Source organism: Pteropus medius, unplaced genomic scaffold (genome assembly GCF_902729225.1).
Source record: "Pteropus medius unplaced genomic scaffold, Ma_sr-lr_union100, whole genome shotgun sequence".
Taxonomy (NCBI): domain Eukaryota; kingdom Metazoa; phylum Chordata; class Mammalia; order Chiroptera; family Pteropodidae; genus Pteropus; species Pteropus medius.
Window position 1 is genome coordinate 1 of NW_024350921.1, and position 59147 is coordinate 59147.

The 59147-nt window shown below is 38.2% G+C and overlaps 1 protein-coding gene and 1 long non-coding RNA gene across 5 annotated transcripts; both read right to left on the bottom strand.

The window, feature by feature from the left end:
- Positions 1–93: 93 nt before the first annotated feature.
- LOC120584435 (uncharacterized) lies at positions 94–4250 on the bottom strand. The gene is made up of 2 exons (XR_005648032.1): positions 3871–4250; positions 94–123 (listed from the first exon to the last, which is right to left on the bottom strand). It is a non-coding gene; the product is annotated as an uncharacterized LOC120584435 (long non-coding RNA).
- A 21650-nt stretch (positions 4251–25900) lies between these two features.
- SULT1C4 (sulfotransferase family 1C member 4) lies at positions 25901–53517 on the bottom strand. Of its 4 annotated transcripts, none has more exons than XM_039840085.1 (8): positions 53332–53517; positions 32800–32988; positions 31820–31825; positions 31233–31330; positions 30813–30939; positions 30512–30606; positions 27067–27244; positions 25901–26143 (listed from the first exon to the last, which is right to left on the bottom strand). In XM_039840085.1, exons 2-8 carry the CDS (start codon positions 32966–32968, stop codon positions 26031–26033), a joined length of 786 nt encoding a protein of 261 aa, XP_039696019.1. In that variant the 5' UTR covers positions 32969–32988; positions 53332–53517; the 3' UTR covers positions 25901–26030. The 4 variants fall into 4 exon arrangements, with proteins under 4 accessions (XP_039696019.1, XP_039696016.1, XP_039696017.1 ...); XM_039840082.1 differs by having other exon boundaries at positions 31820–31945; XM_039840083.1 differs by lacking the exon at positions 53332–53517 and adding an exon at positions 49276–49533 and having other exon boundaries at positions 31820–31945.
- Positions 53518–59147: the final 5630 nt, after the last annotated feature.

The window sequence follows — 59147 nt, forward strand, 5'->3', positions numbered from 1 at the left end:
GCACTCAGAAATGAACTCATTCGAGCAACAAATGGCCAGGCAGGGTCAGGCTGCCACACTGTCCCTGTCATCCTCAGCAGAGTATCCTTTTTCTCATTCATTTGCTATGTGCACACAGCAAAGCTTGGAATCAAATGAAAAAAAATGTTAGATAACCAAATAACCGAGTCTGTCCTGGTTGAACCCCAAATAAGTGTAAACATACCGCCTGAGGGACTGAGGATCACTTTATAAATCAAGTACAAAACTTACGTGCCTGAACTATGTGATCTTTAATTGGCTGTGAGAGACTAACATTATTTTGTTTGTCTTTATTATATTTAATCTGTCATTAGTTTTTATATATTTTGTTTAGGCTTCGACTTCTAGGTACATGACCTTGACATTAGTGCCTAAATACCTCGTAGAAAAGCATGGTTCTCTCTATATCAACTCAGAATATCATTTATCCCACCCATGAAAGATATTTCCAACAATGAAAAAGTCATTCTAGCATACTTACCAAATTCCAGAAATCACGCCATCTGCCAGTTTTCTTCTCTGGCAGTTAGATTTTGAAACTAATAGATATCATGCATTTTCTTATGTCATATAGCTATTCTTTTCTTAACTTATATTTGTTGGCAAATGCTTTCAATTCTAGTTTTCTTTGCTATTCTGTATTCACAAATATTCTCCAGTTAGTACTTTCCAAACTTCATTTCAATAATAACTCATGCAGATTCCAATTGTATTAAAATATTTCTGATTGTATTCTGATATTTTTATTCAGTTGAAGCAATTATATTTGGTTCTCAACGGATCTAACAATTGATTGATGTATTTTAGGATTAAAACCATTAAATACAGTATTTCTTGGAAAGCCACCTAATCCAAAACTATTTAGTCGCTTAGGCTTCCTTATTTCTCAGATTTCCTTGCATGGCATCTTCAACATAAGACAAATCAAAGAAACAGAATGAGCACATCCTTCAAGTGCACACCCAGCATGACAGTCCTTAGGGAGGGAACGCGGTAGGGTGCCCCCTGGCTCTTTAAAGCTTCCCTACAAAGTAAAAAAAACTCCATCCCGTGGCTTCAAAAACAGCAAAAATTTAAAAAACCTAATTACTAACATAAATCAGCAATGACTCCAAATCTTATAAAACAAACTCAGAACACATGGAAAGGAGGTTTCCTCCGCAATCGTGTCTAATTTAGAGGTAGGTAGCGATTATAGGAAGAGAGATCCTAGCTGTGTAGCCATTACTCAGCTCTCAGGAAAAGCATGAAAACAAACAAGAGCAAATCAACAGAATCTGTGTAAGTCTCTAAATGCCTTAAAAATAGCTGATGTTTACAACTGATGGTTTGACTGTCAAAGCAAAGTTCAATAAAATCAACGAAAACTGTATTTTTCTAAAAATATTTAAAACTACAAATTTTTAATAATATAGAAACTTTAAAAAAGTTAAGGAGATTTACTTCAAAGTCAACTAGTGCAAAGAAATAACACATTACAAGAGATTTTATGAGTCATGGGAAATGTTTGCTTTCAGTTTTCAAACAAGTGTGTACATTCTGACAAATTTGAAGTGACAGCCGTATTTCTTGGAAAGCCACCTAATCCAACTGTTTAAAAGCAAATATACTGGCAAGAGTCACTCTGTTATGAACAGGGTCTCTTATCAAATGAAGGTGAGTTCTAAGCTGTTGGAAAATACAATCCTCATTTTAGAGAGAACCACGGGGTTTCAAAGAATCTCTTAGTTCTGGAATTGGGGACAACAAAACCACCTACAAAAAGTCATAAATACAACACATGTGAAGTATTTTTGAAAAGTGAAGGAGAAAAAAAGTATTCCTCTTGTGAGTACATAATGATTTACTATCATGCTATTCTAGGTACGATAATGTGGGATATGGCTAGACTGAGAGCGTGCAAGGAGGGCAGGTCCACAGGACGAGAAGGCAGCTTTATGCCTGGCAGTCTCACAGGCTAGAGACCTAAACTGCGATGTGAGGAAGGCAAGGCAGATAGGACTGGAGGGTCCAAGACCTGGAGAGGAGGAAGAGCAACGAGAAAGCAAAGAAATGAGACAGCTTCTTGAGATGCTTCCCCTCCAGACAAATGTTTTTTCTGGAAATGGAAGAGCAATATTTGTTTCCTCAATTGTAGACATGTAAACAAAAACTTTAAGTGATCTCAGTTACTAATTACATGCAGATCCTGCCTATTTCAAATCTCGTCCTGACCACCAACCTTTTCATACTCCTATAATTCAATTTATAGGACATCTCTAAGTGACTATCTTGTCAATGATGAGTGCTGAGCCAGCGTAAGGTGGATTTATCACTTCTACTCCAACAGCTGCTGAGAAACTGAGCTCCACTGCTCCTGGATCCAAATCTAGCTGCACAGTCTTCTAGGGAAATGAACCTGGGCTGTGACCTAATGGCTACCATAAAGACACTAACCATTCCTGGGTTTATGGAATTCCAAGAAGGGTGAGAACCATTTTGCATTACTAAGAAATTCTTTCAAATCACACAAAACTTTCTGACATTTCTACAGCTCCCCTTGCAAGAGTTCTGCAAATATCTGGCTTAAGAAAAAGAGATCGTAGTGCGTGTTTAAAAAATAAAATCAAGGCCTAGACATTATCCAGTACAAGGGCCAGCCCCAACCTTCACTCTCAACTGCCCCTAAACATCTGCACCCAGATGTCTCTCAGATATGGACCACTTGTGTCCAGGCTTCCTAACTTGATAAGCATGGGGATTCCACCCGGGTTGCTCAGAGAACCCAGAGCACCCTCCCTTGGCTTCTCTCCCGAGCACAGCACAAATCCAACCAGCTGCCAAATGCTGTCACTTTCACTTCTCCAGCTCTCTCATGATACTCCCCTCCTTTCTAATATACTGCCCGGACTCAGGCCCTCTTTGCACCTCTTCAATTAACACAGACAACACCGCTTGGGATCTGATCAGTCTCTTTATCTTCAAGCCCAGGATAAACTTATCTAAAACACAGATCTTAACACTCATAACTCTGTCTTCATGAAAACTGTAATGCTTCTGTGATTGAATTCAGAATAAAACCATCTTTTCATGTTTTCTTCTTTTAAGAGCATCTCAGTAAAAGTGCAGATTCCAGCTCTACCACTTATTAGCTACAAGATTCTAGACAAGTAACCTCCTTGTACCTCTGCGTACCCATCTGTAAAACAGGCATCAGCATCTCCCCAATAAAGCTGTCCTCGGGATTAAATGAGTTGATACATACAAAACACTTAAAACAGTGCCTAGCACACAGAAAACACAGGTTATCATGACTATCCCACTCCCTGCCTACCTCACCCAACAGACTTTTTGTACTGTCAGAAGCATTTGTTCATTCTACCCACAGACACGTTGAGTCTTACCTTGTATGCTAGGAGATGGAGATGCAAACATGCATAAATGTGTTCTGCACTCTCCTGCCTCCATGTCTGGGCCCCTCCACATCCTTTTTGCCCCCAAAGCCCCTTCTCATCTGCAGACATCCCACTACTCCTCATGGTGCAAACCCAGTCAGATAGGCCTCTCCAGGATGAGCCCGTGGTTCTTCCATGTCGTCTCATCAGTCCATATCTTCCTATCAGTGAATCTCCCATAGGACTTTTGGTTTGTTGTTCATAAGTCTTAACGGTCTCCCTTATGTTACAATTTCCTAAGCAGATACTATGTCTGTTCCGCTCAATAGATGGAAAAGAATGCCTCATTCTTATCTCTGTAGCACCTTCCAAAGTACCTTATACATCACATGGGAGGTCAGTCCACATTACTGAATAATTTGTGTTTAAAAATATTTATATTTCACAAATATTATATACTGTGGGCTAGGCCTACCTTTCATCTTTTCAAGAAATGTGCCTGTGTTACTTCTACTGGGGCTGCATCCTTTACCTGTAGGTTGGTGATGGAGCCAAATGTGATCTCGGTCGTCTTATAACTCTCTTGAAACTTTACACAGCTAAATATTAAAATAAAAAAAAAACTAAAGTATTGATACATGCAACAACATGTACTGATCTCAATGGTATTATGTTAACTGAAAAAAGCAAATCTCAAATGGTTATATACTGTATGATTCCATTTATATAATAATTTCAACTGTAAAATTTTGATGACAGTTGCATAACTGTAAACTTACTAAAACTAATTTAATTCTACACTTACAACATGTCAATTTTATAGTATGTAAATTATTTCCATAATGCCACTTCAGCCAAAATAAAAGAAAGAAGAAAAGGAAGGAAGGAAGGAAGGAAGGAAGGAAGGAAGGAAGGAAGGAAGGAAGGAAAGAAAAAAAGAAGGAAGAGTAGTCCTATGTTTATTTACACAGAAACAATGGGAATATACATTTACCATAACTGGAGGTGAAACTACCAAAAAGCAGATGAACTTTTGACCACATAGGTCAGGTTTAATAAACACTTTTGAAGGCCTGTGAATTTTTCTTTCAGCAACAGATAGATTAATGAAGAAACTATCAGCATCGATTCAAAAACCTACCATGGTAACTAATAATAGTCTTTGAAAATATTCTGCAAAAAATAAAAACTACATGGGCTAGGTAATAACCTTGAAAACACCAAAACACTTTTAAGATTTGAATTTCATGATCTCTGAGATTCCTTTCAGCTCTTTGATTCTGAGTCCTTTCCACTGCTTTTTGGGGGGACGGGAGAAATCACAACAAATTTAACCATTATCAATGGGCTTCCATATTACTTCCATATCATGCAAGTTCCCTACTGCTGATGTAATGCAAACATGAATTCCTATTCCTTCAAGGGCCGAAGGGATCAGATGTTTTACAACATGCCCTCTCCCATCTCCTCACTCTCTCTCTCACATCAGGTTCTACTTCCTTGCTCTTTTTAAACCAAACCTCTCATTTCCAAAGATTTCTTCCTAGAGTGGTGCAAAAACCCCAAAATCTGTATAATAGAGATCTGCAAAACATCCAGCTTACTAATAATGAATTGAAAGTCATATAATGTTTATAAGTAGGGAATTTTTATTTTATATGTGAGGCACAAAAACAGAGAAGCTACTTCAATGCTGCATTTCCATCTTTACTCATCCTGAAATACCTGTCCCCTACCCCCGTCTAAGAACATGCACTTGCCTTCTGTTTCACAAGAACAGGAGGCTGTAAGGCCTGAGTTCTACTCCCATTCTCTATGTCCCAAAATCTCCTATCTCCACAGGCTACTCTCTCCACTTGTACTCCATGCTGGTTTTTTGTCCACTGTCATTTCCTCTCCCCTGTACTTTCAGTGCTTTTTCTTCTTTGGGTACTGTTCTTGTCATCTATTCTCTTATTAAAAATCGTGAAATATGAAGATGGACTAAACATTAGATCATATAAAGAACTTTTAAAATTAGTTTCAAGTATACAGTACAACGGTTAGACATCTATGTAGTTCATAAAATGATCCTCCTAATTGCTCCCTCCCTCCCCTGGCCTTCCACCTAGCCAACATGTTAATGCTAACTACATTCCCTATGCCGTGCTCCTCATCCCTGTGACCAACTATCAACTACTAATTTGTGCTCCTTTAACTCTTCACCCCATTCTCCCAGCCCCTCAAGTCCCCTTCCCTCTGTCCATCACCAAATTGTTCACTATATTTGTGAGTCTGTTTTTGATTAGTTTGTTCTTTTTGTTCCTTAGATTCCACATATAAGTGAAATCATACAGTATTTATCTTTCTCTGTCTGACTCATTTCACTCAGCATAACCTTCAGGTCCATTCATGTCATTGCAAATGGTAGGATTTCATTTTTTTAATGGCTGAGTAATATTCCATTGCATATACAAACCATACTTTCTTTATCTAATCATCTGTTGGTGGGCATTTAGGTTGCTTTCATATCTTGGCTATTGTAAATTGTGCTGCCATGAATATTAGAGTGCATAGGTCTTTACGAATTATTGTTTTGGTTTTCTTTGGATAAAGACTCAGAAGTTCAATTTCTAGGTCAAAAGATATATTCATTTTTAATTTTTTGAGAAATCTCCAGACTGTTTTCCATAGTGGTTGTACCAATTTGCAATCTCACTAACAGTGTATGAGAGTTCCCTTTTCTCTGCATCCTCGCCAACACTTGTTTTTTGATTTATTGATGATAGCCATTCTTATATGTGTGAAGTGATATCTCATTGTGGTTTTAATTTGCATTTCTCTGATGATTAGCAACCTCAAGCATCTTTTCCTCTTTGGAGAAGTATCTGTTCAGGTCTTCTGCCCATTTTTAAATTGGATTGTTTGTTTTTTGTTGTTGAGTTGTATGAGTTCTTTGTATATTTTGATATTAACCCCTTATCAGATGTCTCATTAGCAAATATCTTCTCCCAAACAATCGGTTGTCTTTTTGTTTTGTTGATGGTTTCCTTTGCTGTACAAAAACTTTTTAGTTTGATGTAGTCTCATTTGTTTATTTTTTCTGTTGTTTCCCTAAAGGACTTATTTTTCATTGCCTGGGTGTAAAAATAGTATTGTGGTTTGGTAAGAAATTGTCCTTACTTTTTAGAGATACACACTGAGGTACTTAGTCACGAAGATACATTTTAGATAGTTCCGCATAAACAAAACTCTTTCGATGCAGAGAGTCCATCTGTCTGGTGTTGTACCCTCACCCCCATTTAAAGGCAAACGCCTCAAAACAGTCTCTATATCTGTGTTCACTTCCTCAGCCCCATTACTTCCTCTACCCCATTCCACTCCACTGACTGGCCCCCCAAGTGCTCTGACCAAGGTCACCAGTGAACTCACTGCCCTCCAGGTACCTCCTCTCTGAGCTCTTACCTCTTAGTGCCACACCTCACTTGCACTGGCAATACTGGCACTTTCTATTTGAAAGGCTCTCTCTTTTGTGCTCCACGACATTGATTTCCTGCTGCTTCTCCCGCATGACCCCTCTTGTTTTGTCTCTCTGCAACAGGTTTGCTTATTTTTGCTTTCACTCTCAAAATGTTAAATTTCCAAGACTTCAGTTCCTAGATCTCTTCCAATTTTACACTTCCAAGTTTTTACTATATGGAGGTCACAGACTCCTTTGCAATTTAATGATGTGAAAACTCTTTCCTTAAAAAAAAGCCTACACACCACACACACACACACACACACACACACAAGACCATATGCATGGTTCTAGAGGTTCACTAGAACCCTTGCAGCTGCAAGCTCTTCCACAGGTCCTCCAGGACTCTGACTCCTACGCACTTTTTAAATTCCAACCTACCTCTCTTTCCTCAACTACCATTGATAGGCCCACAACTTTTATGTTTATTGCTCTGCTCTTTCCCCTGAGTTTACACTCACATATAAAGAAACTTCTTACAGCTCTTACCAAATATAATAGTCCTAGAGGGCATCTCCCTCTCATGCCTCCTCTATCTTAGCCTTTCTCTTCCCCGTGGCACAAGCAGAGTGAGTATATCTGTAGTTCCCTGAACATGCCTCACACTCACACTTCTGAACTTCTGTTCTGATGCCCTCTGCCTGCTGTGCCTTCCCCACTTTCCCACACAGCAAACACTGAATCATCTTTCCAAAGCCCCATCAGCAAAACACGCTATGTCTCATATTTCACAATCTTTCGTGTCTTGTTTTGAAGATAGGGACATTGAAATTTTACCTGCAAACCACCACACACCAGCACACTTATTGGGACTAGTTGAATTAATGAGTGAATTATTAAAGTGAACAGAAAAGGAGAAAGGTCACACAGAACATGGGTCTGAACTGTGTTTCAAAAAGAAGCTAACAAAACTAAATAGAAGAACTTAAGAAAAATGCTATATAATCCCATATTGCCTAATCTACAGAAATTATGAATTTCTCCCTAAAACATTAAACACCTCAAATCTGAGAGATTATTACTAAATTAAGGAAGAAATAGCACATGACAAAGAATGTTTTTATAATCACTTTAATAGCATTAATGTCTTCTAGTGAAACAGAGATACCTTAATATATATTTTCATGTATCTTTATAAGTCTGAATAGCTGAGTATATATTTAAAATTTTGAGTAAAATATTAAGTAATTTTTAAGACTTTTAGCAACATAGTTTTTTTAATACAAAAATATATACTCCAAACCCTATATTAAAAATCCCCTCTGTCCATAAATGGTCAGTACAAAGTCCAGCAACAATTGGTTCCATTTCTGGTACAAGAAAATAACTATTTGAATTACTATTTCAAGACTGAGAAATATTGCGTCTCTTTGGAGATTAATTATGGCTTGAAAGTTTGAACTTTACACCCCTGAGAAAGAGAGCACTGCTAAGGCAGGAAAATGAGCACAAATGTAGAAACAACAGAGGAGAGCGTGCATCACAATTAACAATGTAGGCCGGTATCACACACTTTCCAACTACGCATTCCAAAATTCTCTGTATGGAGAGTATTCATGATACAATCCCAGTCAGAATAACTACTTTTTAATTTATTTTTAATTAAAAAATAGCTACTGTAAGGGTTCAAATAAATGTGTTGTAATTTATTGGAAAGATTTAGAATTCTTGGTAAAATTTATTCCTTTAAAACTGAAAATTAGTTCATTTTCAGCCACAAAAAATAATATAATTCAAAAAGGTGTAAACTATGTTTCTATATATCAGACATATACACACCAACAAAATTATGTCCCTATAACAACAGATAGATACATAGGTAGATAGGTAGATAGGTAGGTAGATAGATAGATGATAGATATACAGACAGACAGACTGACAAAAACTAGCTGAACCATACTTCTATAACTAAAGACATACAGAAGAAGCCACATCTAGACTGATATGATGGTAGACACACAAAAAGCACTGGTCCTACACTCACGTGTGGTGGTTCAGAATTATAAGGAATATCTCTGCTGTGGAAGTCCCCTGGATTTTGAGGGGTCCCAGCCCGACACAAGACCCCTCAGCCTGGACCACCAGTGTTGGGAAGAGAAGTTCCAAAAACAACTGGCTGTCAAAATGAGTGTGGGTTTGTCCAGGTGAGACAGAGAGTTGCTGGAGTCCCAGGGGTTCCTCTTAAAGAGCCCAAACAGCGAGTCACTCACTCATAAACATTTGCCCTAGGCTCCAGTGAAGGAACAGCAGCTTGAAAAGTGCCAGAACCCCAGCCCTTATCCTAACCCTAACCCTGAAACTAGCCCTAATCCTAAACATAATCTTCACCCTTACCCCAATCCTAACACAAACTTAACTGAAAACCTAACCCTTAGCCTAAATCTAAGCCTGCACCTAACCCTAACCTCAGCTTAAAGCTAGCCCTTACCCTAACCCTAAACCTAAACTTAACATGAATTTAAAGCTAAAACCTAACTCCAAAGCTAACCCTAAACCTACTACTACCCATAAACCTAATCATAAACCTAACTCTAACCCTAGCTGGTAAACTAAATAGAACATGTACCTAATCCTAACTTAAAATTAAATGCAAACTACAAAGCTATCTCTAACCTTAACAGTAATCTTAACCTTAATCACAAACTCAACTGAAATCATAGAACTTACCTTAAACTTAAACCTAACTTGAATCATAAACAAAGCCCTAACCCCATGCTCCTCGAACTTAATCTAACTCTAATTCTAATCCTAATAATAAACTCAATCTTAACCTTAACCCTAATTATAAAGCTAACCAACACAATAGCCCTTACCCTAATGGTAAACCTAATATACATTTAACCAAAAATGCAGCTAACCTTAAACCTAATCCAAAACCTAACACTATCTCATAACTTGAATCTTACCTTAAACTAAACCTTAAACCTCACCATTAACGTACCCATTGCTCTAACCCCATTCTCAACCGAACAATTAAAACCTATCCCAAATATTAACCGTAACTAAAAACTTTAACTAAGCTATCTGAAACACTAAACCTCATCCTCAACCTACCCTTACCCAATCATAAACTATATACCAAACTCTATTTTAAACCTAAACCCTAAACTCAAAACTAACCATAACAGTAAGCCTCATTTTAAACCGAACCCTGAACCTAACTCAAAACCTAATACCAACCTTAACCCTAAACTTAATCAAGCCCTAGGCCTTTAATCTTAACCCTAACCACAATTCATATTAAATCCAAACCAAACACTAACCTCAAAGCTAACACTAACGTTATCCCTAATCATGAACTCAACTCAAACACTAATCTAAACCCTATACTTAAACTTCAACATAACTATAGCCATTCCCCTAACACTAACTGCAACTTAAAATCTAACACTAACCTAACCATAACAAAAACCCTAAATCTAAACCTTGCCCTCACTCTAATTCCAACCTTAACCCTAATTCAAAACTGAACCCTAACCCTAGACATACCAACACTAACATGAAACCTAAGCCTCATAAAAACCCAAACCCAGAGTTAAAGCTATTTCTAATGCTAAACCTAAATCTAACCATAATCATGAACTCAAACTTACAAATAAATCTAAACAATCTAACCCAACACTTTACCATAATCATGCAAATTGAATAACAAAACCCAAGGTCAAATCTTAACTCTAATAGTAAACTCAATCCTAAATTTAAGACATATTCTAGTACAAGGGAAAAAAAGTTTTACTGAGAAGAAAACTTTCCGTAAATGCAAAAGACAGAAATGAGAGACTCAAGAGAGAGATTCAGAGACATAGAGACTCAGTGGATAGACTCAGAGATATAATGACTCTTGTAGAGATTCAGAGATATACTTGGTGACCTAAAGATTTGGGGGGAGATACTCAGAGATAAAGAGACTCAGAGAAATAGACTTGGAAGGGAAAGACTAAGAAATATGAGAATCCAGAGGGACAGACTCAGAGATACAGAGACTCAGAGATAATGTTGAAAGACTCAGAGTTATAGCCAGCCAGCCAGCCAGCTAGCCAGCCAGCTACCCAGCCATTGTGCATTTACCCACCAAAACCCTAGTCCTCCATTTCGCACCACCTTCTTTTAAAACCAGTCATCGAACTTTGACCAGTGTCACCACCATGGCTCTCAGGTCTATCCCCAGCACTCCATTCCCACCAATATAGCCTCACCTAAGTCTCTCTCCTTGTCACACTAGGATTACTACAAAGGGTCCCCATCTCTCTTCTGACCATTGTCCTGGGGAGGGATGGTGATATAGCACAAGGCTGTCCCCATTCTCAAAAGTACCCTCGGTACCTTTGGGGTGCAAGACTGACTTCTCAGCACAGTAACAGCCCTTGTCCACCTTTCTGGGCCCCCATGCTCCTGGGCTTCAGCCCTTCAAACAGCTCATGAAATGGGCACGACTGACTCCTCTTGATCCCATTGTACCAGCGACTCTCTCTGCCTGTGTTGTAAATATCAGTTTTTTATTATTATTAAGGTATGATGAGGCCAACAGATCAGGAAACAAGTACCATTGATAAGATAGTTTCTTATTCACAGTTCCCAAGGGCAGAGGGCATACCATACCATGCAGGGTTACATGAGGAAGCATCAGGTCATCAGGATGCAGAGGGAGGAGAAGATGTGGGCGAGAGGCTTTATTGTGGTTTTTGTGAAGAGGGACAGGTGGAGCAAGGCGAATACTCTTCCAGATCTGAATCCTCCAGGTCCACCACGGACCCTGGCTTCTGGTCACTGGGGCTTGCTGGGAAAACATGTGCAAAGTCAACATGTTAATCGTGGCTTTGCTGTTTCTGTTGCCTCCCAAAGGAATGTTCCATGTGGACACCCTGGGGGCAAACATTCATGCTGCTTCATCTCTGCGCTTTCTTCTGCTTGAAGTCAGATCAAGCCGTTAGCACATTTGCACGTCGAGTCAGGCAGGCACCAGCTGGAAGGTGGACCTTGGTTTAGGAATTGACTTCCCAAGCAACGCTAACATGTGTGCCAGCCAGATAGGGTGCCAGTGCTCCACTACTGATGGGACTGCACCTGTGCCTCAGCCTGCAGGAAACTAAGTGGCACAGTCTCCCCACCTCTGCCTTCCCAAGAAAGTCTCAGAATCCTGCTTAAATAGATGCCCCCGGCACCAGATCAACACAGATAAGGAATCCTCTTTCTAGAACTGGTGCTTTGGACTGGGGAGCTGGGACCCCTTGCTGTTCATGGGGGATTTCTGCAACAAAGGTCTCTCTCCTGATTCTCAACCACTGCACATGGGTATAGGGCCAGCCCTTCTCTAGTCTCCACCCGTCCTACCAGTGTTGATGTGGCTCCTTCTTTATATTCTTGGTTATAGGACTTTTGTTCAACTAGTCTTCAGATGGTTCTCTAGGTTGATTTTTCTAAAATTTAGTTATAATTTTAATGTGGTCATGAGAGAAGGCAAGCACAATATTTACGTATTTCACCCTCTTGATCAGAACCCCCTTTCCTATGAGGGTTATCTTTAACATCTGAAAGTTATGACAATCTCATTTGAATTGTGCCTGCCTAACATCAATAACATGCAAACTTTGTTCCTTTCACAATTCCATCTTCATCCCTTTTGGTTGCTGATGTCACAAATTTACATCTTTAAACATTGTTTTTGCCAAAACATAGATATTAATTCTTTTAAATGCATTTCTCTCTTAAAAAAAGTAGAATTACAAAACACAGTTACAATAATACTAGCTTTTAGATTAATAAGTGTTTTTCAAAAATGTATTAGTTTCTTAAAACATATAAAAAACAAAAAGTGGAGTTACAAACTGTTGTTTCAGTAGTACTGCCCATGTATTTTCCTTTATTAAGTAATTGTTTATTTCTTCATATGTCTTTGAGTTACTTCCTAAAGTTCTTTCATTTTATCCTGCAGGACCCCTTGAGCATTTATGGTAGGATAGGTCTAATGGCAACAAACTCCCTTGATTTCTCTCACTTTTGAAGGACAGTTTTGCTGGCCATAAGATTTCTGGTTGACAGTTTTTTCTTTTAGCACTTTAACTGTCTCAGCCAACTGCCTTCTGGCCTCCGAAGTTTCTGATGAGAAATCTGATCTTATTGTTAAGGATCCCTTCTGTTTGTTTCTTCAAGGTTCTCTGTCTTTTTCTTTGGGAAGTTTGATTGTAATGTGTCTTGGCATGGTTCTCTTCGAGTTCATCTTACTTGGAATTTGTTGAGTTTTTTGAATATTTACAGTTATGTATTTCATCAAGTTGGGGACATTTTTGACCATTATTTCTTCAAGTATTATCTCTGTCCATTTCTCCCTTTCTTTTCCTTCTGAGACTCCCTCAATGTGTATGCTGATTTTTATCAAGGTGTCCCACAGGTCCCTTAGGCTCCATTCACGTTTCTTCATTCTTTGTCTTTTTATTCCTCTGATTAAATAACTTCCATCATGCTATCTGCAATTTTGCTGATCCTTTGTTGTGCCTCCTGAAATCTGCCTCTAATGAGCTATTCATTGCAGTCATTGTACTTCTCTGCTTTAGGATTTCTTTTTGTTTCTTTTTTTTAGGTTTTTATCTCTTTGTCGATATTTTATTTCGTTCATAAATTGTGTTCTTGACTATCTCTGCATCTTCCTTTAATTCTTTGAGAATTTTTAAGATAGTTGTTTTAAATTTTGTCTAGTAGAACTGCTATCAGGTATTTTTTTTTAACAGTGCTAATATGTTTTTAAATTTTTATTTATTATTTATTTGTTTGTTTGTTTGTTTGTTTGTTTATTTATTTATTTATTTATTTACTGTGACATTGGTTAATGAAATCCAGTAAGTTTCAGCTGTACACTTTAACAGTAAGGCATATATATATATTTACACTGTTATTTATCTCCCAGTGTTAGATTTCTTTCTGTCACCACATATTTGACCCTCCTTAACCTATCTCTTTCCTCCCCGCTCCCCTCTACCCTCTGATAACCGCTATTGTCCATGACCATGAGTCTCTGTTTCTTCTGTTCATTTATTCCTTTTAAGTTTATATCTTACATATAAGTGATATCAAGTGATTTTCAACTTTTTCTGTCTGGTTTATTTTTTATTATCTCAAGGTCCATCCATGCTGTCGTAAATGGCAGCATGTCATCTCTTCTTATGGCTGAGTAATATTCCATTGTATATATGTACCACAGCTTCTTTAGTCAATCATCTATAGTAGGACACTTTGGTTGCTTCCATGTCCTGGCCACTGTGAAAAATGTTGCTATGAACATCGGTGTGCAAATGTCTTTTTGAATATAGGTTTTCAAGTCTTTGGGTAAATACCCAGTAGAAGGATTTCTGGGTGATATGGTAGATCAATTCTTAGTTTTTCAAGGAAACTCCATACTGTTTCCCATAGTGGCTGTACCAATTCGCAGTCCCACCAGCAGTGTATAAGGGTTCCTTTTTCTCCACATCCTCACCAACATTTGTTATTACTTGTCCTGTTGGTAACAGGTGTGAGATGGTATCTCATTGTGGTTTTGATTTGCATTTCCCTAATAGCTAGCGATGTTGAGCATCTTTTCATATGTTTGTTGGCCATTTGTATGTCCTCTAAAGAGAAGTGTCTATTCAGGTCCTCTGCCAATTTTTTGATTGGATTGTTTGTTTTTTTGTTGTTATTGAGTTGTATGAGTTCTTTGTATATTTTGGATATTAGGCCCTTATCGGAGGCGTTGCTTGCAAATATATTTTCCCATTCGGATGGTTGTCTCCTTACCTTGTTGATGATTTATTTTGCTGAGCCGAAGCTTTTTAGTTTGATGTAGTCCCATTCATTTATTTTAGCTTTTACTCCTCTTGCTTTCAAGATCAAATTCATAAAATTATCTTTAAATCCAAGGTCCATGGGTTTAGTTCCTATGTTTTTTCTATGCAATTTGTTGTTTCAGGTCTTCTGTTCAGGTCCTTAATTCATTTTGAGTTAATTTTGGTGTGTGGTGAAGGACATCAGTCTAGTTTCATTCTTTTGCAGGTGGCCTTCCAGTTTCACCAGCACCATTTATTGAAGGGCTTTCCTTTCTCCACTGTATGCTTTTGGCTTTTTTGTCGAAAAATATTTGCCCATATAAATATGGATTTGCTTCTGGACTCTTGATTCTTTTCCACTGGTCCATATGTCTGCTTTTCTGCCAATACCATGCTGTTTTGATTACTGTCGCTTTGTAGTATAATCTGAAGTTGGGCAGAGTGATGCCTTCAGCCTCATTCTTTTTTCTCAGGATGGCTTTGGCAATTTGAGTCTTTTGTGCTTCCATAAAAATCTGATGATTTTTTGTTCTATTTTTTTTAAAAAATGCCAATGGGATTTTGATGGGGATTGCATTAAATCTGTATAATGCTTCAGATAATATGGTCATTTTAACTATGTTGATTCTTCCAATCCAAGAACTCGAAATATCTTTCCATATCTTTGTATCTTCGGTCATGTAGTTTTCATTATATAGGTCCTTCACATGTTTTGTTAGATTTATTCTCAAGTATTTTATTCTTTTTGTTGCAATTGCAAAAGGAATTATTTTTTCCACTTCTTTTTCTGACACTTCATTAGTAGTGTATAGGAATGCTATGAATTTTTGAACATTGATTTTATGTCTAGAGACTTTACTGTACTTGCTTATTGTTTCTAGTAGTGTTCTTGTGGAGTCTTTAGGGTTTTCTATATGGTGAATCATGTCATCCATAAATAGTGACAGTTTGACTTCTTCATTTCTTATTTAGATGCCTTTCATATCTTCATCTTGCCTGATTTCACTCAGTTAGAACTCCAATATTATATAGAATAACAGTGGTGATAGTGGATAGCCTTGTCTTGTTCCTGATCTTAGAGAGAAGGTTTTTAGTTTTTCACCATTAAATATAATGTTGGCTGAGGGTTTGTCATATATGGCCTTTATTATGTTAGGGCACTTTCCTTCTATACCGATTTTGTTAAATGTTTTGATCATAAATGGATGCTGTATCTTGTCGAAGGTTTTTTCTGCATCTATGGATATGATCATATGATTCTTATTTTTAATTGGTTTATGTGGTGTATCATTAATCAATTTGCATTGATTAATGTTGAACCATCCCTGTGCCACTGGGATGAAGCCCACTTGATCATGGTGTATAATCTTTTTAATATGTTGCTGTATCTGGCTTGCTAATATCTTATTTAGGATTTTTGCATCTGTGTTCATGAGAGATATAGGTTTGCAGTTTTCTTTTTCTGTGTTATTTTTACCAGGTTTTGGTATCAGAGTAATATTGGCCTCATAAAATGATTTAGGAAGTATTGCCTCCTCTTCGATTTTTTTGAAGAGTTTGAGGAGAATAGGTATTAAATCTTCTTTGAATGTTTAGTATGATTCACTGGTGAAGCCATCTGGTCCTGGACTTTTACCTTTTGGTAGGTTTTTGATGATTGTTTCAATTTCCATACTGCTGATCGGTCTATTTAGATTTTCCAGTTCTTCTTGATTCAATCTAGGAAGGTTGTATTTTTCTACATAGTAGTCTATTTCTTCTAGGTTATTAAATTTGGTGTTATATACTTTTTCATAGTATTCTTTTATGATCCTTTGTATTTCTGCGATATCTGTTGTAATTTCCCCTTTTATCTCCGATTTTGTTTATTTGAGTTTTTCCTCTTTTTTCTTTAGTGAGTGTAGCCAGGGTTTTGTCAATTTTATTAACCTTCTTCAAGAACCAGATCTTTGTTGCACTTATTTTTTTCTATTATTATTTTTTTGTTTTGTTTTCAATTTCATTTATTTTTGCTCTGATTTTTGATTATTTCTTCCCTTCTGCTGACTTTAGGCTACATTTGTTCTTACTTTTCTAGTTCTTTAAGATGAAGCATTAGGTTGTTTATTTGGGCTTGTTCTTTTTTTGTTCAAGACAAGCCTGTAATGATATGAACTTTCCTCTTACCACCTCTTTTGCCATGTCCCAAAAAGTTTGATATATTTGTACTATCATTATCATTCATTTCTTTGTATCTCTTGATCTCTTTTTTATTTCTTCTCTGACTCAGTTATTCTTCAGTAGTATGTTGTTTAATTTCCATTTATTTGTGATTCTTCCTGCTTTCTTTTTATAGTTGATCTCCAGTTTCAAAGCATTATGATCAGAGAATATGGTTGGTATGATTTCAATCCTCTTATATTTATTGAGGTTATCTCTTTGTCCCAGTATGTGATTGATTCTTGAGAATGTTCCATGTGTACTAGAGAAGAATGTATAAGCAGCTGTTTTGGGATGAAAGGCTCTGTAAATGTTAATTATGTCCAATTAGTCTAATGTGTCATTTAAGGATGTTATTTCCTTATTGATTTTCTGTTTGGATGATCTGTCCATATCTGATAGTGGGGTATTTAGGTCCTCTACTGATAGTGTTTTGGTTTGTTTCTCCCTTTAGTTCTGTTGATAACTGCTTTACATATTTTGGGGCTCCCTGATTGGGAGCATAGATATTAAGTGTTATGTCTTCTTGGTGCATGATTCTTGTTATCATTTTAAGTGTCCCTCAGTATCTGTCTTTACCTCTTTTATTTTGAAGTCTATTTCATCTGATATTAGTACCGCCAGTCCTGCTTTTCTCTGAATGCCATTTACTTGAAATATCATTTTCCACCCTTTCACTTTGAGTCTATATTTGTCTTTGGAACTGAGATGTGTCTCCTGGAGGCAGCATATGGTTGGGTTTTGTTTTTTGATTCATTCTGCAACTCTGTGCCTATTTATTGGTGAGTTCAGTCCAGTTACATTAGGGTGACTATTGAAACATAAGGTTTTCCCATAACTATTTTATGTTTTCTTTTTGGTATCTCAGTGTTTCCATTGCTTCCTTGTCATTGTGTGTCATTTTTTTTTTCTTTTTGGGTTGGGTTTGGGTTTTGTGGGTTTCCCCTCTGGTTCTTCTTGTTTTAGGTTATATACTTCAGTTCTGAATCTTTGGTGTGTGATTACCATCACGAATATGTATAAGATATACATACATATATATATATATATATATACATATATATATATATATAAATGTTTATATATATATATACATATATACACATGTATATATATATATATATGTATATATATATATATAGTCGTCCCTTTTCTTCCCTGTGCGTCTTATCTACATCCCTGTGCGAATTTCAATCTTTGAATTCTCTCCTTTTTAGTCATTGTTGTCTCAATTTGTCCCTATGTATGCTGAACATTCATTACTCTCTCGTTATAGCAAATGTCTTCTTATAGTATAAGCTTATAATGCCCTGTTCTTAGTAACGGTTGCACTCCTCTGCTTCTATCTGCCTGCTAGTTGCCTTACTACTAATTATGTATCTTTTTTTTGTCATTTTGATTTAGTTAAGCTGACCCCTTTCAGTATTTCCTGTAATGTTAGGCCTCATAGTGGAGAATTTCCTCAAGTTTTGTATGTCTGAAAAGGCCTTTATTTCTCCTTTGTATCTAAAGGAGAGCTTTGCTGAGTACATTAATAGTTTGAATATTTGATTCCACTCCTTTCTGGCTTGTAAGGTGCTGAGAAGACCAAAGATAATCTAATGAGTTTTCTTTTATAGGTTACCATCTTCTTTCCCCTGGTTGCCCTGAGAATTCTTTTTTTGTTGTTGATTTTTGATAATTTTACTACAATGTATCTTGGTGAAGGCCTTTTTGAGTTGAGATAATTGGATGTTCTATTGACTTTTCAAATTCCAAGCTCCAGCTCATTCCTTAGATTTGAGAAATTCTTGTCAACTATTTGTCTGAAAATGCTTTCTAATGCCTGGTCCTTTTCCTCCCCTTCGAGAATGCCCATTATTCTTGTTTCCTCACCTGATAGTATCAGCTAGTTCTGGTATTTCTCTTTCATTCTTTTTCTTTGATTTCTTTCTTCTTCCTTCTGATTTATTTCTAGATTTGTTTTTGATATCGTTGATCTTTTCCTCCATTTGGTTGACTCTATTTCCCAAGCTTGCTATTTCTTTTTTCAACTCTTGCAGTGTGTGTGTGTGTGTGTGTGTGTGCGCGCGCACACGCGTGTGTATTTTATCTCCAGAAGTTCCATTCTGTTCTTTTTGAGGGTTTCAATCTCCTTGCTAACGATCTCATTCTGCTCATCTAGTTGTTTTCTCAATTCTTGAAATTGTTGATATGAATCGTTTTGGATCTCACTGAGTTTTTTCAGAAGTACCATCCTGAATCCTCTGTCATTTAAGTCGCATAATTCTATGACTGTAAGCTTTTTTCCTGGATATTTTTCTTTTTCTTTCTGAGATGCTTTGTTACCTTGGTTGTTCATGGTGTTTAATGGACTATTTTTCCACCTGGGTATTAATGGAAGTGTATTCTTCTTTTTTCTCCAGAAAGAAAATTTATTACGTAAAGATCCCTCTTCTCTTGTTGCAAAGAAGGCATTTGTCTGTTGATTTCCAGTCGATGGCATCTAAGCGTCTTGGATCTGCTTTATACAAAGCCTTAATAATGCCTTTTTTTCCCCTTATAGATGTTTCATCACAGTTGGTACCCTCAGTCTCAGTCCCTGTTAGTGTTAGTGACAGTTTCAGTAGTGTTTGCTCAGATTCCCCTGGGGTTCCACGGTGCTCAGTCTCAGAAAGTATGGGGAGAGAGGCCCTCTGGGTTGGTAGATAGGGAATGCTGCTCAGCTTTGGTTTTGGAACCGCAGCTGCTAATAATCAAATGTTGTTTCTCTACCGTCTCCACTTTTCTGCCATCCCTGCTTTTCTGTTTCTGCTCCGATAAGTGGGCCCCGCCATAGGCCACGTGGAGCTCACAGCTCTCCCAAGCAGGATTATTCAGGGAACTCGCAGCATCTTCTCCCTTCCCCTCCCTTGCAGGGAGTTTTGGAGGCTGCAAGAGGCAACTTCTTTATTTCTCTCAGTCCTCCACTCGAGACCCTGGGTTCTGACCTGTGGTAGCTCTTATGCACAGATCCCATGCTCAGACATACTTGTGTGCAATTTGTGTGTTTTTTGTTGACTTTTAGATGTTCAGCTTATTGTTGTTTCAAGGGGAGAGATCTGGGGACATTTTTTACTCCTCTATTTTTCTCCAAACTAGCTCAGGTATTTTAGAGTGATAGTTCCTGTTGATTTATTTTTTTCTTTAAAGGTGTCATGCTTTGCTATATATATATATTTTTTTATATATTCTTTGGGATTACTTTGTTGAAAACTGGTCATTTGAATTTAATAATGCATAAACTCTGGAAATCAAAATTTCCTTTTCCTTAGGGTGTTGTTTATTGTTATCATCTTTTTTGCTTTTTATTACATTAGGATGTCTCTGCAAAGGATCTTCCTGAGGAGTAGACAAAAAAGTTTCTCAAGTCTTTTCTAAGCCTGCACTTTTCCCTGGGCATATACAATCACTTTCTAACTTTCCTTATAGGTATAGTTGCTTTGAATGTTTGAGTTCTAAAGAGGAAAACTAAAAATGAAGGGAGAAAAGGTCACTGGCACTTTAAAATTCACAATAATCACTTTATCTAGATAGGAAGGGGCTTGCAACAATGGAAGGAAGTAAAAGAACGATGGCCCCCACCTCTTTTTCTGCACCTATTTGATCATTAGCAGCAGTCAATGATCAGAGTACAGATACGTGATATTTGGAGGAGACTTTTACCCAGTCTGCCCCTGCTCCTCCAAACTGTGAGCATGTTGCTTCAGGAACATATGTATATATGTCTACCTTGATGCTGGGAGTTTATGGCTACTTCTACTGCACTAAAAACTAAAATTGACTAAAATTAACCACAATTTACCTTCCAAGTTTTTCCCTTAAAGTGTAAGCCTTCAGTGGACTTCCGATTTCCAAAATTGTTACTCCAACTGTGCAATTGTTATTTAAGTGGAGAGACAGATCCCCAGGGCTTCCTACTCTACTGTCTTCCTAGAGTCCTTCTCTCCATTTTTGAAAAATATTTGCTAGATTTGGTATTCTTGGTTAGTAAGATTTTTTTTTTTTCCTTTTAGCACTTTGGATATATCATCCTGTCTTCTGGCTTGCAAAGTCTCTGCTGAGAAATTCTGCTGATAACTTTACAGTGGCTCCTTTGTATGTGATGAGTTGCTTTTCTCTTTCTACTGTCATAATTCTCTTTGTGTGTGACTTTTGACAGCTTGATCATGATGTGTCTCTATGTAGATCTATCTTAGTTAATTTTAGTTGGAGGTCATTGAGATTCTTGAATTCGTCCTTGCACTTTTTTCCTCAGATGTGGGAAGTTTTCATCTATTCTTTCTTCAAATAACCTTTTTGGTCTTTCTATCTTTTCCTTCTGGGATTCTCATAATGGGTGCAGTAGTCCCATATCTATGGTGAATATGTTCCTAAACCCCCAATGGATACCTGAAACAACATTGAACCCGGTATATACTATGTTTTCTCTTATACATACATACCTATTATAAAGTTTAATTTATAAATTAGCCATGGTAAGAGATTAACAACAACAACTAATAATAAAATAGTACAGTTATAACAATATACTGTAATAAAAGTTCTGTGAATATCTTAATTTATACTACTCAAAATCTTATTTTATACTACTCACAGTTCTTGTGATGATGTGAAATGACACAATGCCTATGTGATGAAATGAAGTGAGGTGAATGACAGAGATATTGTGATGTGGTGTTAGGCTACTATTGACCTTCTGATAATATGTCAGAAAGTACATCATTGAGTCATGACGCTATTTGTAGAATTTCCATCTACAAATTTAATGCTTTTTTCACCTTAACTAAGCACATATGCACTGTGGCTATGACTTTTTCAGTGTGAGTTGTGACAGCAAAACTAGCACAAATTTCTTTTTCCTTCACTATTTCATGGATAGAAAATTTATTCTTACTGTAGATCATAACACCCTCAGGATATGATTTTTTAAATTAAGTTGAAAACTTTCACCTTTTCACTTAAAAGATATGCTTTATGGCTTCTCTTTTGCATATCTGAATTACCAACATCACTCACTACTCTTACACTTTGGTGCCATTATTAAATAAATGAGGGTTAATTGAACATAAGCACTGCAATACCGTGACTGTCCATCAGAGAACCAAGATGGTTACCAAGTGACTGATGGGTGGGTAGTGTATTCAGCATGGATATGCTGGACAATGGGATGATTCACATCCTGGGCAGGATGGAGTGGGACGGTGTAAGATTTCATCACACTACTAAGAACAGTGCACAATTTAAAACTTATGAATTGTTTAATTTTGGAATTTTCCATTTAATATTTTTCAACTGCTGTTGACTGTGGGTACATGAAATCACAGAAAGTGAAACTATCGGTGGATAAGGGGGGATTACTGCATGTTGTCATTCTTGATAGTGTCTCATAAGTACCTTATTGTCTCTTCACTTTTCTTCATACTTTTTTTCTTCTTGCTCTTCTGACTCAATAATTTTAAATGACTTTTCTTTATGTTTGCTGATTCCTTCTTTAAGTTTGCTGATTCTTTTATTCGATCAAGTCTGATGTTGAATGCCTCTCAGGAATCTTTAATCTATTGTGTTCTTTAGCTCCAGGATTTCTGTTTAGTTCTTTTATTATAGTTTCTATCTCTTCATTGAATTCTAATTTTGTTCATGCATTTTTTTTTCTAATTTCATTAAGCTGTCTTTCTGTGTTCTCTTTTAGTTCATTAAACATCTTCAAAATGGTTATTTTGAATTCTTTGTCAAGTAATTCATAGATAGCTACTTCTTTAGGGTTATTTTCTGGAAATTTATTTTGTTCCTTTGATTAGCTATGTTTCTTTGTGTTTTTATATGCCTTGGGAACTTATGTTGAGGTTTAGGCATTTGGAAAAACAAACAAAACTGTCACTTCTCCCAGTCTTTATCGATTTGCTTTGTAAAAGGAAAACCTTTAACTAATAGATTCAGCTATAGATTCAGGGGTCTACTCAAACCTTTACTGGGGAAATGACCTCTCTGGTTTTGTTCATGTACTTTCCCAGTTAAAGAGTGTTGTTCCTGTTCATTTTTTTTTTTTCACCTCAGGAACTTCTAATCTCTTGCTCACCCTGATGTCTGTCTACTGTACTGCAGTCTCTCTGGTACAGTAGGAATCAGTGGCACTTACCTTGTTTAGACATCCCCTATCTTAATATTCAAAGTAGATTGTCTTTTCTATCAATGCTCTGAGTCTGGTGAGACGGAAATCATTTACTTTCTAATTTTCTATTTCATTGTGGCATTTTTAATCCAAGAATGTTTTTATTGGTATGGATTTAAGTTTGAACTGGTATGACATGTATTTATTTTAAAAATCATATTTCTACTGGTCCTTCACCAGTGGACAGGAGCCGGTGGCCTCATGAGGCTGTTCAGTTTACCAAAGCACCTCTTAACATTGCTGAGAAATATGAGTTGATTTTTATCTTTTACATAGAATTATAATACTGACTTTTTTGCACTAGTTTACCTCTCGTTTCTCTGTTCACGCTGTTTGTTTTTTTAAAGTATTTTCTTGATTCAAATCCAGACTTCCTCCACAGGATTCAAAGGTTATTGCTCAGGTGTGGTAAACCACAGGATATGCTCCCTGTATTTATTGAATTGCTGTATCAGCAAGATTACAAAGTCTAAATGCATTTATTGTAATTATCTTTTGAAATGAAAATGATCTTGAATAGATCAAGAATATGATATGCTACTCACTAGTTTCAGAAGACTTTAGGGGAGAAAGCAAGTTAAGGCCAGTTGGAGTTGCTCTTTTTGGGACTGGAGTTACATAACTGAATATATAGATTGGTTTTGTCTTCCAAGAGTATGTAAGTGGTTTGAAGGAAAATAAGTGGTAGCAACTTGAGTACAAAGTAAAAAGTCTAAGCTGTGGGCTGAACTCAGGCCCACTCATTCTGAGTTGTTTTTTCAAGGCAGCAGAATTGGGCATGGATTTTGGTGTCCCGGGGAGTGGTGGTGTGAGGGGTAGAACAGGAACACAGCCACAGAAAACACCACATCCAGACCAGGGCCTGCTGATCCTTGCTGTACCCAATTTCAGGGGAAATGCTTAGAGATATAAAGGTGTCAAGGACAGATCTTAGACAGCACACATGCAGCAGGAACCAAGTAGGAGGATACAGTCAGCTTACGGCTCTGCCTATTTCAGAGCATTACTATAATAGGGGTGGTATAGTCACTTAGTAGACTTGATCATGAGTGTGGAATGGCCCACATCTTGCTAGTGTGGGCTGGTTTGGGTCAGGGGTGGGTCAGGCAGTCTTTAGGTAGCACAATCATGATGCACACGTGTGGTGATACTGTAGTAGGAACCAAAAGGTATAGGCTCTATTTTGAGCAGTTAAAAACTTAGGCTTTGAAGCCACTGAAGTTGTGTTTGAAACTAGATTCCAATATTTCCCATTTGAGTAACTTACCTTTTAACTTTAGTTTTAGTTTTCTCATTGGGATAATAATGCCACACCAAAGAATTTTTCGTAAAAATAAAAGGTCTTGTCTGATAGATCTTCCTTTGATGATAGAAATGTTTTATAAAATGCGCTATTCAGATGATAGCTCCTAGTCATATATGGCTACTGAATACTTAAAATTTGCCTGATACAAATGAGGACCTGAATTTCTATTTTATTTAATTTTAATTAATTTAAATAGCCACATGTGTCTACTAGCTGCTGTATTGGATAGCACAGCTATGGATGATACCTGTTATAGGGACTACTTAGAATATAAAATGTTAGCATTTTAGAATTTACTTGAGTGATATATTCTTTCAGTTACTTATTTTTGTATATGTTATATGCTGTTTCATGTGCAATGAAGTATATAGCCAATGTCCCTATCTTGGAAAAAAATACAACAAACTTTAAATAAGCACAAGGAAGACAACATAGACATCCAAATGATATACCTTAATCTTAATAAAAAAAAAAGAATTATATCAAGTGTAGAGGATTCAGAGGAGCAAGAGATCTCTTCAGGAATATGAAGAATGGGAGGGTGTGTACTTGTTATTGAAGCATGTTACATATTTTGGTTAGGTAGAAAGGAAATTTCAGGTCTAAGCACAGTGAAAATGAAACTAGTAGGGTAAGAAACTGCAAGATATGATCAGGGTTCAGTGAACAGGCTTAATTTGCTGAAGTGTGGAGGAGGTTTGGAAGATGAAATAAGCTAGAAATGTGTTTTCAAGGATGTTATCAACTGTAGCTGTCTTTGAATTCATGGCTAAAAACTTGAGATTTGTCTTTCTAATAGTGAAAATTCAGAATCATTGAAGAATTTAGAGCTAAAGAGAAATGTAATCAGATTTTTGTTGTAGGAAAATAACCTTGGTAAATGTGTAATAAATAGAGAAATGAGTTAGGAAGCTTACACTAGTCTAGGCAAGAGTTTAAAGAATTTCTGAACCAGAAAGGTGGCTGTAGAAATGAGGCTTTATAGAGGTAAAACTGACAGGTATTGCTAATATATTAGAATACGATTGTGGAGGCATTGAAGGGAGGTTTGTCAAGATGTGCCTCCAAGACTGAATTATAGCATTGACTGCGGGTAGAAGAGAGAGTCCAGCTAAGTATATAGGTTGTGGCAAAAGATAGGGATAAATATTACAGTAAGAACCCTGAGCGAAGATATCCTGGGGAAACAGAGTCACTTATGGTTACCTGGCTACCAAGAAATTGCTGTATGAAATAGTTGCTATGTACACATTTTAATGCTACATTTTAAAAATTAGCTTGAACCAACATTTAATCTGAAAACTTCAGTGTATTCTTATGTGAAGACTAAAGCATTTTGCAAGCACATGATCTGCAGAAAACTTAACTATAATGATAATTAGCAATGATGTCATATTTATAACTAGTAATTTATTGAACCTCTTTCCTTCCATATTGTTATTCTGCTCCCACCTTTGATAACTCTATCATTTTTTTTTTTTAGAATGAACAAAAGCGAACACAATAAACAACTAGTCTGAGAACCTGAGTCCAATATCATGTGGTCCAGGTAATAAAATTTTTATTGATCATTACCCAATAAATTGATTTGCATGATGGAAGGTTCACTGTACTGAACATCACTAAAACTTTTTTTTCTTCCTTACTAGAGTTGGAAGTGGAAAGTTAGACTGGTATTAGCCATTTTCTTCTTGTAGTCTTCATCAAATCTCTCGTTCTGAGCCACAGTAAAGTGATTTTTCCAGTCTCCAATTGCCCCTGAAACAGTCACATGGGAGAGTCAGTAGCTGCTGGAGGAATTTGTATTTCTTTACTCTCTTGTTTTTGGATGACTATTTCTACTCCACTCTCCAGGAAGGGCTGTATGCAACAAGACATTACTCTTGCTGGCCTGTCACTTTCTCACCCTGAAGGAAAGAGGGATTCTTGTCTGATTCAGGGGACAGGGAGAGCCTGTGCACACTGAGCCACACTATTGGGGAGAATCAGATCACCACATTAAACAGCAGGCCTGAGGGGTTTCTTGTCTTTTTCTCCTGTTCTCTTGCATATCAAAGCCTGCTAGGTGCTTATGCTGCTAGCCTCTATGCTATAGACAGACCATGCAGGGCCTGTTTCTGGGAGAACTCGAGGTACAGTTTTGAGGAAGAAAACAAAAAAGATCACTCCAAATGTCCAATTTCAATCCCTGTTACCTTGTGCAGATTACTTTTTCTCTATAGCAGTTACCATTGTCTAACATCCTGTGTATTCTCTTTGTTTATTTTGTTTATGACTAAAATATGATTTGCATGATGGAAAGGATTTTTGTGTGTTTCCTCACTGCTCTGAACATTACCTAGAATAGTGCCTGGCACAAAAGTATTTTTGAAAGAATGAATCTAACTGATAGCATAGAGCCATTTATAAAATGGATTCTTTACTTCACTTGATTTAATTCATCTTATCAGCTAGAACTCTGGAGGGAAAGTGAGGATAAGGGTTTGGATTTAGACACCAAACCTCATTCTCCAATTGTGACTCAACATTGTTTTCATTTCATCTGTTGTTTCTTAAATACTTTCCCCAGAATCATTCATTATAGATCTTATTTTTCTTATCCATAGGAAAGAAAGCTCTCCTATGGCTCTGAAATATCAGACAGTTCTTTTAAGATTGCGATTAAAAGAGGACATAAACACCTTTTCTCATGAATGGAGAAATAGAGTGGTTCATTATTTCAGGAAGTGATGAATAGTTGGCCATTGGATTCTGCTTCATAATATTAAATGAAGTGTGATGGACAATTTTATCTAGAACTTTGTCATCTAGGTTCTTTCCAATGAATTCTGCAAGCTTCGAAATTTCATGCTTTGGATTCTGTAATCGGAGTGAAAAAAAAGTGAAGATTTGATACAAAATAGTTGTAAAAGAATATTAAAAGAATTAATAACAGTAATCAGTAAAATGTCACGAGTTAAACATTTTTAAAAATCTTATCTCAGAAATGCTCAACTTTCCAGAAATGAATTATTTTAATATAGTAACCCATATCTTTTCTTTTTATAAATTAGAATTATTAAGCTTTTTTGCTCTAAGATGGAAGCATTCACAAAAAAATGACATTCCTGTTTCACTATAGAATGTGTTAAGACTTACTTCCAAATATTCCGCTCAAGTCAGTTATGGTCTTGGTCAGCTAAATGTCAAACAGGGAGAGTCCATAGAATAATAATAAGAACAGAGAGATTGCAGAAACATGGGGGCAAACAATCTAAGACATGACTGAAAGGAGGCTGTCTCTTGTTTCCGACATTTGTAGAAATGCCCCCAGGCATTGCTGTGGTGACGGGAGGATGGGAGAGGACTATTTTTGCACTCATGAGGCACCTAAGAGGCACCCATGGTTAATAACTCTAGTGTCCAGCATGTTCGGGTGGTTAGGTGTCTCTGAGAGGAACTCATTTCCAATGTAGCCACTGTTTTCTCATCACACAAGGGACACACAAGCCTGGGAAGCTGTGACCTTTGGGAAGTGCCCTATCTCTAGGAGTACTTGCAGGGGAGGGAAAGTGGAAAAGTTTACCCTTACAACTGTCTTCTGCTTTAAAATGAGCTTCTGTGGTACATATATACAATGGAATATTACTCAGCCATAAGAAGAGATGAAATACTGCCATTTGAGACAACATGGGTGGACCTCGTGATAATCATGCTAAGCGAAATAAGCCAGACAGAAAAAGTTGAAAATCACATGATATCACTTATATGTGGGATATAAACCTAAAGCAACAAATGAACAGGACAAACTAACAGAGACTCATGGATATGGACTATAGACTAGTGGTTACCAGAGGGTAGGGGGTGAGGGAGGAGAGGGGAGGATGGATGGGGTAAGGGGGTCAAATATAGGGATGTAGGAGGAGGGTGAAGTGAGTAAAGGGGATCAAATATATGGTAGCTGAAGGAAACTGGACTTTGGATGATAAACACACAATACAGTATACTAATGTCAAATTATAATGTACACCTGAAAATTATATAATTGTATTCACCAGTGTTACCCCAATAAACTTAATTTTCAAAAAAAAAAAAAGGCTTCTGCTTAAAAATGCTTGGATGTCATATGTGCTTAATTTAATTGACTTATACAAAAAAATGCTGAAAACTGTGAGCTTTGTGTGACTACAATGAGGGAAAATTCCAGAACGTGATTATAGGAATATTTAAGGGTTTTAGGGACTCTGAGTTTGGAAAGTTTGGACAACCTGTTTTAAAAAATATTTTCCTAGCACTCACAGTACATTAAGATCTATCCCAACATAAGAGTGCCATTCCCAGGGATATATCTTCTCTTTGAAACTGCTATGACACATGGTGGGCGAGCATCACTTAGATGGAGTTGTCCTATTCTGAGTATAATAACACCTTTTCTTCTACGGACTCCCCAGTTTGTCACCTCTGCTCATGAAAGAGTAAGCTCTTCCCTTATACAACTCCCTGCCATAATATTCCCTAATCAAATATCTATATTAGAATTCTGTGATTAGGTAACTCTCTGAACTTAAATAGCATATAGATAGATAGATAGATAGATAGATAGATAGATAGATAGATAGATAGATAGATAGATAGATAGGTAGTATTTCCTCAGAATATGAGCAATGAGAATCTCCTTATGTAAACTTTTCTTTCATTTAGTTTTTCAGTGACCTATGTCGCTCAAAACTTTTGTACCAAGTTAACAATAAAGGAGGGAATTTTATACTGATAACTATGTAGGTTTTTCTGATAGCTCTTTAATCATAGTTCTGAGGATACTAGAAATGTAATGACTTATGTTTTTTAAAAATATAGATTGCAATATAAACAAAACAAAAGAAGAACTCATAGATATAGGGAACAGACTGGTGGTTGCAGGAGGTTGGGGGTGGTGATGGTGGTGATGGTGTGTGAGATGGGTAAATGGGGCTCAAAAGGTACAAACTTCCATTTATAAAATAAATAAGTCCTGAGGATGTAATGTACAGCAGGGTGACTATAGTTAATAATACTGTATTTTATATTTGAAAGTTGCTAAGAGAGTAAATCTTAAAAATTCTCATCACAAGGAAAAAATTATAACTATATGTGGGATGAATGTTAACTAGACTTATTGTGATCATTTTGCAATGTATACAAATATCAAATCATTTTGTACACCTGAGACTAATATAATGTTATATGTCAATTATGTTGCAATTTAAAAAACAGAAAATCATTGTGTTTTTCACTCTTCAAAATTTTGTAGAAACAACTGGAAAAGCCTCATCTGTGATTGAACCCAAGACAAGTGCATCAAAACAAATGAGCATATGAATCCCTTAGAAATCTTGTAAAACTGTACCTTCTGCTTTAGCAGTCCTGGTGTGGGCTCTGAGAGCCCATGCAGCTATTCTACAAAGCATCTTTTGAGTACCAAAGCTTTCAATGATGAATTTAAGATCAGAGACTGTAATTCTTCACTGATCTCTGTATTCAGTGGAGTCACAAGTACTGAGTAGATTATCATTCACAACAAACTCCCATGAATATCATTTCATTTAGTCCTCATAACAGATGTTGGGGGAGTATATATTATATTTCCTTTTTGTATTTGAGGAAACTAAGTAAGTCTTGAAGATGTTAAGTGTCTTCATTAAGAATAATTTCCAGTAGGCAATAAAGCCAGAATTTGAATTCAAGAATTTTGACTCTAACTCATTAGTATTTTTCATTGCACCACAATTTCTTAAACTGTTTCTTGAAACTGATGTTCCTCAAGTACTGATGGAAAAAAATGTGTAGGAAAAATGTCTTACTCAAACAGAATTTTGAAATAGATATACAAAGAGGGGAAAAAAGATCATTCATAGATTGCCATCATCTGCCTAGATGGAAAAGGGGTACCATACTCCACAGCACCAGGAAGTTGCAGGTGAGATGATGTGATACATAAACTCATGATATCCCATGTACATTTTGATGCATGGACAGTTGATAACCAATGAAATACAGCAATTTTCTATTCCCTGTTTCAATCTGTGGGTCTCTAATGGGGTTCAAAATTTTTGACTTTAATGTTTTATGGTCAAATGGAGAAACACATTAGACACCACTACCCCTCACCATCTTTAGCTCCTCATAGAAGAGGTAGAGAATGCGGTGTTGGTCTTTTGCTTCCCACCATCCTTTCACGTGGTCATACCAAGAACCCCAGCACACTGCAAGATGGGATGAAAAACAGGGTGATGAGTCACAGAAGTCCAATCACAGATATTCCACTGAAAGGAGAGTTCCTGCATGTCACATTGATGGTTCCTTTACATTAAAGACGGCATAGTCCCTTCTGTTCTAAGGCAATAATTCTTTCGTTTTAGAGTGTTTGAGGGTTTTGAGAAAGAAAGGAATCAAAGCTGAATTCTCTTACCTTTCCCAGTCAGAAAACTCTCAAAATACTCTTCCCAGGTTCCTGGAGCAGGAAGTGCTTTATTCATCCTTTGGAAATGGTAATAAGACACCATAGTGTCTTTGGGATTTCTTGCTACATAGATTATCTGGGAATGATGGGAGAGGGGAAGAAGTACAAACAAAGATTAGACCTCTATGTAGTTATTGCCCAGATAAATGATGTAAGGGTGGGTGCATTTCATACTGATGAATTTTTCTGATTCTGCACTCTTATGATCTTGGCATTTGTGAGAGGATTCATATCAGTTTGCATATTGATTATTGTGAAGAGGTGGATTCTTTTTCTTTAACAACAAGCGATGTATTTTAAAAGGAAATTGATTAAAGACCACTAAGGTCATCCTAAGGACTGCATCTCTGGATTCCTTTTGCTGTTTACCTTACAGTTTTTCTCTAGAAAGGATGGCGGCAGCAAGTTGATGGGAAGATGTGTTTTCAGGATTCGTGGCGAGGGCATTGCATTAGCTTGTTCCAAACCTGTAAAATAGATTTTTGATCACTTTCCACTGTTTTTCTCTATTTGCTTCAAAATATTGCTACTTTCATTATTCTACCTTAAGAACAATTGAACAATTCAAGACAGCCGAAAGAGCAGTGTAACTGTCTATAGATCTAATCTGAAAGAATATGTCAACTTTCAACCATAACAAACAACAAAGTGAATAAATAAGAACCTAACAAAGTCAAATCTTTCCACTCTGAAACTACTTGGGCTCATTCTTGTGGAGAAAAATTATTTTTTAATTGGAGAATCAAAACTTACTTTTGTATGAACAGTAATTCCATTAGACAATGTCTGAAGTATAACAATGGCTGGATATTGTTTAAAAAAAAAAGGAGAAATTCACAAAACCTATTAATAATTGTTTGAATGCCTAGAATTTTGAGAGGACTTTTTACTATTTGATAGTAAAAATTCTGAGTTTATATTTAAGACTATAGTCAGTGTGGCTCTTCAGTACTCACCAGATCCTAGAGATGGGATTATGAATTCAATGAAAGGAAATCGTACATGAATAGGAGCTCGTTTGCTATTGTCAACATCACCTTCATTTTGTATTAAGTCCACTATTTCCTGAGTCCATGTTGTTCCTTATTCCACATGGAAGATGAAGATACATAGACATTTACTATACTATATTCCTTAAAATATAATCAAATACTTGTCAGAAGATTTAGAGAATTTTTAAAACTTTTATGAGTTTATTTGAGACAAACTGACTATATACACTGGGAGTAAGATCTCAAATGCTCCCTATTAATGTGAATTTTAAAGCTAGGTTTATAATGCAATTCAGAAAATATCATTCTTTACCTCTTGTTTTATCATAATATGAATTTTTATAAAGACTAAAATTTCAAGTGGACCTTATATGGCTAAAAAAAAGTTGTTGTTTTTTTTTTCTGTCACAACCATTAATTTGATTTGATAGCCTATGGATTTAACTGCATTATTCTTTAGAAAGAGTAGTTCCTGGACCCTGATCAGGGAGAATTTTGAGGGCTTCTGTGGGCAGCTGAGGTGAAATCAGCATTGCAGAACAAAAGCCTCCCAAATTCTGGCCCAAATCAGCCTGGGATCCCCTTTATAGTTCACATACACAAAGCAGCTTTTTACGAGATCTACAATAAGAGCCTGCATTCAAATAAAGAAATCAACAGCTCTGGTGCTTTTATTCTTGGCTATTTGATTCACTTTCTTCTGGGGAAGTAAAAAAATAATGTACATCACAGGAAGAATTAAAGTTTTAAAATTTGTAGGTCATTTTAATATTTCTTTGTGCAGTTTCGTTTTCACAAATGTTTGGTCTTAGCCCATATCACTTTGTGCAGTAAACAGTTTTCCACTCAAATCCAAATGTATTTTTTTAGTTCATTATTAATATATCTTTCCCACTTACCTTCCTAACTCTCTTCTTCACTTTTCTCTCTCCCCCTCCACTTACCTGCTTTAGGATAGGTAGAAATAAGCAGGTCATCAGGCTTGGCTTGGAAGTTCCAGATCTGATCCCATGTGTCACAGGTGGGCGTGGGTTGAAGAATTCCCTTCACATAGTCAGTAGTTAGGCGCTCTGTTCCATCAAATTTCAAGTCCTCCATTTTATTTAAGGTCATTAGTGTCAGAAATAAGAGAACTGTGACAGATAAAATTCAGTCAGCAGAAAGCTGTATTCCTGACATCTACAGAGAAGGGAACTAGGAGTTATTGTTTAGGACTCTGTTCATAGGAGTTTTCCAAATGAGCTCCAGCCCTCTTCTCCAGTTAAATAGTGACGTAATAACCAAGGCACTAAGAAATCTTGGCAGCTGTGTCATGTTCATGCTCAGTCCAGCTCTTCTGTATCAGTTTAACAAGAGTTTAACAAAGGGCCAAGTTGTTTATATATCGTATTTTCGTGTTCATAAAATAATTCTCAGATACTTGGCATTAATTGTTTCTTTTGAGAATTTTAAGCTAAATAAAAAGTCGAAGGAAATTTGACTATGAAATTGTAGATTGCAACATAGAATAATTTCCCTGAAAGGCCGAAAGGAAATTCCTGTGGGCTGTTAACAATGAGGTCCTAGATTTGAATCTCACATCACAAATATCTGAAAGGGTCAACTTTGCTATTTTTAAGAGTAAAATAAACAATGCTCATTAGTGGTTTCCTTCCTTTTGTAGCTTGTTTCATATCAGTATCAGTAGGAATCTCATCACAGCTATTAAAACATGTATGAGTCACAACTAAAATGGATGCAAAAACTCTGGAGTTAGAGAAGATGGTGGTTGTGTTAGGACACACACCCATTTGCTTCTTCCAAAGTATGCCTTGTTTTCTTAAAAGGCTTAGTGTTTATTTATCCTGCTTGCTCCTTTTCTTGGAAACATTCCTGACTCTTCCCTGAGTTTTGATTTTCTTCTTTGTTAAACCACAACCTTTTCTCTGCTGATCATCTCTAAAACAAGCCAGATTCCTTTTAGTTTTTAACTGCTAAGTATTATAAAGTCACCCAACCAGTTTCTCTGTCTCTTCTTGTGATTTAATAAAGAATATATCTAGACTTTGTCCCTGATTTCTGGCACATAGTTTCAGAAACCCTTGGCAGTTCCTGAGTGATTGGAGTGTCTTTGATTATTCATAATGAGTCCCTATCAACCATATGCTAAGGAGGTGACTACTGGTGGGCCCTTAGATAGTTTCAGAGGAGGGGCTGGCTACACCAGAAAGATCATACACATGATTAGAGAGTTAGAACTTTCAGTCCCACCCCCAATCTCCAAGAAGGGAAAAGGGTCTAGAGATTGAGTTCAATCATGTGGCCAAAGACATGATAAGACCCCAGTAAAACTCTGGACACCGCAGCTCAACAGTTTCCTGGTTGGTGAGCAAAGTGATGTTCTTGGAAGCTGACATGATGAGATACCATGGAAAAGGGCCTAGAAACTCTGTGCTCCCTCTTCTCTAAGACTTTGACCTACGTGGCTCTTCTATTCAACTGTTCCTGATCTTTATCCTTTATGATAAAACTGTAATTGTAAGTATAGTGCTTTCAGTGAGTTCTGTGAGTCATTATTAAACCTAAGGGGGTCATGGGAACCCCCAAATTTATAGCTGGTTAGTCAGAAGTGCATGTGGTCCCAAGACTTGTGGCTGGCATCTGAAGTGGGGTAGTCTTCTGAAAGACTTGGCCCTTAACTTGAGAGTCTGCAGCAACTATAGGTGGTTAGTGTCACATTTAAATTTAGGACACCCAGTTGGTGTCAGAGATTGCTGTTGGAACAGTCTTTGGCTCCTGGTAACCTCAATGGCTTTCTCAGAATGGTCTCAGAGAATGGTCTCTTTCCAGCAGTCAGGATTTAACTTCTCGCTTAAAAACGTTCCACCCAAACCTTTATAGGATCCCACAAGGGCCTTTATGTAGAGTCTTCTGCCTATACCTTACGTTATGCCACACTCACTGCCTCTCACAGAGCTTCCAAAAAAAAAAATGCTTTGTCTACCCTGACAAGCACCAGGCTCCCTCCTGCATTCTTGACACTGCCTTTATTTTCGTGGTATTCTCTTTAGCTCTTATATGTGGGGTTCTTGTTTGGTTCTTTGACATTCTTCGAGTCTTCTTTAACATCTTCCTTAAATGTCCCCTTTCTGGAGAGGGCTTCCTTGAACTTCATTGTCATCAGAAGTAAGTTTCAATTTCTTTGCTTGTAGTACTTTTCCTTCCTTTAGACTCACTATCAAAATTTAGTTTGTTTTTTTTTTTTAAATTGAAGTGACATTGGTTTATAACATTATGTAAATTTTAGGTGTGCAATGTTATAATTTGACATCTGTATATCCTGCATCATTCTCACCACCAAAAGTCTAGTTTCTATCTGTCGCCATGTATTCAACCTCCTTTATTTTATTTGCCTTCTCTCTACCTCCTTTCCCCTCTGGTAACCACTGATCTGTTGTCTGCCTTATGAATCTGTTCATGTGTTTATTTGTTTTCTTTTTCTTTTTTTTAAATATACAATGAAGAAGTGAAGTCATATGATATTTGTCTTTTTTCATCTGACTTATCACACTAAGCATAATACCCTCAGGGTCTATTCATGTTGTTATAAATGGCAGGATTTCACCTTTTTATTGCTGAGTAAGTAGTCCATTGTACACACACACAAACACACATAATTATATCTTCCTTATCCAACTATCCATCTACAGACACTTAGGTTGTTTCCATTTCTTGGCTTTTGTAAATAATGCTGCAGTGAACATAGGCGTGAATACATTTTTTCAAATTAGTATTTTTCTATTCTTTGGATAAACATTTAGAAGTGGAATAGCTGGATCATACAGTAGTTCTATTCTTAATTTTTTGAGAGATCTCCATACTGTTTTCCATGGTGGCTGTACAGCAGGTTCTTTCATTATAACATTGATGAGATAGATGCCTTAAGAACTTATCTCTTGATTCTATCAATTAGCTTATGGTAAAATTAGGTCATTATATGTTTTTTTCTCTTAAAGTAGAAGAACCTATCAATGACATTAAGTGAGAAATTAACTATAATAATTTATATCCCTACCAACAGCGTGCAAGAGTTCCCTTTTCTCCACATCCTCTCTGGCACTTTTTCTTATTTATTTATTTATTTGATAATTGCCATTCCAACAGGTGTGAGGTGATATCTTATTATAGCTTTGATTTGCATATCTCTAATAATTAGTGATGTCGAACTTCTTTTCATGTGCTTTTTGGCCCCCCTTATGTCTTTTTTGAAAAAATGTCTACTCAGATTCTCTGCCCATTTTTAAATCATGTCTTGTTATTGCTGTTGCTTAGTTGCCTGTGTTCTTTGTATAGATTGGTTATTAACCTCTTATCAGATGCACGATTTGCAAATACTTTCTACCATTTAGTAGGTCACTTTTTCATTTTGTTGATAGTTTTCTTTGCTGTACCGAAGCTTTTTGGTTTGATGTAGTCCCATTTATTTATTTTTGCTTTGTTTTCCTTGTCGTTAGAGTTGAATCCACAAAGATATCTCTAAGATATTTAATAAGGAGCTGACCATCTATCTTTTCTTCCTTTTACATGGTTTCAGACTTTATGTTCAAGTCTTTCATTCATTTTCAGTTAATTTTCACGTATGGTATAAGATAGTAGCCTAGCTTCATTCTTTTGCATACGGCTGTCCAGCCTTCTTAATACTATTTACTGAAGAGAGTCTCCTTTCTCCATTGTATGTTCTTGAATCCTTTGTCATAAGTTAGTTGTCCATATGTGTGTATGTATTTCTGGGCTCTTGATTCTGTTCCATTAATTTGTGTGTCTGTTTTCTGCCAATACCACACATACTGTTTTGGTCACTATAGCTTTGTAGTATAGTATGAAATATGAATAAACAAACTAATTACTTTTCCTCAGGATTGCTTTGACTATTCTGGGTGTTTTGTTGTCCTATACAAATTTTAGGACTTTTTCTGGTTCTATTTCTGGAAACATGCTATTAGAATTTTGATAGGGATTGCATTGACTCTGTAGATTGCTTCAGGTAACATGAACATTTTAACAATGCCAATTTTTCCAATCCATGATTGTGGAATATTTTTGCATTTTTTCATGTGTCTTCTTCAATTACTTTCAACAACATCTTATCATTTTCAGTGTACAGATCTTTTACCTACTTAGTTAAATTTATTTCTAGGTATTTTATTCTTTCTTTTGCAATTGTAAATGGGATTTTTAAAAAAATTATCTGGTTTTTTGTTGTTAGTGTATAGAAACACAAAAGACTTTCATGTATTGATTTCATGTCCTGCAAGTTTACTGTATTATGTTTGTTATTTCTAATAGTTTTTTTTTTATATGTGTGGAGTCTTTAGGGGTTTCCATATATAAAATTATGTCATCCACAAATAGTGACAGCTTCACTTCTTGCTTTCCAATTTTAATGCTTTTTGTATCTTTTCATTCCTGATTGCTCTAACAGTCTGTTCAATAGCGGTGAAGGTGGGCATTCTCGTCTTGTTCCTGATCTAAGAGGAAAAACTTCGTTTTTCATCATTGAATATGATACTAGCTATGGGTTTGTCACATATGGTCTTTATTTTTTTGATATACATTTCTTCTATACCCATTTTATTGAGCTTTTAAAATCATAAATATATGTTTAATCTTGTAAAATGCTTTTCCTGCATATATTGAGATGATTAAATGATTTTTATTCTTCATTTTGTTAATGTGGTACATCACCTTGATTGATCTGTGGACTCTAAACCACTTTTGCGTCCCTGGAATAAAGCCTACTTGATCATGTGTTTAGATTCTTTTAATGTATTGTATTAAGTTTAGTAATACTTAGTTGAAAATTTTTGCATTTATGTTTATCAGAGATATTAGTCTGTAGCTTTCTCTTTTTGGTTTTCTTTGTCTGGTTTTGTTATTAGGGTAATGTTGGCCTTGTAAAATTAATTAGGAAGCTTTCCCTCCTCTTCAGTTTTTTGGAAGCGTATTAGAAGGATAAGTATTAAATCTTCTTTGAATATTTGTTAGAATTCACCAGTGAAGCTGTCTGGTCCTACATAGACTCTTGTTATTTGGGAAGTTTTTGATTACTGTTTCAATCTCCTTATTAATGAATGGTCTATTCAGATTTTCTATTTTTTTATGATCCGGTTTTGGAAGGTTGTATGATTTGAAGAATTTAATTTCCATTATATTTTCTAATTTTTTGGCATGTAGCTACTTATAGTAGTATCTTATGATTCTTTATATTTCTGTGATATGCATTACAGCTTTTCTTTTATTTCTTATTTTAGTTATTTGAGCCTTCTCTCTTTATGTCTTAGTGAATCTAGCTAAAGGTTTATCAATTTTGTTTATGTTTTCAAAGAACCAGCTCATAGTTTTATTGATCGTTCCATTGTCTTTCTGGTCTCTATTTCATTTATTTCTGCTCTGATTTTTATTATTTTCTTCTCTCTACTGACTTTGGGATTAGTTTGTTCTTCTTTTCCTAATTTCTTTAGGTGTAATATTAGAATGTTTATTTGAGATTTTTCTTTTTTCTTGAAGTAGGCCTGTATTGCTGTAAGCTTTCCTCTTAATACTGCTTTTGCTGAATCTCATAGTATTTGGTATGTCATATTTCCATTTTTATTTGTTTCGATGTATTTTTTTAAATTTCTTCTTTGATTTCCTCATTGACTCACTTGTTGTTTGGTAGCATGTCATTTGTACTCCACATATTTGTGATTTTCCCCGTTTTTCTCTTATAGTTGATTTCGAGTTTCATATCTTTGTGGTTGGAAAAGACGCTTGTTATGATTTCATTCTGAAGTTTATCGAGACTTGTTTTGCATCTCAATGATTGGTCAGTCCTTGAGAATGTTTCATATGTATTTGAGCAGAATATATATTCTGTTGCTGTTGGAAGGAATGTCGTGTATGTGTGTGTGTGTGTGTGTGTGTGTGTGTGTGCATGTGTGTGTGTGTGTGTGTAATTTCATTTCAGGCCACCATTCCTTGTGTTTTTGCTAGATGATCTAGACATTGATGTAATTTCGCTGTTAAACTTCCATATAATTATTGAGTTACTATCAATTTCTTCCTTTAAGTCTGTTAATATTTGCTTTATATATTTTGGTGCTTCTATCATGGGTGCATATATATTGATAAATGTTATGTTGTATCAATAGATTGTACCCTTTATTATTACATAATGTCTATCTTTGTCTCTTGTTCCATTTTTTGTCTTGAAGTCTTTTTTTTGTTTTGTTTTTTATATAAGTATGGCTACACCCACTTTGTTTTGGCTACTGTTAGCTTGGAATATCATCTTCCATTTTATTTACTTGCCTTTAGAGCTGAGATCAGTCTCCTGTAGGCAGCATATAGCTGGGTCTTGTTTTTTAATCCGTCCATCTATTCTGTGTCTTTTGTTTGATAAATTCATTCCTTTTGCATTTAGGGTAATTATTGACATATGAGTGCTCACTACTGTAATTTTATCTCTTGTCTTCTGCTTTCTTTTTATCTTGTACTTTGTTCATTTGTATTTTCCCTTATATTTCTGTCTGCCATTTTAGTTTGGTGGTTTTCTATGATATTTTCCTCTTATTTCATGTTTTATATCTCTGCTCTGGATTTTTTGTTTTGTTGTTACTATATGGTTTGTATAAAATGTCTGATAAATTTTTTAAAAAAACCTTTTTCTGCTGATAGTGTCTTATCCTTATTTGCTTATATAAGTTCAGTCTTTTCCATCTTCCCCTTTTATGTTGTTATTGTCACAGATTCCCTTTTTTTTATGTTGTGAATTTATTACCAAATGAAGTAGTTATTTTTAATGTTTTTTTCTTTAATCTTTATGCTAAACTTTAGTAACTAACACACTATTTTGAAATGGCTTCACAGTTTTCTGATTTTCTCTGTCTGTCATATTACTCAAAGTTTTGTATAATTTTGCTTTCTCATTTTTGTTAAATGAACTTTTGTCAACATTTCTCACAAGGCAGGTCTAGTGGAGGTAAATTTCCTCAGCTTTTGTTTGTCCAGTAAAATCTTTATTTCTCTTTTATATCTGAAAGATAACTGTGCTGGGTATAATATTTTGGGCTGATAGAGTTTATCTTTCAGTATTTTGAATATGTCATTCCATTCTCTCTTGGCTTATAGAGTTTCTGCTAAGAAATCTGCTGGTAATATAATGGGGGTAGCTTTGTAAGTTACTACTCTCCCCTCCTCCCCAGAAGTCTTCAAAAATCTTTGTCATTGACTTTTGACAGTTTTCATATAATATGTCTTAGAGAATGTCTTTTTGTATTGAGATAATTATGTGTTCTATTAGTTTTATGGATTTGTATATCTAGTCATTTCCCCAGGTATAGAAAGTTGTCAGCTATTATTTCTTTAAATACACTCATGGCTCTCTTTCTCTCTCCTCTCCTACTGGTATAACTATTATTCTTATGTTGCTTTTTCTAATTGAGTTGGATAGTTCTCATAGAGTTTCTTCTTTTCTTTAGGTATTATTTATCTCTCTCCTTCACCTGAATTATTTCTAGATTATGATCTTCAAGCTCAATAATTCTCTCTTCCATATGGTCTGCTCTATTTACAATGCTTGTTAATGCATTCCTCATCTCATTTACTGAGTTCTTCAGCTCCAGTACTTCTTTTTGGTTCTTTTTTAGATTTTCAATCTCTTTGATAAAGTACTCCTGTTCATTACTTTTATTCTTGAGCTCATTGAATGTCCTGAATTTTCTTTTAGCTCACTGAGTTTCTTCAGGACAGCTACTTTGAATTCTCTATCAGGTAGGTAGCAATCTTCCATTATTTTAAGTTTAGTTTCTAGACAATTCTCATTTTCTTTTTGTGATACCGTTTAACTGTAACTTTTCATGGCACTTGATTAATTCTTCTTTTGCCAGACTACATGAAATAATGAACATCTTTTTGAATCACATCCAGTTATATTTGAGAGTTGGAACTTTTCACTTTTCACTGCCTTTGCTGCTTGTGCCTCTGAGGTTGCTGATGCCTTGCTGTTATCAGTGCTGCCATGTCATGGGTACCACCACTGTTCCCAGAGACTCCACTCTTAGGCACCCTACAGTTCCCAGAGCTTCTGATTGCATGTGCTGCCATGATTCTCAGAGCCTCTCTGGTCTTAGGTGCTGGCACTGTTTCTGTAGCCACAGACTGCAGGCACCACTGATACTGTTACCTGCACCAAAACCTTGATTGTGGGCTCCCTGCTGGGAAGGCTGAGTTTGCAATCACTACTGGTGCTGGAGATGGGGTGGGCCTGGGTCTTGGGTAGTATCTTGGTTCTTGGAGCCTCCAGTCTCTGGTACCACCTCGGTTCCTGGAGCCTTCGATCTTGGGTTCCAATGAGGTTCCTTGAACCTTTAGTCACAGGTTCTACCACCACTGCCTTCTGGTTCTATCACCTCCAGGCGGTCCAATTAACTCACCTTCAGATGTAGAGATTTATGAATCTCTCAGGTGTCCCGGTATGGCATGCAGAAGATCCAGTGTTGGGTTACAGATATCCTAAGGGTTTTAATGTAAAGGGGTAGACTCATGCTGCTATGATGGTGACAACACTCCTTGAAAATTTATTTTTTCTTGTTTATTTATTAACATTTTCTGTCTCCTTCCCGACACTCTAAGGCATGTGAAACATGACCTGGGCTCTGTCTTGTTTTCTCACTATATACCACCTCTATGCATATGGCTTAGCATTCTAGTATTTCTTGAGAGAAAAAATGAATAAAACTAAATAGAAAGTTGAAGAAAAGAGTTTTTTGAGCCACCAATGTTGTGGGGATTAGGTGAGCCTAGTGGCTGTGACTTGGCAGTCTACAGACAGAAGTCAGGAATCAGAATGCCTGCATTCTAATCCTACACCAACTCCTAGTAACTGTGAGCCTTGGACAAATTACTAAACCTCTCCGTCCTTGCACTTCACACTTTCCTTATGCATAAGTACATGGGGAATTAAATAGTGTGTTTGGTGCTTGGCAACAGGAAAATGTTCAATAAACTTCAGTTATTAATAATGCTCACTGACTATAGTTCGCTATTTTTTATATAACCCACATTCTGGATATGACCTTAGAAAAGAGAAATTCTTTGGCTTTTCCTCTCCTTCAGCCCCTCCCCATTGACCGTAATGAGATAAATGGACACTTGGGACAAAGACTGCCAGCCAGAATTCTTGGCATTCATATGCATTTTAAAAGACTTCTAGAATTATCTATAATTTTTCAGTTAAATTCCTTTTGATGATTACAGTTCTGTGTGCCAATAGAATGGAGGAGGTTTAACAATATCTCTTAGCAGTTTTGTCTAGTACATTGTGTGCTAGCAATGGTGGCTGGGGAGACAGGGAGGATATGTTCTCTATCCCAAAAGAGGACTGTATAGGGTTGAAAATAAACCCAGGAAAAGTTCAGTGTTTCAAATGGTTTGAAAAATTATTGTGACTACATGATTCATTCTTATTCTCATTTAATGTTTTTACTCAATAACACTTTCTCACAGGTCAGGGAAATTAAATAACATGTTGTACTCGGATATTATAAAAATAAATTGATGCTGAGTTTACATTTGACGATTATTGTTTGGAATTCTAAATATTTGGGTTTGAATCGAAACTGCCCCTTAATAGTTGTGTAATCTTTTAGTTCTTTAATCTCTTCTGAGCCCTTTTAACCTGTAACTATTCCCTGAGCATCTTCTTTTTTTTTCTTTTTTTCTTTTTTCTTTTTTTCTTTTGACCTGTCACTGTTTTCTTCTGGCTGTGGAGAGGAGATTCCAACTCTATGTGCACTCTTTGGAGGTATGAGTTGCAAATTAGTGTGTTGTTCAGGCATCGAATGTGATTTGTTTGAAAAAAATATGACTGGGCTTCTAATTTGGTTTTCTTAGGAAAAGCCAATGCTGGTTACTTTCTTTAATCAGGTCCTTGCTTGTATATTTTGACAAAAGGAATATGTCTAAAATATACTTTGGTTCAGTAAACTGTTTTAAAAAACAACTATTGGAAAGTAAGCTAAGCTTATATTGAATAAAATTGAATTGAAACTGTCTTCATTCTTTGCATAATATTGAGCTTATGTTCATTATAACTGCCTCATTTTTTATCCAATCCTTTAATCCACATCAGGTGGAAAAAGGAACAAGACCATAATCAGTAAGACTGCAACCACATCCAGATTGTGCAAAGATTGAGAAACACCTATGGTTTATCCAGAATTTGTTTCTATTCCACCTTCATCTATTTAGACTGCCTCGTATTCATTCTATTTGCAGTACTCTTTCCAGAAGTTGAATAGGGGGAGAAAATGAAACTCAAATAAATTGTATTAATATTTTCTACTTTAATCAACTTTAGAGATTGGAATTAATTATAATATACAATGGAGTGAAGTAAGGATTAGGAAAATTTTAATTAAGATAATTCTTAAAAACATAAACCCAAGAATCCTTTACATTCTTGGAAAAATAAAAAGCTGTGTCAAAATACAGAACACCTAGCTAAACTGGAATTCCAGATAAACAATGGATGAATTTTTAGTACAAAAATATCTCATGCTGTGCTGGCTGGAAAATTACTGTGTGGCTATTGCCCATGTAAACATAGGCTGTCACCCATAGGAACATAATATTCTAATGATAAGCTTTCTGCTTCTGTACCCCTGCTTGCACACCCGACCTGTGGGTCGACAGGTAGTGAATAGAAGAAAAATAGACCTTTGTGTTCAGACAGAATGAAGAATGGGATTTGAAGCTTAAAAACCCTGTACCTCTACATTTTGGGGCTGCTTTATTTGGGGTTTGCGCACCCCTGCCAGACCCAGCTGGCTGAATAAAGAGCATGTTTCCTATAACTCACTGAGTTCTGGTGGTCCGTGTGTCTTTCAGGGGCTGGTGGTTACAACATTTGGAGGCCCCAGAGAGATCTCAGGGAGTGGCCCTGGGATCTAAGACTGGACTGGCCTCCAAAGCGGTTGCTGTCCCTGTTACGGATTCAAAGGGGTGGCCAACCTGAGACGTTCCAGGGCCCTTGAATGCCACAGCGGGTTTAATGCAATCGTCAAGGACGCAACTTTCAGGGCACGCTCTTTGTTCCTGGTTTCCACGAGAATCGGGAATCTGGAATCTCCGAGGCCTCGGCGTCAGGATAAAAGGTACCTTTCTGTTTCTGTTGACCGGTCATAGGGGGGTCCGTGGAGAGACTGGACGCAGTCACATCTCCCGGACCATGGCCAGGCCGTGGGATGCCGCCTCCTGTTGTCAGGTTCTGTTTATTGTCTCTTGTCTTGTCTAGGTTGTAGGTGGCGGACTTCTCTGGGTCCACCTACACCTCAGTAATTGTTCTCATCTGAGTGTCTGTTTTGTGTTTTGTGTTTTCTGCACAAGCAGGGGAAGCCCGAGTACACAGAAGACACCCTTGGGGTGTCTCCTGCGACATTTCAAAGAAGGGTTTGTAGAGGGAGCTAAGTATGGCATAAAGTTTTCTCCAGGCAGACTAAGAACATTGTGTAAAGTTGAGTGGCTGTCTTTTGATGTAAACTGGCCTCTTGAGGGTTCTTTTGACAGGGGTTTAATGAAGAATGTTTGGAAGATTGTCACGAGAGCTCTGGGATATCCTGATCATTTTCCCTACATTGATCAATAGTTAGACCTTGTTCAGAAGCCCCCCTCCTTGGCTCCGTCGGTGTGCCCTTTCTCTGGAGGCACGAGTTTTAGTTGTGGGTACCCTGAAACATGCAGCAACTGAACCTCCAAGACAGCCCAGTCCTTCAGTCCTCCAATCTCCACCAGAGGCCAGCGACCTACCCCCACCTTATAATCCAGGACAATAGAGGCCAAATAACACCGCATCACCTCCTCGGACGTGAGCAGGTAACCACTATGGGCCTCCTGCTCCTGCTCCGGGTGGCCAACCAGCCAATACTCCCACCCCGGCCATTCTCTCCTTGCAAGAAACACCACCCCAGGGGCATCACACAGACAGGCCCTTTGTGGTTTACGTGACTTTCTTGACTAGTGACCTATATAACTAGAAGGCACAGAATCCGCCTTTCTCTGAGAAACCCCAGACATTAATGAGACTCTTAGAAAATGTCTTTCAGACTCACTGCCTCACCTGGGACAATTGCCAACAGCTTTTAATTATCCCCTTGACCTCAGAAGAGCGCAGACGCGTTCGGACTAAAACACAAAAGATAGCTGTGGGAGGGAGGAAAGTTGAGGAAGCAGGGGAACAGATTGAGGAGGAATTTCCCTCCACCAGCCCAGACAGAGGACACAATTCTCAGGCAGGGACAATAACATTAGATCGGTACCACCAGATTCTAACTGGGGGAATTAGGATGGCTGCTCGTCAGCCAACTAATCTTTCTAAGGTAACTGAAGTTATACAGGGAGGGACCTCAGGAATCCCCTGGAGCGTTTCTTGAACAGGGCATACTAGGTATACACCCCATTGATCCTGAGGCCCCTGAAAACCAGCAAGCAATTAATATAGCCTTTGCTACTCAGGCAGCCCCTGATATCCGGCATAAATTACAAAAATTAGAAGGCTTTGCAGGGATGAACCTGTCCCAACTTGTTGAGATAGCCCAGAAAGTGTTCAACAACAGGGAAGCACCAGATGATCCCAAACATATGGCTAAAATCCAAAGCTACTGTCACCAACCTGGCCAATCTGTTGCCAGACCCAGACCCCAAGATCCCTGTTCATGAGTGCACAGATTTCACTGACACTGTGTGTTCCTTACAGCCAGACCTCAAAGACTCCCCTCTGCCTGAGGCCAATGAAGTTCTGTTCACGGACGGGAGCAGCTTCATGCAGGGAGGAAGGGGGTATGCTGGGGCAGCGGTCATGACTCTAACTGGCACTATATGGTCACAGGCTTTTCCCTATAGGACTTCTGCTCAAAAAGCAGAACTCATCGCCCTCACTGAGGCACTAAGATGGGGAAAGGATAAGGCAGTCACAATATACACTGACAGCCGATACGCCTTTGCCACTGCGCATGTACACGGAGCCATCTACAAGGAAAAAGGGCTTCTGACTTCAGCTGGGAAGGACATTAAGAACAAGGACGAGATCTTAGCTTTACTTGAAGCCATATAGATACCTAAGGCTCTTGCTATTGTTCTTTGTAAAGGGCATCAAAAAGGAAATGGTCCTGAGGCTGAGGAAAACCGATGAGCCAATGCAGAGACAAGAACAGCGGCCACAAGGCCAGTGGGGTCCCCACCACATCTACTGACTGTTGTCCCTTACCTAGAACTGCCTCTGTCTCCAACCTATACGGTGGAAGAGAACATATATTTTCAAGACAAGGGAGCCACTAGGAACTAACACGGGTGGTGGATGACCCCAGATAGAAAAATCAGGCTCTCACGGGCCCTTGGAAGGACTCTCCTCCACCAACTACACCAGACCACACATCTAGGGCGAACTAAGATGCTCCAGAAGGGAGAAGAACCGCAGAGGAGATTGCTTCACGATGCCCAGCTTGTGCCCAAGTTAATCCAAAGAAGGGGAGGATAGAAGAACATAGGCATAGGGAAAGAGGAACTTATCCAGGAGACCACTGGGAAGCAGATTTCACTGAGGTAACCCCGACTGTGGAGGGCTACAAATATTTACTTGTTTTTATAGACAGCTTTTCAGGATGAGTAGAGGCCTTCCCCACCAGGAGAGAAACTGCCTTAGTCGTTACTAAGAAACTACTACAAGAAATTCTCCCTTGATTTGGTCTCCCCGGAACTTTAGAGTCAAATAACAGGCCAGCCTTCGTAGCAAAGGTATCACAGCAATTGGCTAGCTACCTAAATTTGCGATGGAAACTCCACTGTGCCTACCGGCCCCTAAGTTCGGGCCAAGTAGAGCGAATGAATCAGACCTTAAAAGAGACATTAGTCAAGTTAGGATTAGAAACTGGAGGGACTTGGGTAGAAGTTCTCCTCTTTGCTCTTCTCCGAGCCAGGTGTACTCCACATGTTAATAGATTCACCCCATTTGAAATTTTCTTTGGAAAACCCTCACCTTTAGTCCCTAAAATAGAAGATGAAAAAAAGGCAGAACTGCGTAACCTTGTCTTACTTAATTAAGTCTTTATAGGCCCTTCAAAGTGTACAGAAGGAGATTTGGTCTCGGGTTTGTGCTGTTCACTCAGCTCCGGAGGATGGACTTCCCCATCAGTTTCAGCCTGGGGACTCTGTGTGGATCTGGAAGTTCACGTCCGAGGGACTAGAACCCAAATGTAAAGGACCCTTCACTGTCTACCTGACGAAGCCCACTACAGTTAAAGTAGAAGGCATCCTATCATGAATTCATCATTCCCACGTGAAGGCAGCACGAGAGTGGACAGCTCAGGAAGACGGGCCCTTAAGACTAAGACTCAAGCATACATAAGTCTAACCCTCTGTTTCTTCCTTTTTTCCTCTTTAGTCCAGGCATTCGACCAGCCATAACTAAAACCAGAGGGAGCATCAATAACTTTGCTAATGATAATGCACAAGGTCTTAAATAAGACCACCCCAGACATAGGACAAGATTGCTGGTTGTGCCCAAACCTCAAATCCCCTTATTATGTCAGAGTAGGAATTCCCCTAAACTTAACTGAGCTCAGCAGGCTAGAATTTCAAGTTGATTCACTAGCAGAAGTAGTCTTTCAGAATAGAAGAGGTTTAAATTTATTATTCTTAGAACAAGATACATTACGTATAGCTCTAGGTGAAACCTGTTGCTTCTATGCCAATAACTCTGGAATAATTAGAGAGAGCTTACGACTAGTACAGAGAAATTTAGATGCCAGGGAAAAACAGAGACTAAAATCAAATAACTAGTTTCATAGAATGTTCAATTGGTCACCATGGCTAACAACCCTTCTATCTGCTGTAGCTAGACCTTTAATCCTCCTCATCCTCTTGTTAACTTTTAGCCATGTTTCCCCAATTTCTTGTTTACATATATAAGGAAGAAAATTAATTCTATTAGACTTTTAGTATTACAAAATAGAGGCTATGAGCAAATTCCACATGAAGAATCAAGGATTTAATTTTCCGCTAAGGCCAGTGGGGAATGTGCTGACTGGAAAATTACTGTTTGGCTATCGCCCATGGGAACATAGGCTGTCATCCATAGGAACATAACATTCTAACAATAAGCTTTCTGCTTCTGTACCCCCACTTGCACACATGACCTGTGGGTCAACAGGTAGTGAATAGAAGAAAAATAGACCTTTGTGTTCAGACTGAATGAAGAATGGGATTTGAGGCTTAAAAACCCTGTACCTCTACATTTCAAGGCTGCTTAATCTGGGGTCTGCGTACCCCTGCCAGACCCAGCTAGCTGAATAAAGAGCATGCGTCCTATAACTCACTGAGTTCTGGTGGTCCGTGTGTATTTCGGGGGCTGGCGGCTACAACAATGCAATATTTGGGATATACTTATACTTTAAAAATCATTTATTATTTATTTGTAATACAAATGCATCCGGTGTTCTGTATTTTATCTAGAAACTCTAAGTGGGTTGGAAGTTGCTAGTTAAGTCTCACTTCAGAACAGGAAAACTCTGGAAGTTTAATGAGTGGGACTAGGAATGATTGAACCAGAAAGCCGTTCAGGATTTCATATGAGATGAGTGACCTTCGGTTTCTTTTCCACTGACTTGTGGGATAAATGCATATCATTTGTACTTTCTAGTTATTAGCATCTTTGCAGGTTCCTCCTCTGGGCCTGGATATTGCTCAGCTTATTTTGTGGAGATGGCACCACCTTGAGGGTGACTACATATAAGGAAATGACATTTCTGGTCAAGATAGTGGAGTAGGTAAACCCCGTGCTGGCCTCCTTTCATGACCACATCAAAATTACAACTAAACTACAGAACAACCGTCTATGAGAATCTCATGACGTCTAGCTGAACAAAAGTCCTCAAACTAAGGACATATATAATTGACCACCTTGAGACTTGTAGGAAGGGTGGAGATGCAGAATGGGCTGGTCCCACACCCTCTTCTGGCAGTTAAAAATCAGGAGAGATATCTCAGCTAGAAACATATGGGAGAAACTGAATAGTTTGGCTTCAGGGCAAGAGCTGGAGGGGCAGCTTTCTTTCAGACAGAAGTACTGGTGGAATCCATTATCATTTTGTTCAGCACTCCCCGCTCCCAGCTTGCGGAGTCAGGTGGCTGCCATATCTAAACCTTCATCAAACTTGCTACAACTAGTTGCCCTGCCCTAATGATCCCCACATACCGCGCCCCAACCAACATGCAGTCTTACCCAAGCTGCTTCCAGTGGCTTTTTCATATAAACAGCCTATCCTGGCCCATGCTGTGGACTTTTCTAAAATCTCTCAAAAGTTCACAAAATTCAAACAAGCAGCATCTAATCTCAGCATGTCTTGTACCTCTTGCTGAGCATCCCCAAGCCTGGCACTAGTGGCAGCCGGCCTCAATTCTTGGCTTGGCCTCCAGAGACACATCCAGGCCCAACACAGGTGATAGCATTCTTCAGGATGCTTGGTGGGTCCTGTCAGGTGGCCTTGGGCAGGGCACAGGCTGAGGCTGAACTTGGCTTACAGTGGGTCTCCTCCCTGCAGGCCCTGGGGCTAGCACATTCAGTGGTCAGCTTTATACCCAACCTGGAGCACCACTCAGGGCTGCGTCTAAAGACAACAAACCAAAAGGGCAGACTGGGCAGGCACCAGAGCCCTACTAAAGCAAATCCTTTTTCCTTGGGTCAGTCCCTCATTGGCCAGTCTTCACAACCAATCAGCCCAAGGGTCTATCCCTCTCATTGACATGCAAACGGCAACCAAGGCTCAACTACAACAGGAGGGCACACACAACCCACACAAAGGACATACATGGAGCACCTATCACAGGTGACCAGGGAGAATCTTCTACTGGGCTCCATAGGACACCTTCTACATAAGGCCACACTACTAAAACTAGGAGATTTAGCAGCCCTACCTAATACATAGAAACAAACACACAGAGGCAGCCAAAATAGAGAGACAAAAAAACAGATCTCAAACGAAAGAACAAAACAAAGCTCCAGAAAAATAACTGAATAAAATGGAGACAAGCAATCTACCAGACGCAGAGTTCAAAACACTGGTTATACAGAAGCTCAGTGAACTTAGGGAAAGAGTAGATGAATTGAGTGAGAACCTTAAAAAAGAGATATAAAACATAAAAATAGAGATAGAAAAGATAAAAAGAACCAGTCAGAAATGAAGAATACAATAACTGAAATGAATACACTAGGAGGAAACAACAGATTAGACGAAGCAGAGGATTGAATCAGAGATTTAGAAGATAAGGTAGCAAGAAACACCCAACCAGAACAGCATCAAGAAAAAAGAATCCAAAAGAATAAAGATAGTTCAAGGGGCCCTTGGGACAACGTCAAGCATACCAACAATCGCATCTCCTAGGCGTACCAGTCGGAGAAGAGAGACAGCATGGCATTGAAAACCTATTTGAAGAAATAATGACTGAAAATTTTCTATACTGTCAGAGGAAATAGACATACAAGTCCAAAAAGCACAGAGGATCCCCCAAAAAATGAACCCAAAGATGCCCACATCAAGACACATCATAATTAAAATGCCAAAGGTTAAAGACAAAGATGGAATCTTAAAAGCAGTAAGAGAAAAACAGTTCGTTACTTACAAAGAAGCTCCCGTAAGTCTGTCAGCTGATTTCTGAACAGACAGTTTGCAGACTGGAAGGGATTGGCATGATATATTCAAAGACATGAAAACTAAAGACCCACAACCGAGATTGCTCTATCCAGCAAAGTTATCACTTAGAATTATAGGACAGATAAAGAGCTTTCCAGACAAGAAAATGCTAAAGGAGTTCATCACCCCAAATGGGTATTACAATAAACGTCAGTATGACTTTTTTAAGAGAAAGAAAAAAGAAAAAATATCAAATATATGAATAAGGCAATAATTACATATCCGTCAACAATTGCTTTAGATGTAAATGCTCCAATCGAAAAATAGAGGAGACGAATGGGTAAGAAAACAAGACCCTCATGTGTGCTTCCTACAAGAGACTCAACTGAAAATAAGGTGATAGAAAAAGATATTTTGTGAGAAGGGGAAAAAAAAATAGAGTTGGGGTAGCAATACTTATACCATACAAAATAGACTTTAAAACAAAGGCAATAACAAGAGAGAGAAGGACCAAGTAATCCCACTTCTGGGTATTTATCTGAAGAAACCCAACACATTAGTTGGAAGGGACATGTGAATCCATATGTTCATTGCAGCATTATTTACAATAATCAAGATATGGAGATATTCTGGGTGTCTTTCAGTGGATGAATGAAGAAAATATGGTACATATATACAATAGAAGAATACTCATCTATTACAAAGAATGAAATTTGGTCATTTGCGACAATATGGATGGACATAAAGGATATTGTGATGAGTAGAGTAAGTCAGACAGAGAAAGACAAATGTCACATGATTTCACTTACATTTGAAATCTGAGGAACAAAATAAACAAACCAACAAAATGGAAACAAACTCATTAATACAGAGAACATTTTGATGGTTACCAGACGGAAGGGGTTTGGGATGTGGTGAAAAAGGGGGAAGGGATTAAGAAATATAAACTGGTAGTTACAAAATAGTCATGGTGATGTAAATTATAGCATAAGGAATATAGTCGATAATATTGTAATAACAATGTATGGTGTCGGATGGGTACTAGATTTATTGAGAAGATCACTTCACAAATCATATAAATGTCTGATCGCTATGTTGTATAACTGAATCTTATGTAATATTGTATGCCAACTGTAATGGAAAGACACTGTCTCTTCTCTCGGGGGATCTGCAGTCTGATGCAGATATAGATATGTAATCAAGCAGTTAGAATACAGTACGATGTTTGCTTTAATATGGGTAAGGACAAAGTGTTCTAGAGGAATGGAGAAAGAGCACTGAAATCAGCCTGGATTCGAGAGAGATCTCTTAGAATTAGGAAGCCATTTAAATTGTGGCTTGAAGAATAAACTGATTTGGCCAGGTGAACAAGAGAGGGCAAGTGTTTCAGGCAGAAGAGCTAGCATGTGCAAAAGCATGGAGAGAGAGAAGGTGTGTTCAAGGAGCAAGTGAGCAGTATTGCTGGAGGGGTGAAGAAAGGAAGAACAAGGGCCAATCTTGGAAGACCGTAGATGTTGCAAAGGAGCTTAAGTTAGATACTGTATAGATAAGAGGTGGCCGTTGAAGAATTTTGGGCATGGCGGCAAATGTCACATTTAATCTTTACACTAATTCTTTGAGGCAGGAAGTTATGTTCTGAATTTACAGATTGGGAGGTGGAAGCTCAGAAGATAAAATAGAGTCTTCAAGTTCAAAGAGTAGATGTTAAATTGAGGACTCAGTTTCGTTTGTGCCTGACTGTAGAGTCCGAGCCTTTCCGTTTAACAGAACTCTACAGTCTGAAGAAGATGAATATGAGAGGAAATTATTTGCAGACATCTGTGCCCTGTTAAAAGCATATGTATAATAAACGGGTCAGTGTATGAGGCTGGCCATTTATTGCCTCCAGGAAGACAAATGATGTCATTCAGCCCCCTGGTCATGCTGTCAAAAGCCAAGGCTCTAGCATGGAAACTTACAGTTAAGACAGTGAAGTCAACTATACGTTTTAGAAAGCTTTAAAATGAAACTCAAAATTGACATGTTAACATTCAACTATCTGAGAAGTTTGCTTAGAGTAAATAAATTTATTTGAGGAGGAAGTTGTGTAACTTGTATGTTGGTGGAGGCACTGCCCAGCAATAAAACGAAAGCCTTTGCAAAATATGGGCACGAAAAGTCTTTAAAGGTTGAGATAGTTAAATGAAGTCACACACACTATGTGACTATTACAAATAGCTGTTCCACTCAGGTTGGAGTCACCAACAGTAGCATTTTGATCCCTGGCAAGGTGTGTGAAATTTTTGTTATTGATAAAACCAGGCCATGTAAAGGAGGAGAAGGGTGCCAAAATCAAAGTCATCTATGGAATTCACTCTTCCTTTGGGGCTTCAAGTTTGAAATTATAGATTATTAGCAAGAGCTCTCTGCCTGGTAATAATTGGTTCAGCTCTCAAACCACGCAGAGTTTTATTGAATAAAAATAAAATATTGAATATGAATAGTAAGTATATGGACAGTCTTACGCTTATGCACCAGTGTAGGCAAGCCTATGTACTTGCAAGGAAAAGAATGCCAAAAAGTTGCTAATATTACTACACTTACTCATAAAAATATTAATCTCCTGCTGAAATTAGTGTCCCTATTTCTTTTTTTTTTTATCAGAATGGAGCAGCAGAAGCAGTGACAATTTCTTCCACCATTTTTGGTTTTTCCCACTGGTTAATGGAACTTATCACGACATATTTCTATCAACAAACATCGAACACTGTTAATTTGAAGTGTTTCAATACTTACTCGAACACCAAAGCAAGGACTATAGTCTTTCCTTTCCCTTCTTCTCCTCTCGCCTTTACTCGCCCACTTTTTTCCCGTTCACTCTTCTTTCCACACTTATTTCTCTGAAATGGATGAATTACTATTTGGACTCTTGGACTGAATTGACTGTGTTGAGATGTTTATCTTTCTGGATGTCTGCTGTTGCTGGTCTCACAGCAACAAGGTGAGGTAATAATTAATAGGATGTTTTTAGGGACTGTTTAATTCCCAGGCATATCTTATCTCCCCAGTCACATCTTATGACTTGAGATAATATGGGAATTGAGAGAGCAATAAATGATGGCAAATCGAGTAGAAATATGGCAGAGACCTAGTAATAATGCCTTATATTTCTGTGTTTTCGTAACCTATATGTTCCCATGTATCCACATGAGGATATGCCAGCATGAGTTTTAGGGGGTAGCAGAAGGAAATTCTGTCATACTGAGGGATATTCTAAATGGAACGACTCCTGAACTTGCAAGCAGTATTCTTGGCAGATGTCCTTGATGGGGGATGCAGGCAAGGAAAATGTCCTGTATCTCCTCATCACTCCTTTGCACAGGATATGAATGAGTAAAGATTCAGATTGCCTCTGAGCTTCTCAATATCCATGCCTACGGATTTTCTTTAATAAGACTATTTCCAATAGTCCTAGGAATGACAAGAAGTGGCAGAGGTGGAATTATTCACACAGACAGTAAAAAGCGTTGAGGTAATGGTTCATGGAATGCTATCATTCCTGGTCCATGAAAGTCCTCTCTTACTTTTTATCCTTACATCCCATTTCCATGCCCTTCCTCCCATAGAATCCATGACGTTTAACACATATCTTTTGGTTTGTGTGTGTTTTAACAAAATGAAGATTTTGGTTTGTGTGCGTGTGTGTTTTAATTTATAGAATTAGGTTATATATCTTATTTTGTTACTTTCTTCCTCTAAGCACAATATTTTAAAGATGTCTTTATGCTGCTTTGTGTAAATACGTTGCTTGTAATTAATCGCAATCTGATATTCCAAGACGTTCATCCACCACGTTTTACATTTCTTTTCTGGAAATGGACACCTAGATAACCGTCACCTCCCAGCCAGAACAAATAGGGCTTCAAGGAACATGAGCACGTGTATCCTGAGACAATGTTCTTTTATGGAACTGCTTAAGTACTTACTTGGGATATATATGTACAGTGGACTTTCTGGGTCACAGAATGTTTGTTTACTTATTTTGACTAGGTATTGCCAGATTGCTCTTCTGAATAGCTGCACATATCTACACCTCAGCAGAAGTAAATTATCTAGCTTTCTAATTTTTGCCTGTTTAACAAGTATGAAGTGATAGCTTGTTGCTTTTATTTGTATTCATTCATATTTCGTAATGATTTTGAACATCTCTTCAAGTACTTGTTAATTTTTTGTATTTTCTCTTCTGAAATTTTTCTTCCTCTGGTTCTCCTTTGACCATTTTTCTCTTTGAGTTTTATCTACTTCTTGCTGATTTGAGAGTTTGTTGAATATTATATTCTGAATATTGGTCCTTTTCAGTTTTAGACATTGCAAATAACTTTCCTTATTCTATTCTATTAACTTTTTAATGATGCTCTTTGTTGAATAGAAATTTAAATTTTTGATGTATTAAACTCATTAAATTTTTTTTGCCTTACATTTTGCAGTTTTGAAGTTTTGTCTAAAACAATCCCTTACATTCTTAGGTCTCAGACATCTTTGTGAACTAAGTGGACTTTTTCCTTACAGTTTTAACTCTCACTTTTAGTCTTTAATATACCTAGAGTCCACCTTTGAATAAGTTGTCAGATAGGACTTCAGTTCTGTTTTTCCCATATATTGAGCCGTTTTCTCTGCTATTACCTATTAGCCTTCAGTCCTTTCCTCCTTGATTTGTACTGTCTCTTCTAAGTTTCCATATATTCATCCATCAGCCTCTGAGAGTTCTGTTTGGTTTCATCAAGATGTTTTACTACTCTGGTGACACTATCATTCATTGTCATTGCTTTGGCTCTACAGTTGTCTTCCTATCTGGTGGGGCAGATTTTCCTTCTATACTTCTTTGTAAGCTTGATGTAGCTGTTTGTACACCCTTGATTCCTTTCTGTACCTTTTAGATAAGCTTTTTTGTTGTTGTTGTTGTTGTTTTTTAGTTTGACGGAGTCATGCTGAATTTATTAATTAATTTGGGAATTGTACTAGTAGATATGGTTATTTTTCTATAATACTTAAAAAAAACATTATTTAGAATTTCTCTTTGGCTGTGTTCTTAAACATGTAGGTTTTTCTCCATGTGGGTTTTCCCATCTCTATCCTGTCCATCACTCTGTGAGCTCTTTCAATCTAATGTCTCTCTCCTTAATTTTGACAAATCTATCTCCATTACTTCATCGAATAATTCCTCCTCTACATTTTTACTTCTCCCTTGGTGCTTAGATGTTAGTCTTATTTTACTCCTCTCTGTATCTGTTTCCTTTTATATTTCCTGTTATCACTTGTCTAGGAGATTCTTCAATCTGATCTTCTACTTCATTCATCGTTTGTTCTTTGGATGTAGTTATTCTACTATTTATTCCACCTGTTGTATTCTTTACCTCTGCTATTCTATTTTTCATACTAAATTTTTGTTTGCAAATGATTTCTTATTTTGTGTGTTCTCCTACTTGAGTAAATACTTTCTGATTGTCTTCTTTTGTAGTAGGTGTGTTCCTCAGATATCTGGTTATTCTGGCCTGTGAGCTCCTGTGCACAGGTATATGTGAGGGTGGGGGCTCCACTCTACGGTAACCGGTACTGTGCTGCGAAGGGCTGTATACTGGGCCTGGGCTGTGTCAGCCCTTGTGACTTTGAGGGGCAGAGGGAGGAGATGAGCTCTAGCTCAGAGAATCTCAGCTACCTCTAAGCTGTTGATTTCTCCTGTTTACTGACTTTCTTACGAGGAAGTTCTACTGATCACAGCTTCAGTTTTTAAACAATTTCTGAGAATGCTTTCATTTTATTTCACTAATTACAAATGGGGAACCATTAATTCCGTTTATTTCAAAAATAAATTACATTTATTGAGAAAAATACAACATACAAACAAGCAAAAAAGCTGAAACTCAGGGTTTATCATTTAAGCCCTTATAGTGAAGCAGCCCCTAGAGAAGGCAGTCTCATTTCGATTTCCCAGCAGCTCTGGGGTTTGAAGGGGTTGGGGAATGATGCTCCAGTAAAGCTGCTTTATCTGTATGCGTTTTCACCACAGCTCACTACACCGGGGCTTTTGGGTGGGCCTGTTACTTGAAAGAGAGTGACATGGGTGGTCTGGGTTGCTGTCCCTAATTTTCACCATTCAGCGGCCTGCAGTAATGGTCTGTCGGCAAAGCATGAGAAAGGCAAAAGCAGAACAGTAGCAGCTTTCTTCTATCTGTCCTCCTCTGTCATTGCCTCTTCCAGCCACCCTTCTGACCCAGGTTGTACCAAGGCCAGATGGTGGGCTTCACAGTAGGTGGGAGGGGCACGGGGTTGAGGCTCAGGGACCTTGTAGCCCAGCCCTATCTGCTGACAGACTGGGAGGCTAAGGCCTCAGACAGGAAGGGCCAGCCCGGTACTGACATGCTTCCTATGTAGGAGGGGCCCGACTTCATTCTGCCCCCAACCTCCATGGGCACAGCACGAGGTAGAGGCTAACTCCAGCTCAGTCAAGTCCTCATACAGCTTTGCATTCAGAAATCTCTGCTGCCTCAGCAGCCTGCAGCTGGAACAAGTGTCTCAGGTGGAGCCTCCGTGTACTCATCCCTCACATGGGCATGCATGACGCCTCAACACCCAGGGACAGCATGAGACTTTCAGGACCGGAGGATTGTCAAGTGCTGAGGGCTCGGGGCTCAGTCCTGCAGCTCTCTTTCCCCAAAATGTCAACCCTGGCCGCACCTGCCCGGGCCCTAGGCCATTCACTTCCACATCCTCCCTCGAAGTTTCCAGCATTTCCAGTCTTTAAAGAACAGTACAGGGAATGGGGCACACTGTGCTATTGGGGCGAGGGTAAGATGAAACCTTGCTCTCAAGTGCCCACACAGACCCTGCACTGAAAGCGACTCCCGCTTAGCCCCCTGGCCCACCCTAGGGTTCACAGGTGGAGTAGCTCAGGGCCCTCAGAGACTCACCTAACCCCTCTCCCCCCGACTCTCACCAAACACCAGATACCACCTGATCACCTCCCAGGGCCTGCTTTTGGCAAACAGCACGGCCTGTGGCCCCATGCCCAGCTCTACCCCCATATCCATCCCATATCCAGCTCTTCCAGTTCCTCTTCTTGGTCACTCCTACTGGAGGCTTTCCAGCTTGTGACAACAGGAGGCAGGGCTGGATGAGGAAGGCCTCCCTTTCTTGCATTGGGGGCCTCCAACTGGGAAGGCAGAGCCCCCTCTCCTCTGACTTTGGAGTGCCTGCCAGACAGGCTCACTCTCCTTTTCTGCAGGCTCTTCTGAGCTTCCTAGAGGTCCATCATCAGGCGCATACTTGGAGAACAGCTCCTGCCAGGGTCGAGAACAAGGTCGTTGAGGCCATATTCTCCTTACTTCATTTCCCACCACCACTCCTGACCTCAGACCCCAGACATCTGACCCAAGTCAGCTGGTTCCAGTACTATTCCAGTGTGCTCTGATTCTAGATCAGCCCCAGCTCCAACACTCACTGTGTAAGTGACCTGGGGCCTGGCCTTCCTGAGCCTCATTTCTTCTTCTGGAAAGTGTGAGAACTCCAGGTTGTCCTGAGGATGCAGTGTCAGAAAGCTCTGCACAGTTCTTTTCTCCCTGAACCTCATGAGCACCCTATGAGACCTGCAGCACAGAATGGTCATCCCTCCTTGTCCCACAGAAGGAGACAGAGGCCCACAGAGGTGCGGTGACTGGCTCAGGGGCCAAAAGAGGAGAGGCTGCATGCCCCTCCCAGCCCTCACATCATCCCCAGGTTCCTGGCTGACTAGAACTTTGTCCTCTGGTTTCACAAGCTGTGCCCATCTGTGCTGAGTCCTGGAGCGGGACGGGGTGTCACGGGAGTCTGGTTCAGCAGTTCTTGCCTGCCCCACCCCTCTGGAGTCTCTGCCAACCAGACTGGACCGGAGGCCATACCAAGCCTTTAGCTCCCCAAGGAGCACCTCGGGGCATTTCTGTGCACAGCAGTCTGCCTTCGCCCACTCAGGAATGAGACCCAGGGGTGCCCATGTGACTGGCAGGGTAGGAGGTGACAGGACACTTTGCTTCTTCATTTACATGAAGCTTCTGAAGTCTGTTCAGGAAGGATCCATTCAGAATCCATCAGTTCCCCAGACACTTGTCCTAAGCCACCTGGGGCCTGTGTTATTGCCGACTGATGAGAATCCTGACTGTGACTGACAGGTAGGGAGTGCTGCAGGGGCGCAGTGGGAAGTCCCAGAATGTGCACCTGTTTGTCTCTGGTCCAGCAATTGAGACTATAGGCTGAGCAGCCCTTTTGTTCATCCGGCATGTGGGAATCCCCAGTAGTGTCCATCCCCAGGACAGGCAGGTTGCCTACTCTTTGGAGATATGCAGAAGACCAAAGGGGCAGCAGGGGCCGACTTCCTCAGGACACGCTGGGCTGGTTTAGGGAAGAAAGGTACCCCACCCATCCCAATCATCCCACAGCCCGGAAGAAGATAAGTGCCAGCAGGATTGGCCCGCATGGAAGCCAGAGACCCACTAACTCTGCCAGGCCAGTATCCCCTCATGGAAAGGCCCGCCACCACCACGTTACGCCATGACCGAGGACTCCATCGCCCTCAAATTGCC

Bases quoted from the DNA above. Each gene is read 5' to 3' on its own strand.
- SULT1C4 (XM_039840082.1), bottom strand. From the start codon at position 32,968: ATGACCTTAAATAAAATGGAGGACTTGAAATTTGATGGAACAGAGCGC. The intron at 31,946-32,799 runs GTAAGTGGAGGG...ATGTGGAATAAG, and splicing joins TTCTACCTATCCTAAAGCAG to GAACAACATGGACTCAGGAA. The intron at 26,144-27,066 runs GTGTTTATGTCC...TGACTGTTTCAG, and splicing joins TTCTCCATTCATGAGAAAAG to GGGCAATTGGAGACTGGAAA.